The sequence below is a fragment of the Enoplosus armatus genome, chromosome 15 (genome assembly GCF_043641665.1).
Source record: "Enoplosus armatus isolate fEnoArm2 chromosome 15, fEnoArm2.hap1, whole genome shotgun sequence".
Taxonomy (NCBI): Eukaryota; Metazoa; Chordata; class Actinopteri; order Centrarchiformes; family Enoplosidae; genus Enoplosus; species Enoplosus armatus.
This window is the reverse complement of record NC_092194.1, coordinates 15,779,472-15,850,633: the sequence shown is the minus strand read 5'-3', so window position 1 is coordinate 15,850,633 and position 71,162 is coordinate 15,779,472. Positions and strand designations below refer to the sequence as shown.

At 41.7% G+C, this 71,162-nt stretch overlaps 5 protein-coding genes across 6 annotated transcripts in view; 3 read left to right on the top strand and 2 right to left on the bottom strand.

The window, feature by feature from the left end:
- Window positions 1-34,353: 34,353 nt before the first annotated feature.
- Window positions 34,354-38,062, top strand: nceh1a (neutral cholesterol ester hydrolase 1a). The gene is made up of 5 exons (XM_070920811.1): window positions 34,354-34,494; window positions 36,199-36,454; window positions 36,829-36,898; window positions 37,172-37,343; window positions 37,442-38,062. Exons 1-5 carry the CDS (start codon window positions 34,354-34,356, stop codon window positions 38,060-38,062), a joined length of 1,260 nt encoding a protein of 419 aa, XP_070776912.1.
- Window positions 38,063-44,892: 6,830 nt separating this feature from the next.
- On the top strand, window positions 44,893-50,201 carry LOC139297778 (tumor necrosis factor ligand superfamily member 10-like). The gene is made up of 6 exons (XM_070920571.1): window positions 44,893-45,015; window positions 46,045-46,185; window positions 46,615-46,660; window positions 46,768-46,884; window positions 48,614-48,867; window positions 49,269-50,201. Exons 1-6 carry the CDS (start codon window positions 44,902-44,904, stop codon window positions 49,476-49,478), a joined length of 882 nt encoding a protein of 293 aa, XP_070776672.1. The 5' UTR covers window positions 44,893-44,901; the 3' UTR covers window positions 49,479-50,201.
- A 2,189-nt stretch (window positions 50,202-52,390) lies between these two features.
- msl2a (MSL complex subunit 2a) lies at window positions 52,391-55,664 on the bottom strand. Its single transcript, XM_070920900.1, has 3 exons — window positions 55,523-55,664; window positions 53,170-54,581; window positions 52,391-52,693 (listed from the first exon to the last, which is right to left on the bottom strand). The coding sequence occupies exons 1-3, from the start codon at window positions 55,662-55,664 to the stop codon at window positions 52,391-52,393; spliced, it is 1,857 nt and encodes a 618-aa protein (XP_070777001.1).
- Window positions 55,665-57,855: 2,191 nt separating this feature from the next.
- pccb (propionyl-CoA carboxylase subunit beta) lies at window positions 57,856-63,819 on the top strand. 2 transcript variants are annotated; one of them, XM_070920166.1, is made up of 15 exons: window positions 57,856-58,101; window positions 58,823-58,942; window positions 59,070-59,138; window positions 59,240-59,296; window positions 59,474-59,587; window positions 59,691-59,801; window positions 60,059-60,167; window positions 60,511-60,631; window positions 60,745-60,826; window positions 60,921-61,044; window positions 61,191-61,298; window positions 61,920-62,020; window positions 62,557-62,655; window positions 62,752-62,851; window positions 62,934-63,819. In XM_070920166.1, exons 1-15 carry the CDS (start codon window positions 57,856-57,858, stop codon window positions 63,053-63,055), a joined length of 1,683 nt encoding a protein of 560 aa, XP_070776267.1. In that variant the 3' UTR covers window positions 63,056-63,819. The 2 variants fall into 2 exon arrangements, with proteins under 2 accessions (XP_070776267.1, XP_070776268.1); XM_070920167.1 differs by having other exon boundaries at window positions 57,860-58,101; window positions 59,183-59,296.
- A 1,794-nt stretch (window positions 63,820-65,613) lies between these two features.
- Window positions 65,614-71,162, bottom strand: part of stag1a (STAG1 cohesin complex component a) — a 12,869-nt gene continuing 7,320 nt past the window's right edge. Inside the window, exons 20-31 of the mRNA XM_070919773.1 lie at window positions 70,321-70,413; window positions 69,639-69,813; window positions 69,360-69,499; window positions 68,657-68,758; window positions 68,388-68,536; window positions 67,701-67,829; window positions 67,384-67,586; window positions 67,076-67,244; window positions 66,689-66,805; window positions 66,402-66,516; window positions 66,220-66,300; window positions 65,614-65,792 (exon numbers count right to left, since the gene is read on the bottom strand). Of these exons, the coding sequence (XP_070775874.1) occupies window positions 65,769-65,792; window positions 66,220-66,300; window positions 66,402-66,516; window positions 66,689-66,805; window positions 67,076-67,244; window positions 67,384-67,586; window positions 67,701-67,829; window positions 68,388-68,536; window positions 68,657-68,758; window positions 69,360-69,499; window positions 69,639-69,813; window positions 70,321-70,413 (1,497 nt within the window). The 3' untranslated portion in view covers window positions 65,614-65,768. The remainder of the gene's footprint in view (window positions 65,793-66,219; window positions 66,301-66,401; window positions 66,517-66,688; window positions 66,806-67,075; window positions 67,245-67,383; window positions 67,587-67,700; window positions 67,830-68,387; window positions 68,537-68,656; window positions 68,759-69,359; window positions 69,500-69,638; window positions 69,814-70,320; window positions 70,414-71,162) is intronic.

Here is a 71,162-nt window from a genome sequence, read left to right as displayed (position 1 = left end):
CAGACATGTTTGTACTCACTGGGCAGTTACATGTAGGCAGCAGGACTACGTGTTTATGAAGACAGAAAGAGTAAAGATCTCCAGATTTTAACAGAAATCCATATAAGAGCATGTTTAGACTGGAGAGCCAAAGCTAGACTAACTAGTCTGAGGGCTGTCTGTGTGTGTGTAAGTGCATGTGTGAGTTGACTGCTGTCCCTGTCCATCAGCAGGTCATATGAGGAGCAGATTAGGGTTTCTAACCGCAAACCCCTGTCGCCATGGCCCATCGTCACGGAGAAGGTGAGGAGAGTCATCGTGTTCCGAACCGCCACTGACTCACCCCTCCTTATCTCGCCGCCATGCACACAAATACACACACACACACGCAAAACCACATCTAAATCAGGACTTTGTGGTGCGGCCTATCTCACATGTTCGCCCTTCTGCAGCCTCAACATCTCCACCACTCACATCCGTTTGAGCCAGAGCAGATGAAAGCCATCATGCAAATTAGGGCCGCAACTAACGATTATTTTCCCAACCAATTAAAATTTATACTGAAAGAGTCAGAATAAAGCCCAAGGTGACGTCTTCAAATGGATTTTATTTAATTATTGGTTTACAGAAATAACTCCAATCCAAAGACGGTTAAAGTGAGAACACGGTCCCAAGATGTTAAAAGACGGCGGAATCGTCGGTGGACTACAATCTTACTGTAACAGTACACACAAAAGCAAAATTGCATAACCCTATATATAATATAAACAGATTAATAGCACAAGTAACATTTCATTAATAACCTGTCACTTCATTCCACAAAAAAGCTCTGACCTGATCTCTGAAAGTCCCTCTTGTTTTTGTAAACTTCATATTTAATGGAAGACACCAGTATATATAAAAGACTGAATCTGGATGCAACCAAAACCCAAAGATATTCAGTTTCCACTGATATAAAACAAAGAAAAGCAGCAAATCCTCACATTTGACAAGCTGGAACAAGGGAATGTTTGACTTGGACGATTAACTGATTAACAGTTGGCTTCATTTTCTGTCTTATCTAATTGTTTTAGCTCCCATCCAAATGGCATACTTGCCTTTTAATACACTTTGATAAAACTACATAATGATTTGATTTCGCCACCTTTTCCATCTTCCGTATACTGTATGTGGAGCTGAAGATCAAAACTTCAGTGCAGCTCAGATCACTCGTGTTGAGCAGGGTGGTTTAGACTTGCATTTCTAAACACCTCATGCTACTCATTTTTGCTGACCATTGGGCCTGACCAACCCTCTAATCAGGATTTCCATGATGTAAGTTCGGTATGGCAAATTTGGTATAAGTCGTCCCAGCAGTAACCTAATTCATCCCTACTATTAGTGGATTTCATCTACCTCTAGGACCCTGACTCAGTGTTTGGCTCTTGTTGTATTTCTCTTACATGCATGAGGCATCGTGGGTTTCAACTCTTTACTGAAAACCATAAAGGCAGAGGCTCATTGAGCAGTATCGCTTAACTTTCAGTATCACAAAAAAGAAAACTAGAATTACTGCCTCGTCAAGTTGCAGTTTACATCCATGTCTGTCCAGACATCCAGTGATATATGTAGTCAAGACATTGAAGGTATTAAGTGTATTTTTTGGCTAAATGGAAGTTATCACTGTATTGACATGTACGATTCCAGTAAATTATTTCCAGTGAGAAACCTGCTGTCTTGACTTCGAGACTATTTTTAGGAGTACAGAAGACTGATGACAATGACAATCACCTGAAGCTCAATATCAGCAAAACCAATGAGCTTGTGGGGAACTACCAGAGGAACAGGAGGCCCCCTATCCTGGTCATCCAGGGAGAGGAAGTGAAGAGGGTGGACTCGAAAAATTCCAGGACATTATGACGTCACAGTGAAGTTGACCTTTGACCTTTTGGGTAAAAAATGTCATCAGTTCATCCTTGAGTCCAAATGGACGTTTGTGCCAAATTTGAAGAAATTCCCTCAAGGCGTTCCTGAGATATCCGGCTCCTGAGAATGGTACGGACAGACGGACAACCTGAAAACAACGAAGTCAAAGACCCCCAAAAATCCTCTGGTCTGTTTGGAAACGCTGCGTTTTACTGTACAGTACAGTTTCAGCAGGACCAGCTATGACAGTCTGCGTAACCAGCTGTCACTTTAAGCCTGTTAGGGGGGTATTTACAACCCGACATACAAACAAGACCATAAAACTGGACTCCCCTCACCTCTCCCTCAACTCTCCTCCCTCCTGTCTATTAAACTTGTGGCTACACACAACCTCAACTGAAGAAAAATTAGTGGGAACAACAGTGAAGACACGACATGAAGATTTAATTGATATTAAACAGCTTATGGGATTCATTACAGCTAGGGATGAAAGCAAGGCTCAAAAAAGTAACTGGATTTATAAGCCCAGTTAACCCTACAAATAAATATATGCGCACACACTTAAAAACACATGAAACACACGCAAATCTGCCTCTAACGTGCTCTCGCACACACACACATGCCACATCTTCTGTTACTGGGTTATTTTCTTCCCTAGTGTTTAGAGTCTATTCTTGGAGCTGTGTTTGTGCATGTGACCCCAGTCACTGCTCACGGTCAAATGTCGAATGTGTGCACATGTTTGTGAGTCTCACTGTCTCTGAGTGCGTCAAACACAACTTGATCCACAGAGACGGGGCCATGTTTACACCTTCTGGTCCATATCGCCATGGGCCACCTCCAAAATTGTCCCTCATATCCTTTCCTTTTACCTCCCAGTACCTGCCTGTACGACTTCTTCCCTTTCATGTTTCATCTCTTAATCAACACCTCTTCAGTTTTATCCACTCTGTGAATTGCACCCCCCCCCCCCCCAGGATCCTGAAAGATAAATACTGACAGTATCTCTCTATTTCTCTCCTCTCCGCCTTTGTGTACTCATGTTTTGCCAGTGCTTTCCTTGACATTTTATTTCATCTGTTTGAGACATCAATGCACACCAGCAGGGTTTTTCATTCACTTACCCATAAACCATGAGTGTATGCCAAGTGCATACAGGCTCCGGCTGGGATGTGGGTTTAGCCGAGCATGTGGCTGTGGCGCTGCCGCTCTAAGCCTGGGGTTTGGGTCTAGACTTTCCTAATGAGAAGCAGCCTTCTTGCACAGCACGCTGCATTCAAAGTATGGGATATTATATACATGAATCCACATGTATCCATGCAAATGTGCAGAAAAATGTTCTACAATTGAGTAATTCTCAAATTTGAGAATTGTGTGTCACTGTACAACATCTGGCCAGGAGCCAGTTGCACCAGCTCTTTGTGTGGTCAAACTTAGCCAAATTAAAACTTATGCTGCAAACCCGTCCCACCACACATACTAGTTCTTATCTTGACATTATTTGTCAAGCAACTAACTGAATATTTCCCACTGCATGAATACGACTAACTGACACACAAATTTCTTCATGTATGCATATAAATAAAACAAAGCAATAGGTACATTTACAAAAGATTGGCAGTTAAGTTTAATATATTGTTTTCCCCCCTAAAACTGTAATTGTTATAGCGTCTGATGCCACAGTGACTCCCTGTTTCTATTAATTGGACAGAGTTACAGACATTTCTGAAGTTTTAAGGCAGCAACTAGATTTAGTAAATCCCTTGTTTGAAACTATCTAGTAGTTAATTTAGGAAGGACATTACAACTGTATCTGTGGATTTTAGAATAGCTGGTGAAACCCAATCCAGGTAAGCAAAAGAGGGAAATGAGAGGTGAAAGAAAAAGAAAAAAAGAAACAAATTTAGCATTTTTGCTGCTACTGCCTCAATAAAAAAGGTGGGAAAGCTCTGGTTTAAATCAAGAAGCAACAGGTGAAAGACAAGAAGAGAGACGGAAGGCAGCAGAAGCAAAGACAGTGTGAACAAAAAGGTAAAGTAAAGTAAAAATGGCTGCCTTATAAAGAAATGAGCATAATAAAATACGACATAATGAAAAGAGCTTGTTTGTTCAACCGGGTTAGAAAACTGGGTTTGGTCTAAACAAAGATTCAAAGTAAACATAAGAAAGGAAGAAGAGTGTTTTTTCTGGCTTCCAAATATAGCTGCAGGCTGTATTTACGTGTATCTACAGTGTGTGTGTGTGTGTGTGTGTGTGTGTGTGTGTGTGCGCACATCTGTTTGTAATATGGCAGCACAATGGCAAAGATATATTACATGAGCTGACTCGAGTATGGCTTATTAGAATCCAATAATGTCAAACCAGGACTTAACAGCGAGCTGGGGAGGGGGGGAGGGGGGCACCTGTCTCTGCTGTCATCACACACACATAGACACACATGTGCACAAGTACACACAGTGAATTTCTTGACAGGCCGCCCAGCTTTGTCGGCCAAAGCTTGCAGAGTAGAACGAACATGGTGATCTCATGTGAGACTATATATAAGGAAGGTTTCTACCCTAGGGCAACATATATTCACACACACACACACACACAGACACACACACACACACACACTTTTCTTCATGGTTTGTTTCTGTCACCTGGAGGCTGAGGAAAACAGCAAGACTTCTGGTTACAGGCCAGCATGTCAAGAGTACAAAGACAATGGCTGAAGCATGTATGACTCACCATGACACACACACACACACACACACACACACACACAAAGACACACAACCTCCCTTGGGTTAGGCTTAGAAAAGAACATTCCCTCATTATAGCAGCATAGCAGCAGTTCAAAGGCGGAGTGGGAACGCTGTGTTGTTACTTTGGCTCTAACTGGCTGCAAGCCTGGACCATCACACTGACTACTGTCACAATTTATCATACTAACACACTGACCAATAGCCTGGCAAAGTCACACACACACACACACACTAACCCTGCCTGGCCAACAGTGATGTCAATTACAGACTATTACTGGATCATTAGTAAGTGACCGTGTAAAGTCGTGAAACCAAAGCTCAGAAGTGAATCATCTTTAATACTCAGTATAGCACATTTGAAGTGCTTCATAAGTATAAATAGGTTAAGACTGTGGATAGTCATTGTTGTCAAAGGATGAATCCTAATGATTTTAATGATCTCCTGACCTTCTAGTACCACACTTAGGTCAGATTGTGAACTGTATACACCATTAAGATGTATAGATATCTCAAAATATACAGGACACGATGATGTTTGCTAAGCTAAAGCCTGTTTCCTGAAGGATGAACCCCTTTGATCTACATGATAGCTAACTATTTAATGTATAGGCTGACATTTGTATACAAGATATCTCAAAAGGCAAGAAGTGTAATAGGTAATAGTGAGAACATGCTCATGCTCCTTAGAGCATTACTAACAAGCCAAGATGGCAGCAGGGTGACTTTGTAACATCTGTTCAGGGACTACAGATGAAAAATTGCCTTTTGGTTAATTCCGATGCATTTACATCAATGTTTATTAATGTGTAAATAAATAAAATACATAAAGAATTGTGTTATTACTGACAGCATTTAACACCAGGGTTAAAAACACTATGAAAATGACTTACATCCAAGGTGATTTTTCCAATATAGATGTTACCCCTATTGCTAAATTCCTACAAAAAATCATTAAAATGATTGTTAATTCTACTGCTACTCTCACCACTACGTACTGTTACCGCGCAACTTACACACTATAAATCTACTCAAAGAGCTAAATAAGAACAGCGAGGTAAACCTGCAAAGAGAGTATGGACTGGATCTCATCATCACTACTGTGAGTCAATATGAAGAATGAGATGCTCTGCAGTATGTGGCTGTGTAAGGTAGGTCAGAGGAAGGCCAACAGCACTAAAGCTGCCTTATCTGGAGCGGTGCAACACACATACACACACCCTAAGAAAAAGCACACAGCTCTCCAACAAAATCCAAGTCAAGTCTTCGTCTGCCTCAAATCCCTCATGCATTTGGTATGACGGCCGTATACTGCTGGGATGTGTCATTGGCTCATATCTCAGAGCTCCAGTGTGCATGTCTATGTGTGTGTGTGTGTGTGCATATTCCCATAAAAGTTAAGACGGCAGTAAATGCTATATGTCAAGTAGGCGTGTGGATGTCTTTCCTCTTACCATTAGCTGCCAGTAAATACTCTAAATGTAAATGTGTGTGTGTGTTTTTCCATATGACATGAGCAGGCAGTGAGCGCCACAATTCAAAATTTTCCAGTCAGCGTTACTGAGCTCCTGGCAGACAAGGAAGGCAGACACACAGTCATCCCGTCGGTATACTGCCAAGTAATCCATGTCCGTGTCTCACATCTGTTGGCCGTTACACACATGTATGCAAACACACACACACACACACACACACAAAGTATGCACCGTAAGATGCATTCGGTCAGGTTACAAACACAGACACACAACGACACCTACACTTGCACAGTTCGGTGCAAGCGAGGTCTATAACTCCCACACAAACCACTCGCACAAGTTCAAGGACCGAGCTGCCAGCTTGCCACGCAGAAAAAAGGAGTGTGCATACTTTGCAAACTATTCATGGACAAATTAAGTTTAAATCACATTTGAATGCTTGAAAAGAGGAATCAACTTCACAGTCAAGGATTTGAGCTCTTACTTTCTGAAGAGGTATGATAATAAAAGACATGTCAATCAGACGGAATAAGAATGTTTTCAGCCCCTTTTTATTGCATTAAGTTGCATTTGTCCTGTTTCCATCTCTTCCATCTAACCAGCCAATCAGCACCTGCTTGCAAGAGATGAAACCAGTACCACATCATCAATACTGATACCTGAACATATAAATAATAATTCTGTATACTTATCTCTACAATTTAAGTTCTCAGAAAACAAAGAGCAACAAGCCATGGTTACTTATACTATTGTATACCTGCCATTTTGCCCTTACGTGGCCATTTCACATCAACAGTCTTGAGGTGTAATTTCCCACTACTGAAAATGCACACACACAAACACACACTTCTGATCCCTCAGGATTTGGCTCCTCCAGCATCAGTGACAGTGTGACTGTTTTGGCCTTTGAAGTCAGGAGTCAGTAAACCTCTGGGAAACTGGCTGCGATCCTCACCCCGTCTCCACCCCTCAGTCTGCAACTAAAGAGGCAGCTTCCCGAAAAGTCTCATTAGGAAGTCAAGAGAGGAGCTTCGTGTTATAATGATCTATTCAAAAAGCCCTGGGCCTTTGTGTCAAGTTAAGTCCAGAGATTGTATCTTCATTTTGGGAAATACTCGTTCATTTCAAAAAGCATCAGTCATTCATGCAGGTCTTTAAAAGCTTCCCATCTCCTTAACTCTCTTTTTCCCGGTGACACGCTGCACTGTTTGGGATTAAGACTCTGGGTTTTAGCAGAGGAGATATTCTGACTTAAAAGAGTGGAATTGAGGAAGTCTATCATGCTTAGGGAGACAGAAAGGAAGGGAGAGAGACTTTGACATTTTGAGGAGAAAAAAAAAACTCCACAGACTTCAGTTAAAGCACCTTTCCCTTATAGCTACTCACAGCCACACATGCTCAATCAGAAACACAGATCCTCTCGCCCAACAACGCCAGCAACACATCCACGTGGACAAAATACCAAGCTAGAGAGAGAGAAAGAACGAAGGCAGAAAAGAGTAAACATTTGCCATCTCTTCACCTCAAATGTTCGTCTCTGTTAAGAAAATGGCTTCTCTTTTTACCCCTAATTTGCAATCCATCATCGTCCCTTTTCATCATGACAAAGAGTCCTGGACTTTTAAGGGCCACGCCATTACAACATGACTTATGAGAGTCTGACAGTGCTTTAGTGTGTGATTAATATGTTGTAGGTGTAAGTTGCATGCATAGGAGGAGGGCGTACGGAGGGCAGCACTGGCGTCCTGTGTGTACGGCTTATATATAAGTCGTGACGCCTGGGGATAGAGTAGCCTGCATTCCTCTGATTCAGCCTAAATGATGGATATCTTAGATACCTTCCCTCGCTGTCACAGTCTCTCTCTTAACAGCCTGCCTTGCCCAAGGGTGAATCTTAACACTCGACTCCCATCATCACCTCCTTTGCCCCTTTATACTAATACATGCCAGAAGATGTGGCTCTTGATTCCCTGTATCTCTTCAGGATGCAACAGCAACCAAAGGGAACAGTTGCATCTGGTGGATGGACAACTGTTCTCATCATTTAATTGCAATTGCAACTATTTTCATCATCGATTAATCTGCAAATTATTTTCTCGAGCCATCGTTTTGGCTATAAAATGGCAGACATATTCAAATGTTATACTGTAAAATCAAAAAGTGTGTAAACATTAGTGTGTGAATGTTTCAGTGAATACATCTGTCGAGTTAACATATCAAATTTACCATAATATAAAATAGATTAAAGTACCAAGTCTCGTGTTGTACAAGCTGAAGAATGAATCTGTCTGTTTTTTATTATGCTGTATACTGATTATAAACATACTGACAAACTGGGGAAAAGGAGGCAAGAGGAGGAATCAAGGAAATAAGGAAATGATGAAGTACCAAAATATTCCCTGTGAGACTGAAAGGGCAAATGACGGAGGGATGACGGAGGAGGAAGAGGCTACACTCTATTTGTTGTGTGTTTTTTGGCTACAATCCAGGTCTCTGAACCTCAGCTTTCATGCTTTCATATGCATGTGTGTGTTCATACACACTGTATCTGATCCTCAGGGCATGTGGACATAAGCATTAGTGAAAGCATGTGAAGCAGTATGAAGTTCTTTTCTTTGTTTCCTGAAAGTTAACATTATAATGATACGAAGTTTTCATCCATCAAGAACAGTGCCTGATTTTCCTACATGGGTGTGTATCTATTTTTGGGCATAACTTTTTCCTGTATATGTGTGTGTGTGTGTGTGTGTGTGTGTGTGTGTTTGTGTGTGCTGTATGTTTTGGCCCTAGAACTGTGGGAGTGCGTTTATCAACAACAACAACATAGTCCCAGCCGTCCCAGAGGACCCGAGCACTAAAAGCCCCTCTGGTTCCCATGAGCGCACGGCCCACACAGCCTGTCACTGGATTGTGTTGGTTTTCTATTGTGAAACTCTATACAATGTTGCTCCAAATAAACCAGTAAATCACTGCTTAATCACAACGTTACTATGATGAAATTACAGTGTAATTACACACACGGGCCACATCAATGTAGTCAACATGTAGCTGGTCCTGTCTCCATGTTTCTGAGATGACTGCTTTAAAACTCAGTCTTTAATCAAAATGCAATCAAAAAGTACAGACTGGGAGAGCCAGAGCACGGGATTGTATTATTATTCTAATTGTAGCTAATTTTACCTTGTAGTATGTTGTCACTGTGACTTCTAAACATAACTTTATTGTCTATTTTTTCACTAAATTCTCATGGACAGCTATGAATATAAAGTATAAAACCCCAACAGACAGATCTTCTTTCTATGTCATAATAAAACACACTGAGTTGACACTGTGTGTGTGGCAGGAGATATTTAGTTCATAGGGAGGAATAACGGGAAAACATAAATCATCTTTTGACTCAAGATGCATGCCCTTCTAATATTTAAAAAGAAAGAAAAAAAGAGGAAAACTAATGTTTGTGTGACATGGGAAAAGTGTTAGGAAGAGAGAAATAAACAGAACAGGGAATAGAGCCAATACATGAGCACATTTACAAATAAAACAAGTACAGATATAAATTTGGGGGAAACAAGAAGCTTTATGCTTCCTGATTAACTTTTCCAAAATTGAAAGTTACACGGGGTCAGTTATTGATGCAAAAAATAAAATAAAATTGGGGCTAAAGTATAGGTTCCCATTTCATCAAGTCTGTCTTAAGATAATACTCACACATCACTCATATGTACATTGACTGCTCTCTCTAACTGTTTCCTCCAAATTGATTTCAAAGTAAGTGATGGAGGTAAAGATCCACACGCTTAGTTCTGTGTAAAAAATTATTCTAGAGTCCACCTGCAGCTAATTTTGAGTGAGGTATATCAGGCGGGTATCTTCCAAAGTTGCAGTCTTTTTAGTACAAATTCAGCCTTTGTGTTACTATCCTTCAAATCCTGCAAACACTGTCGGTAAGCACAAAGAGGTAATTTGCAAAAACTCTCAACAGTTCACGACAGCTGTAACTATAATATTGGGCAGATTACATGCTGTAGTAGCTGTTAACTGTAGAGAGTGTGGCACTGGCTGATAACAGATGAAAGAGGGATTGGCTTGAATTTAGCTTCCGAAGCCCACATCATGCACACTTCCAAAAAAAAAAAAAGAAAAAGACAGCAAAAAAAATGAACAAAGCCCAGAAAGCTACAAAGATAGCAAAGAAAAATAGAAAGTGAGAAAGAAGTGAACGAGAGAGAGAAAGAAAGAACGAACCCGGTAGTTTGAGTGTGCAGGTGATGTGGCCGCAGCTGCAGCTGCACAACAAGCTGTCTTTGATTCACTGCAGTTCAAACACATAGCAGGAGAATCACCTCACTGATGAAAGAGCGCCAATGATATCAAACTACCACATCTCAGCTCTTCCAGGCATGGGGCACACACACACACACACACACACACACACACTATATTATACTAAAGCATCTCACAGGAGAAGAATTTTCAAAGTAACAGCGAGAGCATGAAGATATTTATACCAGCATTATATAGGCAATGATATGCAACAGTTTGTCTCCTATACTGTGTATGGTATTTCACACACACATATACACACACACACACACACACACACACACACACACAAATCCAGTCATTCAGTTTGGATCAGACTATGGTGTCTCTGGTGTTTCCCCCCTGAGGGGCCTGTGCCTGGACAGATGAGAAGTCAGAAGAAGAAGAAACTGGGGGGGGAGTGAGGAAGAAAGTGTTGTCAGGGTTGTCTGAACAGATCAGAAGACAGATGAAGGACATACAGAAGATAGAGAGAAAGTGCAGGAGAGGGGAAAAAAGAAAGCTAAGGAGAGAGACAGCAAAAGGCAGAGCAGAAATTGTAGCTCCTGTAAAAAAATTTTTAAAAAATCCGTGAAACCTACCTGTTCTCAGTCCTTATACATGTTTAAAGCTGCTTCCAGAAAAGTTACATAGCTGCGAGGAGGGGAGGGAGAAGCTATGTTTCCATCCATGTGCTGAAGGAATTTTGAGTAAACTCCCAAAATGCTACACACATAAAAAACAAAAAGCTAAAATGCTTCATTCCCAACAGCTGTGCTTGAGTGAATAAACAGGCTTCCTGAATGTAAAAAGAAAAAGCATCCACAAGGAAAATGTAAATAGATAAGCTGTTATTGTCTTTAACTGTCAGCAAATGTTGCTCATATTTCATTCTTTCATCCAACAAAGGACAAAAAATAAAATACATGCAGTTCTATTTAAATGCTAATTCACATATTAATATCCATACAGCCAGAACAGAAAACTTACATGTGCAAATAGCAACAGGTGTGACATTTCTGGGAGGTTTCTGGGAGTCTCACAGGCAACATCTCAAGACATTTCTGGAGTCTTGTACAATGGAACTGAACCACGCGACCGATCATGCCAAACCCATATAATTTTTAAATTGAATCCACTTAAAGTCGGAAAAATGTTTTGCATGATTGGTAAGATTGAATCTAAATTGTAGCCTGGCTTTGAGTCAGTAGAGGCAGGGAAATGTCTCTGATGTCTCTCCAAGACATCAGAAGAAGAGAAAAAGAGAAGAAAAAAAAAAAGACCCTTGTTTGAGGATTTCTTGGGTCTAAGCTCTCAGCACGACTCGGCTCTAACAACCAGTTGAAGTTACTTCTCATCTGTCTGGTGTCTGTGCGTGTCTGTCTCACAGCAGGCATCCAGCACTGTCTGTAACCATGGAAACCACAAGGATGTAGCGCTGACAATCATAGGAAGTGATGGCATATTATACAGATGCCACACGCACACATACACACAAACACACATATATGGAAAACCATCTTCCCATGATCAAAGTCAGGAAAAAGTGACACAACTGGTGTCCTCGAGAGTCCGCTGGGATTTTGTGTTTCGTTGAAGTAAAAAGAACAACTTTTCTGGTGGAGCCCGGCTTCACATTCACACAGCAACTGAGTCCTCTGCTGTTGGCCAAGGAGCAACTCCACTAGAGTGGTTGAAGTTCAACGTGTTGCTCAAGGGCAGCTTGACCTGTTTACTTTACGCCTGTTTACTTTCCTCGCCTCGACTTCCCCTGCCTTTCTCAATCCACCAGCCCTCAGCTTATGAGCCCCCTGCATCAGCTACGGCCACCCAACACAAAACCTCTTCGCAGGAACTCCTGGCCACAAATCAAACAGTGAATTACCAATCATACCATATACATATGTTACATAACGTTGAATCTGTTATAGCTCTCATCTTTCCCTCCTGTTATGCCACTGTAGATTACCTCATAAAGCAGAAATGCTGTGAAAGCAGAGTGAAAAGACAACTGTATAATGATCAGTCAAGCCGAAATTGCTATAAGTCTGTGTGGAGATAGATGGACCATTTGGATTAGATTAGATACCATTGTGCAGCCCCACACAGGGATGACGCAAAATGACTGTGATTAATAAAGAAATGTCAATTTACTGCTCAGTGTAGAGTAATCTATTGAATGTCTGTTATATAGGGAGTAGTGAATGAGTGAACAAGGGACTGATTTCGGACATAGCCACTAAGACCGAGTATTGACTTCTGACCTACAATGTGAGAAACAACAGCTCTACAAATGAGGCATTAAAATCAAACACACACTTATGCAAACACAGAAAAGCATGTCATCATAAAATTTACCAAATGAGCAACTATGAGAGAAAAATACAGAGTAGATCCACGAAAGGTTTTGCATGGAATTATCTCTGGTTTATGGCAAATTCAGTTGCACTGAACTCCGCTGTGCTGTAGAGTAGTTACACACACATACACACACACACACACACACACACACACACACACACACATGCACACAGCCACTAGTGGTCAGACTGGCAGGCAGGAGGGAAGCTTGAGTGTGCTGGGATCTGACCAGTTCACCGTACACTGGCTGCCAACAATCCACCACACACACACACGAAAACACACCACTGCTTCGTCCAACCACAGCTTCTGAGTGTGTGTGTGTATACATGTATGTCTATGTGGGCCTTTTGCATACATGCACACGTGTGTGAGCACAAGGGCATCCATGCGAGTTTGACCTTGTTTTTGTGTGTGCACCGCAGGCCTACACATCAACATATACAGAGTGTGTGTCTGTGTGAGCGATTGTGTTACAGTGTCCTCTTAAGTGTGTATGTACAGGAGTGGGGAGTTAAAGACACGGTATAAACAATGTAGGGACTCCCTCAGCTTGTGTTTACTGACCGAGATAAAGGCTGTCATTCCTCTCTCACCACCAGCCTACTTCCTCCTCCCGTCCAACCAGGGAGAGATGCACTTAAGCCTTGGCAATGTCAGAGCGATCTTATCTTGCCAATAAAGCCTCTAGAATGGATTTAGATTTAACTGAGAGCTGGAAAAAACAAGAGAGGGCACACTGGTGCAAAGGGGTAACCCCCCACCCCCCCCCCCCCACCCCCCCACCCCCCCACCCCCCCGAGAGAGAGAGAGAGAGAGAGAGAGACTGCTGCCCTCCTCCTCTACCTCCTCCACTTCTTCTCCTCCTACCTCACATGTTAATGTACTTACAGCTCTGCAAAAACCTCCCCTCTGCCCTGAAATGCTGGCTGGCATAACAAACAGGAGCAAAGCCTGAAATAGTCTCTCCCACTATTTCCCATGTTGCACTGGAGGTATTTCCGTGGTAAAGCGAATTCCCAGAGTTGGATCAAATAATCTACCCACTTCTTTCTACTTCCCGCTCCCTGTGAGTTTTGCTGGATTACTGTCATTCTGTTTCTGCCGCCTTTCCTCTCTCTTGCTCTATCTCGCCATTTCTCAATATTTTTTCCCCCCTCTTCCTCCCACCGTCTTTCTCCATCTGTGGTAGGCAGTGAGACGCATGGTCTGCCCACACTGACCAGTAAAAAGCAACCCTTTGCCTCTGTCGTTTAGTCGGCCTGTCTGTTATACAGCTCAGGATGTTGCAGGCCAGGACATCCCACTGCCTCGGCGGTCAAAGACACAGACTGTCTACTTATGATGTCTCAGGTTTTTGATTCATCTCGTGACCTTTCTTTCAAGTCATCCTCTCCCTTTTTGCTTGGTATCTTTCTAACCTCTTGCTTCTGTTTTCCAGTCTTTTTAACCAAGGGGGTTACTTGCACACATTTACACCTTGAGGAACTGCAACCACAGTCTGACTCTATAAACTCAGAAATGCTTATAAACCCATCTTAATGCAGCACAGGCTTCATCTGCTTCCACTGTGAGAGAGAGAGAGAGAGAGAGAGAGAGAGAACGCAACAGAGGACAGAAGCAATGAAAAGAGCAGGGAGAGTAAAAGGAGCATTAAAAGCAGCAATAAAATATTTTTAGCTTCAGACCCATTCATGTCTCGAACCATGGCCAGGAAGAACCACACTGCCATGACTATGAATGGTTAGTTAGTTAGTATTTTCTTTCTCTTTCTTTCTTTCTCTCTTGGCAAGTGCTCTGCCACTGGAGGAATGCCGGGTTCAGATTCACGTGTGTGTGTGTGTGTGTGTGTGTGTGTGTGTGTGTGTGTGAGTCCGAACAAAGAGAGCCAGTGTGGACAACAGAACACAATCAACCACTCAATGGATAGCTATTAACTCATCGCACACAAATGCACACAAACACACACACACACACAAATTCCAGAGTCCACGGACTAGAAGCAGTGACATTCAGACCCAACCAACCAATCAGCACGCTTTTACCGCAGCCACAATGGAGCCAGTCAATGAGCAGCAGAGGATGCTGGGAGATCTGTGAATCAAAGTGTCCGTCTCCTCATCCCTGTCCCACTAATCTTCGCCCCTCTCTCCTTCCTCCTCCTTTCATTCTCTCCTTCCTCCTTGTTCCCAGGGTGGATCTCTCAGTGGTTAAAGGTGGTTAGAAGAGGCCATCGAGCACAGTCCACCTCCCACACATTCATGTATGAATCACCCCATTGTGGGCTGGGTTCGATCCCTAACACTGGTGCTTTCGTGTATGGGCTTTATTTTGACAACCACAAGCAGTTGTTTAATGTTTTTATCCCATGTTAGAGTGGGCACGAGCTAAAAAGGAAAGACGTGATTCCGAGGTGGTTCACAGAAAGACTAGACAATATTTCAATATTGTTATTGTTATCTCTCCAGTCCGATTCACATCTCTGAGGTGTAATAAATGATTAAGTTGAATATTATCTATACCTGTTGCAGTGTCACATCTTAGAGAAGTTACAGGGCAAGAAACACAGGCAGTCAGACAAGGTTTTAAACATAAAAAAACAACAGTGAAATCATTGCCCAAAATGTCCATTGACAAACTTATTTTTATACATGAAACGATTCAAAGAGGGAGTTCTTCCAGATCACTTCAAGTCTTATTTTCAAATTATTTCACAAATGCATTCCTACTTAACCAAAGGCTCTAATCATAAAATCTTTTTTCATGTCATGACATATATTTTTTGCAGTGTGGATTTGTTTTGATATTATTTCGGTTGAGGTAATCAATACGTACTTTTGGGCTTTTTCCTCCTCTCTATTTTCATTGTTATTGGTTTTATTTGAACTCATCTTACTGCTCATGTTTCTTGACCCGACTGACTTGCTTTCCCAGAATTTCTGCAATGACTTTGGTGAGTACAATGTTATCAGAGCTGATAGAAGCAATGTGCACAACTATAGACAAACTACAAGACCCAAGTTGTAATAAAATGGAATTGCTCTTTAACTATGTGTTAAACTTGTTCTAGTAAGAAAACACATACCTCAATGAGATGCATGTGATTTTAACTTTTTACATGGTTCTGAAAATTTAACGAAATGTTATATCAATGTCAAAGAAAAGCTACGCTAATGACGGCAGTTCTGCCCACATCACCCACAACTACTTCAAGCCAGCTTTAGGCTACGAGTAGTCAATCTGATCCCACCTTCCCCCTGTAATGGTAGCCCACTTTTATGGTTCACCACAAACCATAACATTCAAAAACAACAGGTGAACTGCTTGCAAGCTAACTTTGAAGTATCCCCTCTCTCCCTGTCTTTGAATTTCCCTTTCTTGATTTATGTGCGTCACTCGCTCTTTCTCAATGCAGAGAAAACACAAAGCGATGTTAAGGCAGTCTCCCGATAACCAAACTCAGTTCAAGGTGGCTCCTTTGGTTGAGGCTGTATTAACTTTCATACCTTTCTCTACTGCAAAATGAGATTCGTATTATGAAGGTTGCCATTACACAGAGTGGATCTAGAAAATCAGATAGAAAAGTTAGAACATGTATTTTGACTCAACATGAGCACCGAGGCAGTGATAACCAAGCAGAGCATGTAACCTCGGCTTATTAAGATGCAGCTCCCTGTCCGCCCCGTCCCCAGAACACACACACACCCACTTCTCACTATCACACACACTTTCCCTGTCACGTCTTCATTTTTAGCAGCCGGCAGTGTTACATGGAATATGAGACGACCACCCACACACACTCACACACATATGCTGCTGGGAAATGTGAATGACTGTGTCACTAAAAGTGCCATGAAGATGCTAAATACAATAGTGCCTTGTGCTGCAGTGATGAGTAACTCAGAGCTTTTGTGTCTCTGTGTGTGTACGTCTATGTGCATGCGTGCACGCGGGTGTGTGCGCTTGCTTGTGTGTGTTGCACAACTATGGGCAGGCAAGCACACGTGGGTGCAGACAGCCACGTAAATCACACTCTGAATCAATTAGAAAGCATAAATGTGAGAACGGTCGGTGGCCTCCTATACAGCTTAATGCTGGTTTGATTACACACCACACCCATAGAACACACACACACATCCAGACCAACAGCCAGACACAAACACACACACACACACACACACACACACAGTGAGGGTGTGGGTAACTCATAATTACACATGAAAGTAATCCTAAAATGAAACTTAATTAAAATTTTGTATTCTACTGGATTCTGTCTTCCCTTTATGTATCTCTCTCCGTTTATCTTTTTATTACCCCCTTACATAAAACACACACACATGCAGACTAAACTCTTATTCACACACAGCAGCTGTCTGACAAACAAACACAGTAGCAGGGAGTTGTCCTGACTTAACAAAAGAGGTGCTGGCTGTCTATTTTAGTTCAAACACAGTTCCCACTTCTGTTACTTTGCTATTACATAACTCTGTTTTATTGACTGCACTCCTATTGTATATTATCTTGCATGTCTGTGCTGGTGTTGCACTCACAGATTCATAACATCTGTATCTGTTCAATTTATGTAACTGGGTACGCTTTCATGCTCTTCTACTCCCTTTAGTTAGAAAACAGTGAAAAAGGTTGCTTAGATAGCGGCCAATAAACACTTAAGGTCTTATATTGTACTAAAGTGTCCATGATGCCCACAGAGGTAACTAAATTAGTAAAGACAAAAAACGTTTAAAGGCACATCCCCTGATTTTTGTCCAGTGGCACTCACAGATTTCCTTCCAACTCACTGTTGATGATATGAAACTCATCTGTGAACTGCATTGAGTTTCATTAAAAAAAAATGGATGTCCAGCGATTTAACATTACACTTCCACAAATCTTGGAAAATAAGCTTTTATCCAACTCTGGCAAAATCAAATCGTAACACTTTTACATGTTTACAAGTAAATTAAGTCTGAGATCTCCGAGTATGGGTCAAATGTCAAAAACATATAGTCCCACATATAGTAACTAACCACAGATTTATTTATATAGCAATTTTCAAAACAGAAGTTACAAAGTGTATCACAATAGTTGCATGAGTTGCACTTCCCATAATGCAACTCAATAGCATCGTTACACCCTTCTCACCTGGCAGTCCCCCAGGTCTTTCAAACTCTACACTCCCAGTTTGCAACAGAGGCTTTCTGTTACAAATTTGTAGCCCAAATTCAGTTAACTCCTGATGACATCTTCAAGGTTATTTTGTCAGATTTTAAAAAGCTCCATCCAGAGCTACAGAAGACAGTAGTAGTCCTAGAGTAGATGGAGTATTAATCCTCATGAGGAGTAAACTGAACTTCATGTGTAAAACCTGTGGATTGGCCCTTTTTTATTTTGATGGACTTATGAAGCTCACACTGGTCTGCACCTCACTACTACAGAACCACAAAAAGTACGCAGTGTACCTTTAACATACTCAATAACAACAAGCGTGTCTTGAATTAAAAACCTGCTCCAACCTGCTCCGATGTACTCCAGGAGACTAGTTAGGTCAAGTCAAGTCAAAACCCTTTAACAGGGGAAAAAGGGAGGAAACCTCAGGAACAGCAACGGAAGAGGGATCTTCAAATGTCTTGTTTTGTCCGACCCACAGTCCAAAATCAAAATATATTCACTTTACTATAATGGAAGACCAAGAAATGCAGCAAAACCTCACATTTGAGAACCTGAAACCATACATTTTTTGCTTGAAAAACTATTTCTCAATGATGAAAACAGCTGATTGGCAGAGTAGCAGATCGGGTATTCACCAGACATGACTAATCCACATTAAATAAACGTTGTCACTGGTATGAAACAGGGCGTTGTGAGTCTACGTTTTGTGACTCAGCCCACCGATCCAACATACATCTGTCTGCACTAAACCACCACAACTACAGTCATTACTCCATTACATCAGGACACCCCCAGTGTATTCCAATGGGATATTGTTGCTAGGCACTTACTGTCCTTCTACACCTATGTGAGAAATGGATAAAACCAAGATTAATATCACACATGCGTGCACACCATTAAACACACACACACATCTACAAGGTTGTACACACAAAGTTTGGGAACAACAAGCACCTGTGAAAAGACGCACATCTGTGAGGAACTGAGAGACACCACAGCTCATATAAACACAGCTCCAAAACGGACCCAGACTGTGTCGCCCATCCACCCACCAATCCACCCACAAACCATCCATTCGAGCTGGGAAGCAACAGACCAAGTAGCTGATCAGTCAACTTATCTGGAAGTTAAAACACATAAAACAACCTCCTCCGCAATGTGCAGATGAAAGGAAAGGAGACGGCAGAGAAAAATTTGAGTAATGGTGTAAAAAATGGAAGACCAGGGCTTCAGTTATTCAAATGTTCTGTCATTTAAGTGGATTAAATTGATATCAGTGGCCCTTAAAAAATGGATAATGATAGGAAAACGCAGCATCTTTTCATCATAATTAATTAATTAATTTCGTCATAATTTTCTTATCAAGAATGACAACTCTGGCTGGAGAGAAGAGGAAAACCAAAACTACAGCTGATCACTGAAGGAAGGCTGATAGAGACTGCATGGCTTCTCTCTCTCCTAAAGTGTGAATTTACTGATTTTCCCCCTGCGGGCTGAGACTCTTGGGTAAGTTTACACACGGAGTAGATGTCAGGCCCCGGGCTAGTTGAACATCAGGTTTCACACCAGTAAGGTATTCTTCTTCTGCATCTGTCCATAAAACACACACCTTTGTTTCTCTCATGCATAAATAATCACACTTTCAAATGACCGCTTCTCTTAAAAACACAAACCAGTTCAGATTGAGAAGAAAATACAAAACACACACAAACACGCAACCACATGATCTGCTAAGCCTTCTCTTTTCTTTCCATTGTTTTTTTTATTATTATTAATTAATCAGCTATTCTAGAGATGTTCTATTCTATTCAACTAATGATTATTTTCATGACCAATTAATCTGCCAATTATTTTATTTATTATTAACCGATTCATTGTTTGGTCATAAAACAATAATACATGTGGATCAAAATATCCTAGAGCACAAGGTGACATTTTCAAATTTCTTGTTTTGTCCGACCCACAGTCCTAAACTCAAAGATTTATAAATATCAATTTACTGCAGCAAAACCTCACATTTGAGAACCTTAAAACATCAAATGTTTGGTATTTTTTGCTTGAAAACTGGCTGAAATTATTCATATCAATTATCTAAATAGTTGATGAATTATTTTTATTATTATTTAGTTGTACAAGGTCACAGACTAAATGTTGAGCACCAAAGCGATGCCTTGTGCGTAATACAGCCTTATTCATACATCTTTTTGCCAGCAGTTATTTATTCATTTAGTCATTCAAACTGCATTCTCACACTGTTTGCTGTTCTGTTTTGCTCATTTGTTGTTGAGATCTAAAGCCACTTCAAGAGTGACTCATAGCTACAACCAATCAGTTCCATGCAGTGAGGTACGCAGGTTTTAAATTAGGAAGAAATGAGCACAGGATTGGTACTCTGTATCTGCAGATACCCTGAGAGTTAAAGCTGAAACAACTAATCGAGTAGTAAACAGAAAAGGTACTGCAAAAATGACAAACATTATTTTGTTGCAGCGTCACATTTTCTTTTCTTTGCCTCATTTGATAGTGAACTTTTAGACAAAAAAAAGCCATTTGAAACCATTTTAGGAAATTGTGAAGGGCAATTTTCATTATCCTCTGACATTTTATAGACCCTACCCTGAGTTTAGGTATCAGAAATTGATTGGTGCATCCTTACAATATACAATGAATAACTGACTTAAACCAAACACTGATTATCATAATTATTGTCAAATTAATTGTCTGTCAATCAACTAATCTGTTCATAGTTTCAGTTCAAGAAGTTCTGTGGTTGGTGATGAGATGTTTATGCTCTCTCTCTCACACACACACACACACACACACACAAACGTCCACATTCCCCACAGTTCATGCAGAGCGGTCTTTGTGGCCTTCCAAAAGTCAGTGTGTCCAGCAAGGCTCGGGTTACAGCAGACAAGATCCCCTCACTCGTTCTCTCTCACACACACACACACACACACACACACACACACACACACACACACACACATTCACACTTTCAAGCATCCATCATCTTACAGACACATCCACTGAACAGGCCCAGGGAGGCACCGGTTTGTTGCTCTTCTAACGTATCCTCTCTGACTCATTCCTGTCACTCTCCACCGTCTATAAGAGGAGAAAAAGATCAGCCATAAAACTGAAAGACTATCTGTCTTCGAGTCCCAGGTTTGTCTGCACTGCCATAGTGTCCTTGAGCAAGACATCCCAACCAGCATCTGACGTGATGCTATGAAACTGAAGAAGAAGAAGAGAAGAGGAATTCTCATCTCTAGGTATGAAAAAATAACATGAAAGGTAAGAAAGGGAAATGCAGTGACTAATAGACTCTAAACAGCTAAACTTGAGTTTCAACAATAGGTTTAATCTGACAAACACCTGTAGAAGAGTCAGCGACAAATGCAGATAATGCAAAGCAGAGGACCAAAGGCAAACACACACACTGACTGTACGAAATCTAATGATGACACAGATAAGATGTAAAGGAGACGTTTATCAGTGTCAGCATCAAGGAGAAGAACGCGGCCTAGCACAATGTCACAGTTGTTAAAGTGCGTCTATTTATGGAGCCTTGAAATAAAGTGGATTTCAGGGTAATAAGCTACAGCGGCCTTGCACAGTATGAAATCAAAGCACCGAGGTCCTTATGGGTCATTATTAAAAGACAAGACGTGAGGCTGGCTGACTGGAGATGTTGCTCAAAGTGTGTGTGTGTGTGTGTGTGTGTGTGTGTGTCTCACATCTATTCTAGGAGAATTCCAGAGGGGAGACCCTGTGACTGACCCCCACCTCGCAGGATCTGACAGGATATCACCACCCGGGCACACTCACACACATACTTATGCACACACACAGTGAAACAAACAAATGATGGGAGTGTCGAAGGACACACACACACACACACACTTGCACACACTGGAGACACGCAGCAGCGATAAACTGCGAGCAACGCATGTGTGTGTGTGTGTGTGTGTGTGTGTAGGCTAGACACACCATAGTTTTCCATTTCTTTGCCTTGTGTGAAGCACTTTGAATGGCCTCTGCATTTAAAAAGGTGCTTAAATGTTCAGTACATCTGCTACAGTGATTAAACAGTGCTTTGAAGTCAAACATCAGGCTCTTGGACAGATTAATAGGAGACTGATTTGCCAGTAAAAGAAAAAAAAACATGTCATCTCAGTAATGATTATAATAGTGGCATACTCTCCTAAAACTCAAAATCCATTTGAAAGGGTGAAATAAATCCGTTTTTGGAGAGAAAAATCTGCTTTCTGAGCTTAGTATCCAAACTCAATTCACTTCTTGGACTTCTGCAACATCTAGACACAAAAGTTTACCTTTAATTTTTAAAAATGCACTTAAATCAAGGAGATACGTTGACTTGTGCTAACAAAATGAAGTAACCTTTTTTTTTAAAGGAAAAATAAGACTTCACTCACATGAGCTAGTTCTTGCAGTAGGCAGGTCGCCCCCCCCCCCCCTATTCAATGATCCGCTACAATCTGCGCGTCCAATCTCCAAACTTCCTGTGACACAACAGGAGGATCCCCCCTCTTCTGATAATGCGACTCGCACACACACGCACGCTCACTTAGGCGCGCGCAAACAGAAATACTCCAATAAACACGCCCTGGTTATCAGAAGCCCCGCAGCTGACGATACAGGCGATATCCCTCCAACGCACGAGACGGTAAACACACGGTAAAGTTTCTAAACAGAGAGAAGAGGAAACACTCATTTTGACACCATCTCTTACCTTTTTTTTCTCCCCCCCCTCCCTCTTCACTCCTCCTTCAGCCGTTTCCAAACTCTGTCACGACGAGGCTCGCCGCAGACTGCGAAACCAAACAGCCGCTTTTCGGTAACCGGGGAGCAGCAGAGAGAGAGAGAGTGTGTGTACAGCCGTTTGCTCCAGCATGCAGCGACTCCGTGTGTGTGAACGTGTGTATGTGTGTGTATGGGGATATGAGTGTGTGTGTGTGACAGCTCGTGGAGGGAATGAGCAGGGAGAGAGGAGAACCGGGGAACTTAGGGGGAGTTCCCGTTAACAGACAGGCGGGGCGGGGGCTCGAGCAGAGTGACAGGCTAGCCGGTTTTTAGGTCCACAGCTCACTTCTGTTGTATATATACAGTATATATTAGTGATACATTTACACAAATGTATTTGTACTGTAGGCTATTTTGTTGCACATTAGTTTGAAGTGCGTGTACTTGTATTCCCGTTTGTCAAACTTTGTAGGCTACTTTTTTCTACCATATTTAACTGATAAGTAGCCTTGAGATTTTAGCCTACGTACAAAACATATAAGCTCGTAAAATATGATATTGCTTATAAATTAAAGCTGCAGCTGACGATTATTTTGATCAATGGTCGATGATTTTATCAATAAATTGGTCATTTGGCCTATAAAATGATGAAAAACGCCCATTAAAATTTCCCAAAGCAAAATGTGAAATCTTCAAATTGCTTGTTTTGTCCATTGAATTGTGTAAAAACCCAAATACATTTAATTTACTGTAACAGAAAATTAAGGGAACCAACACGTATTCACATTTCAGGTGCTGGAACCAGTGAATTTTTCTTTCTTAATCATTTTCTGTATTTGGCTCATCTGTTAATCAACTAATCCTTTTCAGCTCCACAATAAATCTACAAAGCTAAAAGCGGCATAAAGGGTTGTTAAATCTACCTCCCCTCCTTGTTTGTGTCTTCCTGTCTTTATCTGGAGGAGATAAGTTACTCTTCATCTCTTCACCCATAGGACATCCCCAGACTGTGACAATGTACAGACAATATAATGAGTGCTGTATAGGACATACAGTACAGCTGGTTCTCACACAGGATCCAGGGACCTTTAATGGGTCTTTTAGGGGGTTACTGTGACACTATTATAAAATTGTGTCATTAGAAATGAATCCATCAAGATGATGAAAGGGAATGTCTACTTTAATCACAGCTTTCAACATCAGTGTTGTTTCTTTGTGTAAACCAGTTATTCATTTTTACACTAAATCAACAACAAGGCATCTTCTCATTTTGGGGCCTGAGCTCTCATGTGTAGCTCTTAGTGGTCCACGGCATGAATAATTTGGGGAAACCATAGTTTAGCCTACAGTACAAGTAGTCATCGCTAAAGATTTATGCCATGGGCCTCTGTCAATAATCCATGAATTATGGATAATAAAACTGAGATACAGGGTTCACATCAGGCAGCATTTATAGTTTAACCACACTTCTTATTTGGTGAAGTGCAAGACTTTTGTGCTCAAAATCTGTGTTTCTATGGAGACCAGGTAGTCGACAACAGCACGGACTGCAGATCATGAGACAGTTTGAGTTTATAAATGTTTGAGTTGGGCACGGGGGTGACAGCAACACCCACACAATAACTTCAGCTTCAACTTTTTGTTATTCCTCTGTGTTGTGTTGATAGAAGGTGATGGAAATCTGCTCAGTGGAGACTTTAACCCCTCCCGTGTTACACATGCATGACCTCAGCTATTAGATCCACATGGTCAAAGGGGGTTAATGGGACTCCTGTGTCCTCCATTATGAGAGGCGCCGCTTGATCGTGGACTTGAAACCGCATTTTTAGCAGATGACCCAGGAGGTGGGGAAAAAACAGCTAAAATGGGACACAGTCTGTGGTTGCGTTGCTGGCGGTGTGAAGTTACCATGCCGATGAGTGAGAGTAAGACCTGCTGATGGACGATGTGCGGTGGATTTGATTTAAAGCACCCCAGCTCTTCACACTCACACCTAAGATCCCCCTCCAAATGCTGCTGGAATGTATCTCCTATAACAACATCAACTATCACAAGCCCTGCATCACATGACAAGAAGGGCCTGTATATCTCTGGGAAGTTGTGTGTGTGTGTGTGCATGCTAGACAGTACCTTGTTCTGCCCACAGGGTAAAAATAAACACTAACACAGCGTGTTAGCAGGAAGAGGACCAGATAGAGCGACAACAAGAAATTTCCTAAACATTTTAAACCACTTACATAACGAGTCTCTGATGGCAGCAGAGAGCAGAATGCAATTTTACCCTGCATCTAATTTTGTTTGCTATGCCCAGGAACACTTCCCAGATACAATACCACATGTATTGCACCCAGTGAAGAACAGCAATAAAGTGAAAGCTTAAAGCTTCAGTTTACCCACATTACCAGAAAAATGAAAAAAACATATTTTCTCATTTACCGGTATTTATCCACTGAGAGGGATTTGGTTTTAATTGCACAGCTTTTAGATGTAAAGCCTTTGAGATCTATGCCTCTACCCTAATAAAATTGAATATTGTTTGTGTTGCTCACAGCATTGAAAACAAGATTTTAAAAATTCAACAAGAACATATCTGTACAGAAGTAATGTCCCCATTGCTCTGGATAATCCACAAACCTTGCTGTAAACAGTTTTCACTGGAACTACTTTCTACCAAGTTCCTATTAAAATGTTTGACAGTGAGGCCTGTGGATAATCCAGAGTAACAGAAATAGGCTGTTTCTGGAAAGACATTTTTTGATGCTGTTAGCACCACAGTTCAAACTAAATTCCATTCACCTCCATCACACTGCTTTGACAGCAAATATCTCAAAACGTTGGGCATATAAAACTAAAACTATCCATGTGGATAGGGCTATGTGAGAAGAGCTGTTTTTTCGTAATTTGACTTCTTTCCTCACAAGGCACTTGTCACATTAAGAAAGAGAATGTACCTTTAAGTCTGTTGTTTTCCATAAAATGAATTGCCAGCTCTGCTAATTGAAACCAATAAGCAGCTGGAGGCTATAGCTTTGTTTCATAATGAGTGCAGCTAGCCCTGTTAACAAGCCTTTTGTGAGGGGAAATCTGAGTAACAGAGTAGCGGCTTCATCCCATAGAAAAGAAAAACGCCGTGACTAAAATTAAAAAGAAGACCAGGCCTTCCTGAACTGGACAGAGCTGAAAAAGAGACGGAGGAGAGAGGACTGGAGGGATGAAAAGAAAAAGCAATGAGGGTGCTGACACATCCTGACAAAATGGAACAGGGAGTGTCACTCAGCACCTCACACACCAACACGAATACACTACACTCACACACACATATACGTGCTGTACATGAGAGCCCGCCTTAAGGACCAGGCACCTGGATCTGAGCTCCTGCTGAAAGCAACAGATGCCAGAAATACAGCATCACATATAGAGCCAAGGACAAAGAAGTCACACAATCACACACACACACACACACACACACACACACACACACATAACAGTTCATCCAGGCCTGAATCTGGCAGGCAGAGGTGAGCTTATTAAAAAGCCACAGTTAATAAAACCCTTGACTGCATATGCGCTTTTTACAAGGAGAGCCCACTTGCCTGCATGTGTGCATGCGTGCGCGCTCATTATCAGCAGGCTTGTCGAACTGTGCATTTGTATCTTTGTGTGTCTTTGTGTTTTGTCTCCACAGGGAAATGTTAGTAAAAAGGGGAAGACTTTCATCAGAGCGTTGCATGATGCCAGCTGTCTAAACTGGCTCCCTTCTCCAGACCAACAACCTCTCTTCCTGCCTTCAAGCCAGGCTCTTCAGCTAGATGTGCTGCAGCATCTCAACATCTCATGGTCCTCCACTGCAGCTCCTGTGTCCAAATGTTCTCATCCTTGCACATTTGAGGCACTACAGGCTACATATTTGCTTGAAGAAATCCCGCAAGCCACAACCACGGGCTTAATGTGCTGATAAAATGGCAATCGCTCACATATTTATTGTGTGGATGTGCCTTCTGAAAGTGACCCCCACCATATGTCTGGGTATCCGTCTATTTATCTGTGTATCTTCTCTGGTTGCTGCCTACTGCATCAATCACACCCTCTCGCCACCGCAACAGCTGCCTCTTGTCAACGTCGCTCTGCAGCAGCTGAGGACGAGGGGAGGAGTGCGAAACCGCGTTTAACAGCCTCGGTTCTGACTGAAGGGAACGTGGGGAGGGGGAGGTGGGGGTTTGGTTAGCAGAACATCAGGATCCCATTTAGACCAGAGGGAGGCTCGTGGGAGTGGGACGGGGCGTCGGCTGACTATGCTAAGGAGGAAGTGGGAGGAAGATGTGTGTGTGCATGTTCATCTGCATGTTTAATCATAGCTGCTATGTGAATCCCTGCAGCAATATTGTCCTTAATGTGGTTGTTTGTATTTGCCACTGTTTCCATTGAAGAGTCATAATGTGTTGTGCGTTTGTGTGGTGGAAAGGCTGCATCTCTCCTCAGCAGAACAGTACAGCACTGTCCTCACGCACCTCCAGGTTAAAGGTCAGGGCTGAGGCATGTGGCTGGCCACATCAGTCGCTATACAACGCTTGACCTTTGACCTCTCTCTGCCCAGGCCGGCTGCCAGCCTGATGCTTTTTCCAAACTGTGGGATGCACAGACTGAGGACACTGCTGTGCTATCTGCTGTTGGCTACAGTGAATGGACTATACCATCCATCTCGAGTCCAGGATCCCCAGGAGACCAATGGAAAACTTGAGTCTGACAGTAACTAGAAATGAGCTGGAGTTGGTGGTGGAAAGCCTTGGTTGGGGATGGGGAGAGAAATTGTGAAACTGGTGATGAAGAGCATGTGAATCCTTTTCCCACCTCTACAACTGAAACTATTTATCTCCTCTTACTGACAGTGAAGCAAAGATTTTAATTAATTCCTGAAGATGCTGTTAGTCAGAGCCTGTCTTTGCCTCTGGCTATTTTGTGTGGGCATTTAATAGGCCTACAGTAAATGAGATTCGGAAGAAATATATTGTTGTTAGCTGGCCTGTGCACTTTGACTCAGAAAAGACTTAGCAGAATAGACTGTAACATCTTTATTCCTTCATTTTCAATAAATTATGTGCAAAGAATCAGTAGAAATTGAAGTTAAATGTCAAACTTCGTAAAACGTCATGGCTGCACCCCTTTTTGGAGGATAGAAAACCAAGGATCCTATAGGCAAAGAGTAATGTAGTTCTTTGCTATAGATGTCAAAGCAATTTGACGTGTGCTTTGGATTACAATTTTGACAAGTTTGTATGTATTAATTTCCTGTCAAACAGACCTTTGTTTTATAGACATATATCTATCTAATAGTTATTTTGCTACTTTGGCCGAACCTGAGCGTTCGCAATACCTTAATAAATTAAGGTTGCTTGGTCTGCTGTCATGCCCCTTCAGTTTTGACCCCTACAGGGTCAAGAAAGAGGAAGGGGCACCTGCCGCCTGTACAGGAGGCAATATTGGTGAGATTAGAGAGACTGAACAGAGACAGAGAGGAAGAGAATGAAGAGGCACTGTTCGGTCAGATGGTAGCGAGGATGCTGATGAAGCTTCCAGAACAAAAAAGGATGGATGCAAAATTTGAAATCCACCGCATGCAAAAAGACTGCTGCCAGGAGGAAACCAACTAGATTTGTGGTTTAATACTGCTCTTACACTGCTTATTTTTTATGAATATAGCACTCTGCTGTTAAAACTACTGTTGATTTCCTGTTGTTATTATCATTACTCTGTTATTATTATTAGTCTGTAGCCATGCAAGCATCTCTGTGAGGCTGTACAAATCCTGAAAAGTCAGGGGATTCTTCCACTGGGAGCCATTAATGTCTGCACAACATTTTATGGCAATCGATCAAATAGTTTTGAAATATTTCAGTCTCAACCAGAGATTTTCTGTAACAGATGTATGTACGCAGGTGAAAACGATGGATCTTTTTCTTTTTGGATCAGTTTTTCTCATTGTCACTGTCCGAAGGGGTCACATCCATTCAATAAAGGAAATGAAAACCTAATAGCTGGGCACAATGTGTGAATTCAGTCTAAAAGACGTTTGATTTCATCATTATCAGTTCTTCTGTTTCACTTCCACGCTGACAGTGGAGCAAAAGCCTAAGAAACGGTGTGCACTTGAATGCCTCGCACCAACAACAGCATGCCACCCAGTGCGAAACTGAATCCTGCTTCTGTTCCCAATCTTTCAGGTGTGACACCTTGCTTGGCAAAGGGCAGAAAAACAACAGGTTGTTGTTTGTCATTTCAGAAATAGAGTCTGTGTTGCAGCTGAAGCATACCAACTGGCCTGCTGTCCATGACATTCCTAAATACCACAATACATTATTGTCACTGTGTATGCATGTGTGTGTGTGTGTGTGTCTAGTGTGTGCCAACATACACAAGCGTTGTATCCATATCCCATATTTGAGGTATGTTTACAATGATCAGTAAATCAAATATACTGTATATCTATATACTTCAAAATTGTAATTAGGTACAGTACGTGAGTAAATGTACTTAGTTACTTTCCACCACTGATTGACTGATTTCACCAGTTCTGCTTCATGAGAACAGAGAATATACAAACCTACCAAACTGCTACCTCCATTTTTAGTGTCAAAGACTTCCTGTAGGTGTCTGGTAGTTTACTACTTTACAAAGAACAGCCGCTGTGATCTACTCCAATTTATGTCATGTTAGATTTTAGGTGAAATATCACTTTATCCGCCTGTCGGCACACCAAGAAAGTGGCTACATGTCTAACACTGGTGGCAAATAGGCCTTTTTCACAGCAGGCATTTCGATTGTCATAGAAGGAAAAGCACAGCTGTTACTAATAACATTAACTCGATGACTGCGTTGTATTCAAATGTCCCAATAAGCCAAGACGGTGTGACAGTGAGCCAGCAGGACCCTAAAACCGAAGCAGCTAAATGGAATTCAGCCATCATTAATTTTATTATTTATACCTGTGCTTTTCCTACTGTGACATGTCAAAATGTCTTCTGTGAAAAGGGTCTGTTATCAAAGGAGAAGACACCTGAATTCAACGTGAAAAGAGGTCTGATAAGACAGAATAATTGAAATCTTTTGCAAATGTTTGTTTATAACATATTACCTGGAGCCAGCGGGGATATGTGTGGTGGCAGTGCACTCAAGGGAAACCTTATCGTTCTTCTGTGATCCTATATATGTGAATGTACATATATACATATCTCTCAGCAGTCAGTCTATGCCCCCATCAGCATCCCAGCTGAACTGTCTCTCCCTCTCAGACATATTCAGGGAGAGCATTCCTGATCGTACATGCACATTACCCACATCAAGATAATGTAAATTAACTGTGCAAAAATGTTTTAGTCTCAGTTAAAACAGATTTAGAAGATTAAAAAGGACCCTGTCCTGTTAATGGACCTAACTGTGACTGAAATGCTGCATGAACATTTTCTTTTTCTCTAACTTCTACTTGCAGCAGGTTGTTGCTAAATATATTTTGCATCTTTTCAAGCAAGTCCTGGTCAAATCCTGTTACATTTGAAGTGCAGGGCCTTGAAAATCAGAATACCAGATGCAGAGCAGTTAGTTCAAAGTGCTGTTTATTGGTAAAATCTCGTACCATACCCAATAATTCATGCTCAAACACATGTATAGGCAGTGTCAAGACAGACGCTGAACCACGAGACAGGGCTGCGTGAAATGGAAAGCCTCCATTTCTGCCTCATGCGTTCAGTCATGTTAAATGACCATAAGTGTAATTCCAGTCAGCGACACAAGAGAGGCCCCCTCTCTGCCCTCCATACCACAGACTGGAGGGAGACGCCAGACCAACAAACGGGAGGGAGGGAGGGAGGGGCAGGAAGAGGGAATTTTAATGCACACTCTTTAAGCCACACACAGCAAGCACATATATCACATTAACATTTACAATTTAAGCTTTCTGCTGATGCTCTCATTCAGACAGACTTTCTGGAAAGAGAGCAAGTATGGCATCTGTGTCTGACATATAGTGATCTTTTGATTCAGGATTTCAAGATGACTTCAAAAAGTTTGTAGTTTCATGCGTCATCAGCAGCTGTGGCCAGATTTAGGTGTATTGGCTGCTGTGGTGACAGACGTTTTAATGGCTGAAAAAAAGTATTAAAACATCCATAGAAACTTTACAAACCACTACTGCTGTTCATCAATATGAAGTTGGAATCAGAAGCTCAGTTTAGCCTAGCATAAAGACTGGAAGCAAGGGGAAACAGCTAGCCTAGCTCTGTCCAAAAACAAAATCTAGCACCTCTAAAGCTCCATACCTAACAATCCCTACAACAATCAAAGTGTAAAAATGACAGGGAGTTATGCGCCAGACTCTTTCTTTTTGATTTATTCATTTTTTTGCCTGGAACCAGTTACTCTCTGGAGTCTCTGCTGGTTACCTGGCAACTGGTCCCAGCCATGAAATAGACCTTCTCTTCAGTTGTGGGACTGATTAAACAAACGAGATCCACTGTGTCAATTAGTGAGCTTTAGAGGTGATGGTGGGCGGATTTTCTTTACCCTTTGGGACAGAGCCAGGCTGGCTGTGTCCCCGTTTCCAGTCTTAATGCTAAATTAAGCTGATCAGCTGCATGCCTTATTTTGAAAGAACAAATATCAGAATCAGAATCAGAATCAGAAATACTTTATTGATCCCCGGGGGGAAATTGTACAGTACCGGTGCTCCCATTCAAGAGTAGAAAGTAGCATAATTTAGAACTAAAAGTTTGTACAAAATATAAAAATAAGAAATACAAAATACAAAATATACACATTTACAGTATTTAAGTGAAATGAGGTGAAATGAAAAATGAAATGAAAATACAAAATATACACATTTACAGTATTTAAGTGAAATGAGGTGAAATGAAAAATGAAATGAAAATACAAAATATACACATTTACAGTATTTAAGTGAAATGAGGTAAAAATATATACAATAACAATGTATATGTATGTATGTGTTGCACTAAAGTGTGTGACTATATATGTATTGCACTTAAACATTTTGAATAAATAGTGAGGTGGTGTATGAACAGGTGAGGTAGATACAGATACGGATTCCAGTCTCTTCCTGAGTGTCTGACATTCAGAGAGAGGAGTTAAACAGTCTGATGGCCATAGGCAGGAATGACTTCCTGTGTCGCTCAGTTGTGCATTTGGGAGCAATGAGTCTCCCACTGAAGGTGCTCTTGTGTCCGACCAGTACGTCATGGAGAGGATGTGAAACATTGAGAGTGGTATTGATCTTCTCATCTAACTCTTGGAAAGAAAGTGAATACGTGTAATTCCTAAAATTCCAAACTATTTCTGTAAGTCTTGACGTCCATCTGGAGTTTGTGTATGACATCGCTGTGACTCTCTGCAGCCACCTTTCCATGTCTTCTCCCGGGAACCCCGTTCTGGTCTTCCAAGAGGCTAATCTGACATGGTCTGGTGGTCCGGCTGCTTTGTTTTGGAAAACCCACTGCAGGGGTCAGATCAGCTCTGATGTTTGTTTACATTCCCACACAGAGCCACCAGGGACAGACAGTGTCCATTTAAAAGTTAACCCGTGGGAAGAAAAATGGCGATAAATAGCCCAGAGAGTGACACCGAGACTCTTTGCCCCGTCTACACTGTCGGCTACAGGACTACTTTGTGTGACTGTGACCTGGATTCAGACCAATCTTGAAAATCATGGGGCGTCACTGTGGCCTTAGTGGTCCAAGATGCATACCACATAATTACATCGTCCTCGGTTTGAATTTGGCAGGGGACCTTTGTCGCATGACTTCCTTTCTCTCTCATGTTTCCTGTCTGATTCTCTTCTTGTAGGCTGTAAAATAAAAGCAAAATCTCCCCAAAAATAATCTTAAAGACAAGAAAATTGGTTGATGTCATGCCAAATCATTGCTCAAAAACAGCCAATTCTCCAGGGTTGAGAAGCTTTGATTCATCAGTTGTGTCAAATTAGCTCTGATTGGTGTGTTGACTTGTGAAAAGTGCGAAATCACTGGCTGAGTGTAAATATTGAACACCAAACCAAAAAAGCTTTTATCTAAAAACAGAAAAGTAAGGAGGTAGAGGGATCAATAGCCTGCCCTCTTTCCAACAACTTGCATCACTAATCAATTCCAGTAAGACTTCAGTCCAGTATTGATGTCTACACATGAAAGGGCATCAATAGACAGTGAGAAAAACACTGCTGACCAGATGTTCAGGACCATTACTTCAGATCATTCCCCTTCTTGTTTAAAGCATTCAAAAAAATCACAATTGTTTTTGCTGCATTCCTGTTATAATTGTTGTAATTGATTATAAAAAAAATTATAAAATTGACTAGTAGTCAAAAGTTGATACATGTATATACATATATACATGTATATTCGTATTTATATATGAACTAATATGCTGTGTTTAAACTTTGATTTCATTAGCAGTTTCTACTTTTCTTACATCAATGGGAGATGCATGTTGGTAGGATTATTAAATTATTAGGAGCAGATTTTTATGGCCTTAATGATGTTTTGCATTAACAGCAAATTGTCAAATTAAGAGTTGTAACAAGGGCCTTGCTTAAAAGTAGCTGCTGCGGATGAGGTGGAGTTCTTATTTCATTTCCCCCACGCTTGCCAGTTTCCTTACCTCTATACTATCACTGGCTTGTTTGCAACTTGTTTGGTCTTTGTTTCATTGCATCTAATTGGTTTGATTAGACATAAATTAGAAGAAAAAATGTATTCAATCAGCCTTTTTAAAACAGTCAACTAGGATAAGATTTTCAATTGTTAATTAGTTCTCCTAGCCAGTTTTCTTATTTCAGTAATTACATTTTCACTGTCTGACAGAACTGTGATACAACAAGAGCTAAAGTGGAGTCCTGTCTGCAGCTCTATTGTGCCTCTCCGTGGTCACATATACGTAATACAATGTGGTACTCACCAACAGCTGCCACAAAAGACTTCATTTCCCCGATGTCCATTCGTTGTTGTCTGTCTGCCTTCAAAATAAAAGCTCGAATCTTGCCAAGTTTCTAAAGGAGAAATCTTACTACGTTTCAGACTGAAGAAGATGACAATCATACCAAATTACTGTGATATTTAAAATAAATAGATTCAAATCTAGCAGTAAAATAATACTACAACAAAAACAAATCTGTATGCTGATAGAATACCAGGGGCATGGCTAATATTTATGAAAGACTGCTTTACAAATGGGTAAATGTAGCCATAGAAGTTTAATATTTCATTACTGATTTTCAATTAAGAATAGCAACCAAATTCATTCAAAGTTATATTACTAATGGCTCCATTCATAACGATATCTTTTCTTTAAACAGGTCATATTACGTTGAAAGCTTTGGTCAAAGCCGTTCAATCAATTAATTAATCGATCAATTAGGTTTCCAGAATAAAGGGGATGTCAATAAACGTTTTATTTTGAAGATTCTCAACGGAAGTGTGTAATTCCTCGCTTAATCGGTCCCCTAAAGTAATCTCTAGTGCTAACTCTGGAGCCTGGTTGGCCCTCCTACCCCCTCCAGTATCAACTGCAGCCGGCAGAGGCAGCCTGGATCCTCTGGTCCTCCGTCAGCTCGTCCATGAGTCACTGAGGAAGCTGAAGCTGTCAGAGACAAGATGAGGCTGCTGCCAGTTGTTGTTACAGTGTTATTATCGGTGGCGGTCGCCTATTACCTTTACATCCCGCTGCCTGATGGCATCCAGGAGCCGTGGAAGCTGATGATGCTGGATGCTGGATTCCGGACCACGATGCACCTGGTAAGAGAGGAGGGGTTTTCTTTGGGAATACATTGTGTTGCATGTGCTGTATCAAAAACAGATGGATGCAGCAGGTGTGCAACTTCAGCTATGATTATGATGTAAAATGCATAAAGTCTTTCCCTTTCGCTGTGCAATTATTTAGCTAAATTAAATCATGTATTGATAGCAGTTGTTATGAATAAATAAAGGTTAGTTGCATGTACAGCATGTTTGAAAAGACACACCTCATAACTTACAGCACATTAACACACCTAGCCTGTGCAAACATGGACTTTAGGACAGTTATTGCATAATCAGTGTCTTACACTGTGTATTTATTTGAAGTGTATTTTCAGAGCATGATTTAATGTCTCGCAGAGAGCCATAAAATTATGTCCTTAAATGACTCAACAGCATGTCCTGTTATGGACTGACGTTATGTGTAGTCTGCAGTGTTTCACTTTACCACACTGTCTGTTCATGCTTGTATCCATTGAGGCTCATTAGTAACAGCAGGGTGAAAAGTACAAAGAGCTTTTTCAGCACATGAAAAGTCTGATTTTTAAAACTGTCACGTTGTCTGTCATGGCGTTAATGTGTTGCAAAGCAGCCGTCAGGGAGTTTATTCTGAGCATGAGTCAACTCTTCGCCCTCAACTTTGTTCTACATTAGCACTGTAGGTGAAGAGTAATGATATCAGTTATTGCCACACTGGCTGAGGGAGTTTGCAGATGAATGTGTGCTACTTACAAGGTCGTGTTTGCTCCAAAGCAGATACAACTCTATACAAGTAATTTAATGTTTTATTGTAACTTTCTTTTCAAAAAAAAGAAGTGGGGGGAAAAGGGCCACAATAATACAAAATTAAGTCCTACTAGTGGACTGGGCTGCCATTGTTCTTATTAATATTTTGGTTTAAATGTGTTATTTTATAACATTTAATACAGTTAACGTCATCTAGGTTGAGTATGATGTACTGTAGAAGAAGAGGCTAAAAAGGTTTTAAACTGAGATAAAGTGCTCTTTTTCCCTTTTCTTTTTTATGTTTTAATACTAGAATAGAATAGAAAACAACTTTAATGTCCACCAGAGTTGAAAATGGCAGCTCACCTAAACATAAAAGCAGCACAAGAACATGTAACATATATGACAAATGTGGCAACAAAAAAGTACCATAAAACACTGTACTGTAGTAAAACATAAAGTACCTAAATCAAAGTATTAAAGCAGAAACGGACACTCTGATCTTGGGTATCGGTATTGGGAGAGTAAAAGTCAAATTCAAATATGCAAATATCAACATTGGTAGCAACATAACCATATTGGTAGAATTTTCAGCTTAAAGAAATAATAAAAATTGATATTATTATGAAACTTTATTTAGGCCAACATGTCTCAGTGGAGCCCCCGCTGTGCCAAGCAGCTGCGTCTGCTGGCCTTGGTTGAACTATTAAGACAGTCTGAGATGTTTGTGGGGAGGAAGGCAGACATACTGAGACACATCAGTAAGACACAGCTCAGAAGGACAGAGGTGACTGGGTGAGACGGTTATGTCTCAAGTCTCCAGCCACTGATGAATGCATTTAGTCTTTTCCCAAATTCCTTTCTCCCACCTGCTGCTCTCTTTTTGCCTAAATATATCTTGAATCTTTCATTTGTGTCCTGAGAAACTGCATTCAAGATGGCGTTTTATTTGCTCCTCCCTCCTTTCTCTGTCTTCAGGCCTCTTTGAAGTCTTGGCTGGGCTTTGACCATTACATTGAGTCAATCAGGCAGTCCACAGAGGGCCTCGAGGGCATGATGGAGGGGCTGGACAGTTCTGAGTCCGGCAGAGGGGTCATGCCTGGAGTGAAAGTCAGCGACATCACTTTTGCCGGCATCCCGGTCCGTGTTTACGAACCCCCGGCCGGAGGGGAGGGCCATCTGAGGAGAGGGTTGATGTATTTCCACGGAGGTGGCTGGGCCCTCGGCAGTGGCAGTGAGTACGGACGTTCCTTCTATCTTAGTAGTCATTTTTTATTTCATAATCACAAATATGTTTGCTCTACAGGTGCAAATAATGCACCCAGTGTTGATATCACAATGTACATATTACTTCTCTGTATAGTTTTTGCTCTTTGAAAAAGGCAAATTTTGTTTCTTTATTTTTTATCTTAAACAGGTTATAAATAAATTTGGCCTTATGAAGCCTGCAGATTGATAGTATTTTCATGTGTTTTTATTGAATGTGATATGTTACATTTTCTGCCTTTAAGAGGAATGATTTGTCCAGATTCCACAGTTTATGTAGTTACTAAAATTTCAGATAAATGGATGAATGAGTACTCCTCCATTTCTCTCGTTCTTCCTCAGAGAGGGGGTCATACGATGAGGTCAACCGGATGATGTCCGACGAGCTCAACACTGTTGTGGTCTCTGTTGAGTAAGTGTGTCCTGCTGTTTCAACATTTTTCTGCTCACAGAGATAGAAACCAACTGTGGATACAGATCTACACTTTAAGACATCTAAAAAACATATCTGTACGTTAACTCAGACTTTAGAAAGCTCCCTCCAGAGCCACAGATGATATTAAACATGTGTTTTCACAGGTTGAGTAGCACTATTCATGACAAGTAAACTGAGTGCTTATAATTACATGCTCCAAAGCTTTCTAAACCTCCAGTAAATTATAATTTGCTACCAATGTCTCTGTAGGTATCGTCTGTATCCAGAGGTGCATTTCCCAGTGCCGTATTTAGATTGCCTCGCTGCAGCCAAGCATTTCCTGTCCCCAGAGGTCCTGGCCAGGTATGCAATCGACCCAGAGCGAGTGGCTGTGTCAGGTGACAGTGCTGGAGGAAACCTGGCTGCTGCGGTCTCTCAGGAGGTACGTACAGAAGCCATCTGCTGTAGGAATGTGTGTAACAATGTGATGTAGATATAAATCAAGAGATTAAGGCCATATATGTTTATATGCTTTCCCAGATTTCCTTAGATGATACTGTAAGTGTGAAATTCAGTGTTCAGGCGTTGATCTACCCAGTGCTCCAGGCTCTGGACTTCAACACGCCCTCCTACTTGCAGAACCAGTATATACCCATCCTCTACAAGTCCCTCATGGTCCGCTTCTGGCTGCAGTACCTCGGTGGTGACCTCTCACTACAGTCCCAGTTGATGGTGAACAACCACAGCACCTTACACCACTCAAACATCACCCCAGAGCTGAGGGCGCGGCTAGACTGGACCGTCCTCCTGTCCCCGAAATACAAGAAGAACTACAAGCCTCTGATTGCGGAAAAAGGTTCACAGGGGGGAGTGAAGGAGGTGCCGGGGCTGCTGGACGTGAGGGCAGCGCCGCTGTTAGCAGGACCAGAGGTTTTGGCTAAATGCCCTCGGGCGTACGTCCTAACATGCGAGTATGACGTGTTGAGGGATGACGGCCTGATGTACGTGCGGCGCTTACAGGACGCAGGCGTCACAGTTACCAATGACCACTATGAGGACGGCTTCCACGGATGTTTCAGCTTTAGAACCTGGCCACTGGAATTTGATGTAGGGAAGAGGGCACTCAGGGGTTACCTCAACTGGCTCAAGAACAATTTGTAAGAGCATGTGTGTTTGTGTTTCACTGATACAAATGCACTAGTCCTTGCTAAGGGCTTGTACATCTGCTGTTTGTCTAAGATCTAAGCTCAGGGCCCTCATGTACCTACAGATACACAAACCCCTGCTACGTATGACGTTTGAATGAAGATTCTTTGATTTCTACTGCAGTGGAGAAGGGCAAATATGTTAACATTGCCATGGCTGACACTGTGACCAGCGAACAAAAGTACTTACAAGATGAATAAAAATACTTGACAGCATAGCCACAAGCTTTCCATTAATGGATGAATTAATCACCTGCTTCCACAGCGAGGAACCACATCAGTACACTGATTCATATCCACAAACACATGAGCAGTATATGTCACAAGGGTTGTAATTGATTTTTTGATTGTCGTGGAATCTTGGAAACCATCAGACACACATTCAGCTTTTGTAATAACTTTGGTATCCCTGAACTTTACATCCAGCACCATTTGTCCAAAACTTCTGCTGCTACATGACCAAATATACCTGCAAAACTAATGACATTCCTTTCAGTGTCAGTCTTACTTTGTGTTTAGTGCTAATTAGCAAATGTTAGCATGTTAAGATAGAGAACATGGTAAACATTATGCTTTCTTAACATCAGCATGTTAGCATTGTCATTGTGCGCATGTTAGCATGCTGACGTTAGCAGTTAGCTCAAAGCACCGCTGTGCCTAAGTGCAGCCTCACAGAGCTGCTAACAGGACTGCAGACTCTTGCTGTAGTGAGAAAGAAGAATGTTCACATCAAACATGGGACAGATAACATGAAGTATAATGAATATTTTAAATAAATACGCTCCACACAAAAGATTGAGGCACGCTGCTTTGCTAAGGAACTTTTTTGTTTTAATGGTTGATTCATTACTTTTAAACTTTGTGTGTGTTTCACAACTCACCCAGCAGTTGTAAACACGCACCTTGTGCTCCCTGCACTACAAGAACGTCTTCCCTGACAGATGACATTGGCACTTGACAATCACTAACAAAATGCACTATTTCATTCCATTTATTATTCACATGATTTACTATGAATTAAATGTTTTGTGATTTAAATGCCTGAATAGGGATATTTATGAATGACTTCAAATAATGTTATTTTACATCTGTATTTAATTTTCACAGCTTTTAAGCATTTCATGTGGGACACAAATGTCCTCTGCTCTGTCCACTGATTTATGAAGGAATGATAATGATTTGTCAATAAAAAAAATTCCACTTCCACTTCCAGATACACTGTAATGCATCCTCAGCCTGTGATGTTCAATATATGTCCAATGTTATTTTGGAACTAGGTGTATTTTCTATGTTTTATTTGTCAGCTGAAGCTGCTTTTGCTCAACTTCCCACATTACTAACATTCATGTTTCCCAGAATGCCTTTCAACAACCCTTACAGTTAATGTGTGAATGTTGTGTGTGACTGAAGGGATTCACTTTGACGTCGTACATGACTTGTTGTTGGCTCATTGCATGTTCAAGTACTTTTGGTCATATATGATAGTAACATGCACCTTGTAAAAGCAGAAAATTTTAATTTCTTATGATGATTTATTTTTTGAGTAACATTCAGCTGAAGTGAGTCAACAGGAGAAAATGCTGATCATGCATAAAGATTATGTTGGAATTAATGCACTGGACAATGCCTGTTGCTTATTACTTCAATCTGCAGCTGCTATCTGTTTATTTGCTTTCTATTTAGTACAACTTGTATGTTTGTATAAGTGCAAAATTAAACTTTGAACAAAAAAAATAGACTGAAATAAAAGACAAAATGCTAAATATCTTAATTAAACACATCACTTTTTACCACTGATTGTTTCCAGGGCCTCCATTTATTCATTATATGTATCATCCAACCAACATAGTTATCATATGCCACCTTTAGCTGCTTCAAATACATTTGGAGGCATAAAAGCATAACAATATGTGTAGTGTTTATCAACTATTCTGAGGATATGCTTTCCAGCTGTTAAAAAGTTTGAAAAAGTTGTAAATTGGTTTTCCTTTTCCACTAATCACAAATATATTAATGAACAGGACGCCACACAGAGGAGAAAAGTTCCCATCAGGTCGAACTTAAACACACACCCTCTTATAAAATAGATATTTTAATAAACCAGTGTATGGTTTTGATGACGCAGCTGCTGAATAGATAATTCCTGTTATTGCATAGACCCCCCGAAGGCTCTCACATCTGCACCAGCTCTCATCATACTCAAGATCAGACATGATTTTGTTTCTTACTTAAAGAGCATTTCTGGGTCACTAAAATCCAGTAGCACCGATAATCAATGCAACACCCCCCTCTAGTGGACTGAGACATGAACCTATGGTCTTAATCGAACACACATTTGGGAATTACACATGGATGCACTGTTACCAATAATAAAACATATACACTCACAGGGACCATTTGTCTGCATATCAAATGCAAAGTAAGATTTTGAATGCAGGACTTTTACTTTTTTACATTATTGTATTGTTATTTTTACTTAAGTAAAGAACCTGAACTCTACCTCCACCACTGTGGGATATCTTATTTGGAGGGCTTTGAACACATCCTTTCTTAATACCCAAATTTAATATTAAACTTTGATGATAATCCTCATAACTGCATGCCTAGATCCTGATCCTAACCTTAGTTTAACCCCAATTCTCAGCATTTTAGCAGAAGGATTGTGAGTTAAATATTAACCTGAGTGTGTTGGCTCTGTTTATGCTCCCCCTTTCACATACAGTAGTTTCCTATCAGGGAAACGCCCTTCCACTGACACACTAACTAACTCAGTGGCGACTGCGTGCATTGTGCTGCTGTAGCATTTTTCGGTACTAGTCTTTGTTTCATAAACGAGACAATGAGCAGCTGTACTGCTGAGACAGGAATTTGGGGAGATTCCGTGACTTTTCCAAGACGAGCGTTGGGAGGAGAAGCCCCAGGGGAGAGAAAAGGGGAGTGGAGGATAGAGGAGGGTGGATGGAGCGTGATCCGTCCTTTAAATCCATTATATGTCTTCTGGGTATTATTCAAGCTCTTCTCTTCAGGGGGAAACTGCTTTCATTTCCAGAGAAGCAGCAGATCTCCTCATGCTTTCCTGTTTCCCATTGTTCTTGTAACTGATTTCAGATTTAGGGTTTGGAAAATACCCCTTGTTTTAAGTCATTGAGTCTAACAACTCCACAGTACTGTGTGTTCCTCACAGAGAGAGAGAGTTTTTTGATGATTTTGGTGTTAACCAAAGTTATGTTGTAGTTTTAGGGTTTTAAAGTTACAACACTTTAATGAAATAAAACCCTGCTTTTGATCCTATTAATGGTTGGCATCTTTTCAGCAATAGCCACTCAAAGCCTTTACATTTTGTGATGACCTTTCTATATATTAGTTTTTATGGTTACTGGCGTAGTCCGCCATTCCAGTACTTGATTCAAATTGCCTCCACATGCAGGAGGGATTCACAGGAAACAATGTATGCATGTAATCTAGTGTTACTGTTCACTCTCCCCACAGCCGAAAATAAAAATAGAACATTTTGAATATAATAATATAACAGAAATATGATAATACAACATAACATTATTAGTGAGCCTTAGAGGTGCTGGTAGGCATATTTTGTTACCTTTTAGACAGAGCCAGGCTATTGTTTCTCCTGTTTTCGGTCTTTAAGCTAAGCTAGGCTAACTGCTAGCTGGTATCAATCTTCTTATTCACTCTCAGCAAGAAAGCAAACACTCATATTTCCCAAAATGTCAAACTAACAATACACTTTATTTTATTTGCTTTTCGGGGCACTCAAAGACACTTTACATAAGTTAAATGGTCATAAAAAGCAACATACTAAAAACATAAACCACACAACGTTAGTTCTTTAAGCTTTAAAACACCGGAGGATTAAAGCCAGTCAGGGAAGTGGACGTGTCTAACAGAGGTCAAAGGTTATCTGCTGATTGGACCTTAGAGGAACAACAACAATGATAGGAAAAGACGTAGATGAAAATGTTTAAACATAGTTTTAAATGATTGAAATGTCTGCAGTAATTCCACAAACACACCTCTCTCTCTCTGTCTATTTGCCATGGGACTGTAGACAGGCATGTCTCTCAGGGTGTCATCTTCCCTGCCTGAGGCCAGACAGTCTTCAAATACCACTCACCGTCTACTCTACTTCTCTCTGACAAGCCTGGGAATTGACTCACTTAAGGGAACACAGGAATCTCTTATCACTTAATCACACATCCGCATTTTGAGATTTTAATCAGCAAAGGAAACAAACTAAACACTTCTTTCCCTCAGCTGTTGTTCTCGCTCACATTGCCAACATTTTCAGTTGAATGTAGTACAGCATCGCGTACCTCTGTGAACCCGCCGTGATGTATGGTGCACGTGCATGACTGTGTGAACATTGTAGCTTCATGTGTGACAGTGCGAATGTGTTAGACATGCTTTAACACAGGTCTTGGTTGTTGGGAGGGTCATGCACATCGAGGAGCGGGGAACTTCCTCAGCCTTCACTCTCACTTCCTCTCACTGACAATGGAGCAGGGGTTAGAGGTGAAGGAATGAAAGCAAAGGAATCACCAGGAATCATTCAAGGTTAAGTTCTGCAGATTGAATGACTCCCCTGTGACAATTACTACTTAGGACTATACTGAAGCATTAACAATGGTGGGTCATTTGGCACTAATGGGCTAGCATTCTCTCAGATCACTTCACAATAGCAGGAAAGAGATGCTGCTACCTGCAACTTTCATGCAGTGATGCAGCCTTCACGTGCTCCACTCAAGCTTTGACTTCTGATGTTGTGCATACAACTCATCGCACACTGACATTGTTTTACCTTTTTTTTATCAAGCAACAGCCATTCAGAGGTCCTTCGATCTGCAATGCAAGAGTTAGGAGGAGAAAACAGACAGAAGGAGTGAAAAGAAAGTTTGAGTTACAAGCAACTTATTGCACAGCATTTGTTGTACATTAATTAACTTTATCTGCAGCTGTTGAACTGTTAAACACCAAGAAAACTTCCAAGTATCATCCAGACAAAATTGTAAGAATGAAAAGTTGAAAAATGAGTGAAAACAGTATTAAACTACAAACAAAAGCCCAAATATCCTAATAAAACATTACTATTTACCACTGATTGTTTCCAGAGCCTCCATGTTCTCCCTAAATGCCTCAGTCAACCAGCAGGGCTATCTGTAGCCTTCAGCAGCTCCAAATTTGGATATTGAAAGTCGTAAAAAAAAACATTTGTAATGCATTGAAGTGCTTCTGGCGGGAAGTCACAAGTAAATTAACCCAGTTACAAATTGCGGCTGATGTTGGGACAATGGGATTTAAGTGGAACAAAGCTTCTTTGAACCACTGCTGCCTTTAGCATCTGCTACACATAACTGCAGGACTTTACACATTAAAAACACTAGTAGAAAAGACTTAAGTTTTGTTCTACTTAGGGAAGAAAACCGATCTACTTGTTCACAAGCACTTTGTTTAAATGTTTGTTCAATTACTTTTAGATTTACATTTCTTTATGATACAATGGCATCATATTAGGCTTTATATATCGATATCTATATATAGATATCGATATATATATGCAGTAAAATCTTACTTATATGCAATATTAATATAATAGTAAAATGTATTTTAAAACTCAACTTTTGAAGCAAACATGGACCAAATGTCCTTAAAGTGCTCTGGAAAAAAAGGAAACTTGAACACTTCTAACTCCATGACAACTGGGAAAACTTTACTTAACAGTTACTAAATGGGAGGAACACTGCCCCACCCACTCATATGCAGTGGTTAACAGACACCATGCCCTGCTTAAAACTTGAGAAAATCAGACATTCACTTAAATACTCAAACAGGAAATTTCATGAAGCCTGGGGACCTTTCTTAAATACATTCCAGACTCTGTAAAATGATTTACTGTCATAAAGTACAGCTTATCTGCAGCTTACACTATTCATGTATTCAAGTCTTTTGGTGCGGCAGGTGAATACTCGTGTGAATGAGGGCCACTGGCAATGAATGGGATTATTTTAGTAACTGTTATTGTTAGTGTTGTGTCTGTTTTTTCTCCCTCTTTTTTTCTTTTTCTTTGTGTATATTCTCTTAACAGTGCAAACTCGTCTTGTTTATATGTTAAATGTATACATGCTATGTGTATTACTTTTCATTGCTGTATGGTGTCATAGTGTCACTGTGTATCCACTCTTTATTCTCCTTGAGTTGCAGCATCAAGCTTTTGTTTCTGTGTGTTTGCACTGTAAAAACTCAATAAAAAAAGATCTTGATTGAACAGTTACTAAATGGACCCTGAAGTAAAGAAAATAATATGTTATATAATGTAGCTGCGATGAAATGGAATATGAGAAACACATTTCAACTATTTAAAGGATAATTTAAAGGTCAAAATTATCAGATAGAATTATATTCTTTCACAAAATATATCAGTCTAATGTCACACTCAGACAGCCCACATGTCCGACAGAACCTGAACGCCTCATGCAGTTGCATGTGCAGCATCTAGCTCCCAGCTCATTTCTATCTAATAACAGTGACATCTTGAGGCTGTTGTAATCCTCCATACCTCCTCTCTCTCTCCCTCTCTCCCTCTCTCTCTCCCCCTCTCCCCCTCTCTCTCTCTCTCCCTCTCTCTCTCCCTCTCTCTCTCTCTCTCTCCCTCTCTCTCTCTCCCCCCTCCAGAGCAGACACGCAGCAGAGCTTGATCTGACTTGTCCTCCCCGCTGCTGGAAGTGTTTTCTCGCTCCTCGGAACTTATTTGGGTGCCCCTTCTCACTCGCGCGCTGTGACATGGCCATTTCTGTTTCTCTGCAGAGTCTCGGGCTCATCATACTCGCGGCAATCCTCCTCCAGACCATCGCGGTCGCCGTCAGTTTTATGTACTTCAACAAAGTCCTGAACACGGTAAGATTTGCGTTTGTCTTCTTCCACCTTCATCTAACTGATCATCATAGCATCAAACTGACTGCCATCTAACTGGGGAAAAGGGAGGTTTGACACATATTTTAATGATGACCAATGAACTTTGCTTACAAACAGAGCTTCTTGGTGACCTACCTTTCATTCTACAGGGATTATAGCAAGGGGACATTAAAAATACCACCGTGAACTCACTATTTAGTACCCCAGACATTAATAAGTAACGATGAAGTGACTGTTAACGACTTGAATAATCTTCTGCAGACACTTTGTTACTTCAGGGATTAAATACTTAATGATTCAGAATTTACAGATGTTTATTTGGTGATATGAGTTTCAAGTCCCAGTTATGCAAGAACTTCTGCCATTTTGACGCTGGACAATGAGAGAGGAGAAGGTTGGCAGAGTAGATAACAGAAAACAATGGCAGGAAATGAGCCTAGTCGGGACTCAGTGGTTGTGACACCCTAAAGCAACACATGTCAGACTGGAGCAGACATTATGACAAGCAGTAAGGGCGTTTTGAAAAAGCTGATAGATCCGGTGCTGAGCTCTGATTGGCTGAGTCCCAGTAATGCCCACCTCACCTGTGAGCACTTCAGAGTTAATGGCATACTACTGCGCTAATTGGCATCCACCTGTACCGCTACTGCATATTTAGCTTAGCATATTACTCTGACAAAAAATATGTTGTATTTCTTAATAGATTAAGATTAAAAGTATGTATTGAAAATGTGTGTTAATTAATCAATTAATCTATTAGTTGATCTATAGAAGATTGACCATTTTGATAATGAATTAATTGTCATTTTTCAAGCAGAAATGCCAAGTATTCGTAGACTGTTGGTCAGACAAAACAAGAAGATATAATTGCCATTTTTGTCTGACATTTAATAGAAAAGATTTCCAATTTATCGGTTAGTCAAGAAAATGATTAAGCGATTACTCACTAATGAAACTAATCGTTGGTGCAGCCATTGTATACTGTTTGTTTTACTTCTTTTCTGTTGACAGATGCAGGAGAGCTTCTCCCAGAGTAGCGTTTCCTGTCTGATTAACGCAAACCTGCGCTCTGACTTCGAAGATGCAGCAGAGGACAAGAAGAGCGACCCCTGCTGGCAAGTCACGCAACAGCTCCACTACCACATAGAGAAGGTTTTTGATTTATTGTTTAATCTATCTTAATTTTCTGTTCCCTAATTACAAAATTAAATTTAAATCGTAGTTAAGACACCAGTGGCCACTTTTTACGGGATGTTCTGTCTACAGTGTTGCAGCCTTTTCAATAATGAGACTTATAATTTGCAGTTATTCAGACACCATTGATTGGAGCTGTGAAAATGATGCAACTCCACATCACTTTTAAATAACACCGACTCATCCAAAGGGGAATTATGCTATTACAGGTCAACAGATGGCATATTTGTTGACCCAGAGTGAGGACTCATTCATGGGGGTGACAAGGTTCCTGGTGAATTACTGAATGTTCTTAATTTAGATCTGAAGATACTAGAAATGCATAACAACTAAGATACTTTAACCCGCCGCCCATTCACTTTGTCTCTCTGGGTGTTTTTCTTCCAGACGATGGCTGATAGATTCCAGAAGGAGATATCCACTGCTATGAGAGGTGAGAACAATGCCTCCATTCACCATCGATTACTACTAATAGGATTAAGTATGTCTTTTCACCACTAAAATCTCCTGTGAGTTTCTTATCTGCATGTGTTTTCACAGATAAGCTAACAGGAGTGATGCCTATCCTGAGCCCTGGGGTTCGAGGGGTCCCTCTTCCTAAAGTCGCTGCCCATGTGACCGGCGTTATCTCGTCCACAGAGCCTCCAACAGCCGATGGTGAGGATCCTTTAATGCAGTAAAGGAGTAAAATATCCAGTATGTACACCGAGTAGAGTCAGCTACATTGGGAATGAAGTCCTGGAAAGCATAGCTGACGTCTTGAACACAGGATTTGTGATTTTTGTGACACATAATCGCAATGCTCACACACCTGTGAGTACTGTGTTGCTTCACCTTTCAGGGGCCAGAGGTGAGGAATGTGCTTCAAGGCTTCCCAGGCTGCTCTCAGATTCAGTATCATACCTACATGTCTGTCAGGACCTGCAGATGTGCAGCTGCTCTATCCTTGGCAAAGTGTCAGGCCATATGCCCTATTAAATGAGGGGTATTCCCTCAGCGGCACTCAGACCATGGCAACTTTGATGACTCGCTCACTTTATCCTCAAATTTAGGGTCTAATTAGGCTGATATGAAATCATATTTATAGTTTTTCAGACAGATTATAGATATAGAGAGGTAGTGACCTATTCTCCAACAAGTTATCTCATGCTATCTATTATACTGCAATATTTCAAATTGTGCAACTTTATGTGTGTTGCTTTGTATTTGGATTGGTTGCAACAGTGGGAGCGAGACAGAGATCTACTCATGCCTTCCCTCTAGGAATGCCAAGTGCTTTGACAAAAAAAAAGAGAGAGACAAAATATATGTTTGAAGAAAAAGACGAACTGAATCACCAGGGGGAAGGATAAAAGCTGAGCAATTTCTCAGCCATTAAAACAGCTGGGTTTAGTTTTTATTTTCATTTAGTTGAGCTAGTTACAAATACATTTAATTTCACTCCATCCAAAGCCATAGTAGTGTTCTGAGCTTTTAAGTTTATGTTTCTAGAAACATGTTAAAATCACCATTATATTTGAGTAATATGTTGTAAATATCCCCATTCGGGGATGAGGAGGAGCAGCATGCATTGCTGTCTGCCACAGTGTCTTTTTTGATACTACCACTGGGGGACGCCAAAGTCAAGGCTTTTCTAATTCTATACTATTGGCTTTAAAGGATAAGTCTGGTGTCGTTCTCTATTTTTCTTGTTGTACATGTTAATATATGTTATTCCTATTTGCCAAAGAGCTCCATCGTTTATTGCTCCAAAAAATGTTACAATGCATCACCACCATACTGGGTGACATGTTCCTTCATCATAATAAACCTGTAGTTTATTGTGAGTCGATCCCACATACACGTCCTGCTGCTGTAAATACTCACAAATGTGTATTAATCCGTGGTGGACACCCTAACCCTAACCCTAACAGATGCACTATTTACTCCTGTTTGAGTAAAGTTTGCTAAAAAGCTGTTTTAGGAAAAAGGATGTATTTGCGACACATGCAAACCTTCTTTCTTTACACACATTACACATCCCTCAGGGTGGCTGGATCTCATCTGCTCCTTCTGGTGCTTTTTAACATTTGGCTGTTCAATAAACTTAAAAAGCATGATAGAAAGAATAATACTGAATGTTTCTAAACACAACGTTTCTCAGCACATAGCTGATCATTATTTTAGTCTATGAGTGAAACAAGTGTTGTTGGGCAGCTGCTGGTCTGTGAGCACATCACTGTATTATTGTAAGCCTTATTTACAGGCTGAGAGTTTCTTTAACATTTGTTTCTTATTTGAACAGCAGTGACTGTTTATGCTCAGTCAACACGCTACCCTGTAATCTCAAATGATCTTGCATCATAGTGAAAGGCCTTAATTGTTGTGTTTTTATGTGCTGTTGCAGGCTCGCGGAGCAGCAGGGGGTACCTGGGGGAGCGAATCAGAGCGTGGGAGGGCCAGAGAGGTCTGTCCTTTCTGCAGAACATGGAGCTGAGGGGAGGAGAGCTGCTGGTGCCCAGAGCAGGCCTCTATTACGTCTATGCCCAGACCTACTTCAGACTGCCCTCCTCGGGGGAGACAGACGAGGAGGCAAAGGGGGAGACAGGGGAAACAAAGGAGGAGGAAGGAGTACAGCTTGTCCAGTATATCTACAAGAAGGTTAGGTTTTGTGCACCCATTAAAGGATAATACCTGGAATTGGAACATGCTTGCGATGGATTATTTTGTCATAATTCGGTTCAGTTAAAGTCATGTTATTGTTGCGTGGTAATACAGTATTGATCGAGGACCTGTTTTAAAACTTCAGGATGTTCAAGGACACAAAGTCATACAGTCCTGTTCACAATGTCCACAACTGTGTCCCAATTCCATACTACATAAAAATAGTATACAATATGCACTATATAGTAATTTTGATAGTATATTGATTCAATAGTGTACAATTCTATTCTTTTCAGATATCAGAGAGATATAATGCTCACAATTCAATGCCATATGCTATAATGTATACTGTAATTTTTATTTTTATTTTGATCTTGTTTTTGTGATATGGCCCACAGATGAGTTCCTACACGGTACCCATCCTGCTAATGAAATCGTCCCGGAGTGCCTGCTGGCCTCGGGGTCCGGAGCCTGGTCTCTTCTCCCTGCACCAGGCCGGTACTGCCTTTCTACAGCCCGCTGACCGCCTCTTTATCACCGTTAGCAATGCCAGCACCATGGAGATGGATGGGAGGGCAAGCTACTTTGGGGCCTTCCTTGTGGGCTAAAGCGAGGGAACCTCGGACAGAAGTGTCTGGGACTGGGATGATGAAGTTAACCCAAATGTCAGGGTTTTGCTTGATAATTTCAGCAGCTATCTGAGGATTGGAGAAGAAGAATGGACTGTGAGGAGTGCAAAGGATTTCTTCGGGACCACAGAGCTGTAGGGATATGATCAAATGGAGCTGCAGAGGCAGACTCTCAACGGCCCAAAATGGCAAGAAAGAAGAGCCATTTGTTGTGTATTTATTCCAGCAGTCACGGTTAAACCTCACACCGGTTATTAATTCTGTTTAAGGCTGGTAAACAGAATGTGCTGTATGACAGAGCAAACAGGGATTAGGTGGTGCCTTCTTAGTGCAGGGCATTTGGAGCAGTACAATAGATGCAGATTAAATGTTGTGCTCTCATGTGTGAATATTATTCTTTTGAGCACTGAGTGAGCTGTTTTGCCTGCAGGTCAAACAGTCGAGTTGTCATCCCCGGGAAATGACAGTGTTGTAGGACACATGACACTTAACTGGTCTCAATTACAAATAAGTATAAAAAGATTTTAGATGTTCAATATCATGAATGAAGCTTCTTTTTTTGTTTACAGTACTTGTGGTTGAAATTCCTCTTCGTGCAATGTCTTGAATTAACGTGTGGCGTGACACAGATCGCGATGCCCTGCAGTCTTAAAGAGAAGCACTGATGTACTGTGTTGTGAATGGACTGAGAATTAAAAGTGTTTTCTGACATATTTACACTTCTATATTCAAGATTTTCTGGTTGCTATGCAGATTGAATGCAAAAAGATCCTTACTTTTCCCAGGTCTTAATAACAAGGCAAAGCACAAACAATCCCACATATTCCATCACTAATCAGCCATGCTAGCTAGTGGCAATATCTAATGTATATCTAACTATCTAATGAATCGCCATGAGAGTTCGTGCCGATGTTTGTGGTTCAGACGATGCATCCCAACGACTTTAATGATCCCCAGACCTTTCCACTAGCCACCATGAGGTTGGCATTTGTGGTTTTGAGTGAAATGTCTCAAACTATTGGAGGAATTTATGTGAAATTTGGTTCAGACATCATGTTCCCCTCAGGATAAATTGTAATAACTTTTCATTTAGCGCTATCATATACCAAATACCTGCTAAATTAAATTAAAATAATGTGTTGAGCCACTGTCTCAATTTTAAAGCAAACTTGAGTCAAATATCCCGCTACACAAAAAGACACAAACCTGAAAAAGTAAAAAACTATGATTTAATTCATGTTGTATTACATGTTTCCATATTATGGCAGTGAATGTTTCAGCAATAATAAGAGTCACTCCTCAAACAAGAGCTTTAACATAAAAAAAAAAAAAACAATACCAAAAACTAATCAGGGTTCAAGTAATGCCCAAAAGAAATACATTTTGAAACATAAACACACGCAGGAAGATGGATCAGATTTCCTGATCATACTGTAATCCACCTGCTACTTCCTGGTCTATGAGTGGAGAACCAAGGTGTTTGTTTGGTCGGCCTGAGTCCTCTCTCTCTCCTTCAGTCTCTTTTTGGTCACCATGACTGGACTGACAAACATGTTGTAGTTACAGCTGAGACAGTAAACACAAAACACAGACAATACACAGCCTCGAGTTATAGGAGGGCTTCAAGGTGCTTTAACCAAAACACACACACACACACACACACACACAAAAGACAGTGGTACCAAATCTCAAACATTTGGTATCAAAAATAGTCTCTGAGTTGGTCTCTAATCAGTCGGAACACTACAACAGGGGGAATAAATGCACAGGCAGAGGATATTTTGTCTTGTTAATGACAACCTATGGCTTCAGTTTATCTAAACACACACACAGTCATGTACAATCCCACAATCAAAACATAACTGTGTAATCACTTTCGAAGACAGTCAGTCTATATAAATGGCAATACTGTAAACAACTGCGTGTGTGCACGAGAGCTGGGGGGCTCCTTGATTGGGGCTCCTATTGCTATGGTAACCAAGAATGGTTTCAGTTGTAATTTGGCCAATCAATCAGTTTAAGTGCTTACAACCCACCATACGCGTCCCCACTGACATTACAGTAAATCTCAGTAGGCGCATGCATACATACACTCACACACACATACAGAAACCGTGGAGCCAGCTAAGTGCTTTGACATTATCTTGCTGCTTGTACAATGCCTGCATCAGTCAAGTTCATTAAGACAAATTCATTATTAGCCGACAGTACTTGGATTGAGTGAGTTAACGAGATAGAAAAGGCATACAGTGTTGCGTGAACACAACTTCTCCATAGATTAGTCACAAGATTCATTCACGATTAAGGTGTGAACACATACAGGGTTAAGGATTAGTAAGGGCCGTCCTAATACCAATTATGCATTTCTTAAACATACATGGAGTAATACTCAAACATGGAAAATGCTGTGACAGGTGACAGATATAATGATGCAGTTTTTGTTGTCATTATGCACCAATAATCACACATACGCACACACTCAAATCTATAATTGTGTGCACACACACTAACAAACACAAAAACTGGTATGGGTTCCTATTGCCTCTTACAGTATGTCTGTGGTCTTTGAACGAAAAGCACCTCTGAAGTACAGAACAGCCTTGGAACCGAGTATAAGTGTTTAACTACAGGCAGGCAACAACACACACCAGCACACAGGCACAATACAGGAGGCTTTGGCACACCCATGCTAGTCTTACTACTCAGCATTTTCCAACACAGAAGAAGAGCAAGTTACAGGACAGGACAGACCCATAGCTGCCTTATATCTCCTCCCCCCTGGAGGGAGGAGGGGGGGGTACAGGTTGTCTGACGGACACAATGATCAGCCATCACATTCAATCAGCACCGAGCTGTCTGTGTTGTTTTTGTTTTTTTTGAGTCCCAGCCTCTCATCCGATCAGCAGCTCCAGGCTATCCTCATAGTTGGGCTCTTGCGGGGGGCTGGGGGACAGGAAGGCCGTGGTCACAGGGGTCCCCGTTGCGGTGGCGACATTGAGGAGGGTGTTCGTGCGGATGCTGGTGGTTGGTGGGGTGCGGAGTGCCGCGGCTGCCGTGATGCTGGTGAGGTTGATGCCGAGTGTGAGCCGCGTCTGCTCCAAGGCTTTCTCTGGCACGGCAAAGGCCTCTAGCTTCTTCTCACCATTGGCCATGTAGGAGTTCTGGCAACCTCGACAGATACAATCCAAGCATGCCTGAGAAAGATTACAAAAAATAGACAAGGAATATTAGTGTATTTGTATCACACCAATGTAACATTATTCCTGCTCCAACCCAGAGTAACTTTGAGAATGCAGTGAATAAGAACAGCGTGGTAGTGCATTAATTTAATGATAAATGGGCAATTTAGACATGTACTGCTCTCTAAAAATGTGGTTTAAAAATGTAAAATGTAAGCTTTGAGACAGGCCAATTATTAGTCTTACAATTTATAGTTTGTTCATTTGAATTCCCATTAGTTAACTAATCTTCCAGGTGTCCATATTAAATATATTGTATATTGTAATATAGTTTTATTAACAAATGTTACACTTACACTAGATAAAATTGTTACAACAATAATATACACCTAATCACATAATGATGCCAAAACTAATTTAGCTTGCGGACAGTAAAATCAATAAAAAACTAACCCCCAAACATTCCATTTATGCAATGGTCACAGTCTCACCTTGCGGTTTGAGTAGCAGGGACAGCGTTGCCCCCTGCAGGTCAGCACAGATGGATTCTGGGTGGCCCTGCCACACTTACAGCCTTTCTTCTCCACTGGCTTTTTATATGGAGGCCTAACAGGCGCTGGGGGCACAAGGCAGCCCGACATCAACCGTTGGTCTTTGCTTCCGTCCTTGTTCTTGGAGCCTCCACCACTGCGGGCCTTCGCATGGGGCTTCTTAAGGCCCGGATCAACATGCTTCCTGGCACCTTTATTGTGGTTCTGCGCAGGGCGACTGGGCTTGGGAAGCCCCCCATTAGGAAGGGAAGAGTATGTGTGTGCTGGTACAGTTAAGGAGGGTGTGTGTGTTTGCGTGTGCAGTGTCTGCGAGGGGTTGGGATTGTGTAAATGTGAGGAGGAGCCCTGCAGGATGGAGGCGATAGGGAGGGGTTTCACCTTCTCCCTGTCACTCTCTGAACGAGACCGTTTACGTTTAAGGCGGACTGGCGGGGGCTTGGAGTTAGGAGTAGGATCGAAAGAGGATGTGTGTATGTAAGCACCATGGCTTGCCACTGTGTTAGTCCTGTCTGTTCGAATCTGTGTGTAGTTGTGAGCTGCGTCCAGCTGTATGTACATTTGAGCATGCGCTCTGTCCGTGGTTATGTGTGCGTGAGTGTGCGTTCTTTCCGACTGTGTATGAGGAGAAACTCGACCGGGCTGAAGGGGATCCAAAGTCTGTAACACCTCCTCCACACTGAGAAGCAACACCTCCCCCTCCTCCAGCTCCCTGCTGCTAGATTCCCCATCCCTGAGTGAGCACACAGTGCCTGGAGTTGGGGCTAAAGGTCCAGTGGTCAGACTCAGTTCCAGACCACCACAACCAGTATTGGACACAGACAGGCCTGCCTGTGGCTGCTCCTCTACCAGCTCGCATACTTCCAGCTCAGGAGACGAGGGAACCAGGTCCTCAAGCACTTCTCCATTGCATTCCTGTGGTCCATTGGAACAGGGAGGGTCAGAGGAGGAGCACTGTGGTACAGCTGACAGCTCTGCAGGAGCAGGTGGTGCCTCTGTGGGGGTAAGGGACTCGTGGGCAGAGGGATTCACATCTTCCTGTGCTAGGCTTGGGTCCTCCGTCTCTACCTCCTCTTCATGTGACATTAGCACCTCCTCTAGCAAGGCCATAACATCTGGAGACCCTCCTACATGGCTGCTGATCAACTGCAGCAATGGCGAGTGAGTTACATAGAGGCAGAGTTTCCTGTAGCATTGCACCAGCAAGGAGAGCTGTTTGTTCTCCTGGAAGCAAGAATAGTCCTTACAGCGGCTGCATGACGGCCTGATCTGCATCTTTTGGCCTTTACAGCCCAAGCAGACATAATGCTGACACTCTGGATGTGTTGGGGAAATGGGATCCTGGAGCAGTTTACCTGAGACAAAAACAAGAGCGAGTTGTTAATCCACGTGTTTATCTACTCTGCACTACAATGGCACAATCAACTAGCTGGACTAGAGTCATTTAAAGTAATTTCCATTCACCGCCATGCCTCTATAAAACCTGTTGTAATTACTATTAGAAGTGATTAACCAGCCAATTATTTTTCTGATTAACCATTTGGTCTGTAAAAGATTAGAAGACAATGAAAAATGTCTATCACAATTTACCAGAGCCTAAGGTGTCTTCTTCAAATATCTTGTTTTGTCTCACCAACAGTCCAAAATCCAATCTGTGTTTTTAATTGTTTCTAAAACTTAATTGTTGGTGTTTCTCTTTCTCTGAATGTATCTGTCCCAGTTTATTGAGATAAACAAAGGCGTCTCCAACCTGCGTAATCATTATGTTCACATTACTGCTTACACCACCCAACCTAAATAAATATTGCATGAAAGCACAAATAAGCATGCCAAAAACACCATTGCATAATCGACAGAGGTCAGAAATACTGTCATATATCATTCTGTCAATATTGCCCATCTCTAAATGCAAGCTGTGCCAGTGTTGATATTCCACTAGCTAAGCAGAGTGAGCAAATAAAGCATGAATAGAAAACACATGGCTCTGCAGCAGACACAACAACAGAGGAGTCATCTGTCTTGACAAGAGGACAGATGACTGGGGCTCAGCCTTGGTTGCTAAGGCGACCACGGTGGTGAGCACGACAAATCGTGTCAACTGCTGCCAGCACACGCACGCCCACGGACACTTCAGTCAATATGAATAGTAAGGTTATGAAACACTCATTCATTTCAGCAGTGTGTATCTAATTTGCGGTACGAAACCGCTGATAATCTTGCAACGGGATGACACAAAACATCATTAGAGGGAGTGATATGTATTGTAATTATACACTAATATTTTCAGGATGCTTACCACAGACAAGGCATGCGAGGGACTGTCGGAAGAAGGGCAGTAGCGTGTACATATCTGCGAAGGTGTGAGGCTGCCGCGGGTCACACTGCAGCACGGCCCGACTGGCGGACACGTACAGAGCGGTTGCATTCGCGGGGTTCATAGCGGTGTACGCCGCAGCCTCAGGGAAACACGGCCCGGGAAAAAATCCAACCACTCTCTGCGACGTAGCTAAAGATAGCCACGTCTCAGAGTGGATGGAGGATATATAAACTGGCCTGGCGGAGCAACAATCAGCCACTCCAGTATGTAGATTTAAACATGAATTAATAATAGACACAATAATAGACGACGAACATGGTGAAGCGGTTATAGCTAAACGCGCACAACGTTAGCTCGGCAGGCGGCTAGCTAAAGTTAGCATCACCGGTTCGTAGTCGTTCCTATTCACCAACGAAAGCTTTCAGATCACAATTAGAGTTTCAGCTAATTCGGACCAATTAGACCCCAGGTTATAATTATTCACATTATTCCCAACGCTACCCAACGGCTAACATTGAATCAAATGATCAAACGACCCATGATCAAAAGGTTAGCATTATGTAGCTAACGTTAGCTTACGACATCAGCCAAACGTTTTGCACGAAATATGGTCCAAAGTTAGCCATAGAGCCCATTTACTATCCAGCACTGTCTCCCCGTCGATGCCCAATTGAACGAAAAGCTACTGCTAAGATCACAAACTCGTTTGGTTAGCAATTAGCTACCAGATCCCAGGCGCGCACTTGATGTAAACAAAGCTAACTAAACAGCGTTAGCATGGCTAGCCAAATTAGCCAGCGAATATTCAACCGTATCACTACCCCCCTGCGGCCGCCTTATATCTCACGCGAAGGAGGGAAATGCAAGCTGTAAATTGAAATCCTGCGAGATTTATACGTTTTGCTATAATACTTGGCCAGCAGCGACCGGAACATAGCTAACTAGCCGTTTTACAAATGCATCAATCATTCGATTTTCCACTTTTCCTCGCATCAACCCCTCTCGACAGGCATGATCATCACGCGAGACTTCCTCTAGTTACCCTGGTTACCGTAGTGTACGAAGGGATCACATCCTATTCTGTGCACACCACACCGCCTTCCTCATGCTTCAGAGCACCGCAGCTGTGTGTTGAAACTTTAAAGGGTGTTGCATGTCTCTCCACATCCCAATTAACAAGTTGCAAGTGATCAATCAAAAGTGAACATCATCATGTTTAATGGTGCAAAATATGCTCCACGTGTTTATACCACCAGTTTTTTTCTTACTTAATTGTCTCTGTCAGTTATATCTATTTATTATCATATAATACGTCTGGGAAAGTAATCAGTTTGCACAGCATTCGTGTTTTAGGATAACTTGATGTATGCCTAACTATTACTCCGGTGTTTACGTTTAGTAATAGGCATTCAATTAGGTGAAAGGTCCACTTCCCATGTTTAGAGCCTTCAACCGCACCTCAGTAAACAGTCAAACTACTATTTCCAAGCCCAAGAATGAACCTTCAAGATCATATTATAATTTGTTTGGGACCGGAAACTCAAATTTTCGAAAATGACCCAGATACTTTGTGACTTTCAAATCAGCAAAGTTATCCTCCTACCTCTGAACCACGCAATGTGCAATGCAGAATGAATTCAGGCACAATTGAGAATGTTGTATTATATTTAATGCACAAACACTGGCAAGTGTTTATTTCAGTGGCATTCAGTTGAGGCAGTGGTCTCTTAAAATTGTTTGAATTGTTTCCCAGAAAAATGCAGGTCTTATATTCCATTATATCAACGGCTTCAAGTTATTTTAATCACAGTATAACATCTTTTGTCATAGTTTACAATTTCTGTCCTGCTGCTATGTCTGCTTAAGTCTTATTAACAAGGCCTGTTGCCTAAGTAATTGAACGCTTGAATATTGAGCCCAGGTTATTTTGCCCAGTTGCAGACCTGTCAGGCAAGCCAAGCCCCGGGTCCCCAACAAGCTCTACCGATGAAATTGTTATATTCCCGTGAATATTGTGCAGGAGCAGGGAAATATTTGGGTTGAGAACTGCCAATCAGTTAGAGGTGTCCCACACTGAGGGGAAGGTCTACCTGACAAGCTAAACGCAGGGCACACAGCGTAAAAAACTTGACTTTCAGATTACAGGCCACGACGAACTACAGGAAAACCTGATCTCCCCCAGGTCCCGCCCCTCACCCTTGCTACGAATTCCTTCGTTTTTATTGGTTGTGAGAGCTCGCCCCCCATTCGCTATTGGCTCAAATCTCAGTCTTTCATTTCCTGCCCGCTGTCACCAGAGAACGCGCACGGCAATGATGGCGGCCTTCAGTGTGGCTCGAAGCAGTTGCGGACTGATAAACGGGTTGAGGATATCTTTCAGGAGTTTGGCCCCGGTGAAACATGGCGCAGTCGCTGCCGCAGTGCCGCAGACGAACATGCTACGGGACTGTCGCTGGTATTCTGTCAGCCACCTGTCCGTTAAGCAGAGGATTGACAAGAAACGGAGGGCGGCGCTAGTCGGGGGAGGTCAGAAGAGAATAGATGCACAACACAAACGGGTAAAGTCAGCTAACATTGACTTTCTTTCTTTTACGCTAACCTGCATTTACGCTAGCACGTGTGCGGTTTTTCATCACTTCGCTAACTGACAGCTGGAGTGGTTGAGATTTGAAATGCTTGGCTCAAGGGCTCATAGTCAATGGTTTGCGCTGGAGTGTTAATACGTTTCCTCACACACTTTTAAGTGACCTTTAAAAAAACTACTTTGTAGCCTTGCTCAGGTTAACTGTAACTCAGTGGCACCTGAGATACTTTCAGCTATGTTCTATGTTGATAAACCTCCATCTTGCTGATTCCCAGTGCCCTTGAGCAAAGTACTAATCCTCTGCCAACTTCAGGTAGAAGTTCCAGTTTATGAAATGCATGAAGGTGCTACCTGAAACTGACAATTCCAGTGTCCACAGCCCAATGTGATGGACAAAAGTTAGATCATTTGACATGTGGGTTTACATACTTATATTGTGACATATTACAACTTACCTGAAATATCAAGGTACTAAACCTATAAAGCAGCTCTTGTAAATGATGTACAACATTGGCCACAATGGCCTAATACAACCAGAGACATTAAAGGGATAGGTACGACAGTATTAACAGAATGGCAAAATGTCTGATGGTTGACAAATTTGTATTGTCATGACGTATATCCTCGTAACATGCAACCGTAGTGAAGTGTTCTTTCATGTAAATGTGTAGTAACTTGGTATTAATGTGTTGCAGGGTAAGCTGACAGCCAGGGAGCGAGTGGAGCTTCTGCTGGACCCGGAGTCCTTTGTGGAGTCGGACATGTTCGTGGAGCATCGCTGCTCCGATTTCAACATGGAGCAGGATAGGAACAAGGTAACGGGTCGCACGCAGGCCACAAGTCGGCAACATCATGCTTTATCCACTGCAAATGAGAAACCGTTCCTTCCTCTGGGGTTTGAAATACTTACTGTCATAATATCTTTGTCTCTCTCTGTCGTAGTTTCCGGGTGACAGCGTTGTGACAGGCAGAGGCAGGATCAATGGCAGGCTGGTTTATGTCTTCAGTCAGGTACAATGTGTAATTACTCTAAGAATCACAGTGGCAGTACACAGCAGCTTGGTTTCACCTGTGTAATATTCTTTCTATCGTGCCCTTTCTCTTTCTCTCAGGACTTCACTGTGTTTGGTGGCAGTCTGTCTGGAGCTCATGCACAGAAGATCTGTAAGGTAAACAAAACTGAACCAAGCATCGTCTTTTCCTTCAGTCAACAGTCCTCATCAACAATGAGAGTATTACTTAATGTCTGTGGGTTTATTTATATTTTGTCAATTGTTCTTCCTATTTGATCTCAGACTTTTCAAATACTCATTTGGATTTACAACGTTTAAATGTTCTGTGCTCAGATTATGGACCAGGCCATGACAGTTGGAGCCCCGGTTATTGGGTTGAATGACTCTGGAGGAGCTCGGATCCAGGAAGGAGTGGAGTCTCTGGCTGGATATGCAGACATATTCCTGGTATGGTTGTTTTGTAAAAAGCCTTTGGAAAATTCACATGGCTGGAGGTATAGGGTTTTTTTGGCACAACAAATAAAAAAGTAAATATATTCTCCTGTTCCAGAGGAATGTGATGGCTTCAGGAGTCGTCCCTCAGATCTCCCTCATCATGGGTCCCTGTGCAGGAGGAGCAGTCTACTCCCCCGCCCTGACAGATTTCACCTTCATGGTTAAGGTATGGAGTTGCTAAATTACAGCTGAAATACCATTCCACCAAATGTTTATCATAATTCCTAATCATCTAATGATCAACACTTTATTTCATTTTAGCCACAGTAGTCATCCAAAGTCAAATGTTTCAGTGTTTCTAAAGTGTCAGCAATCTACCAATTTTCACAAATTGTGGACACAAGTTTCTGTATAAGGTGATACACAATTAATTGAGTGTGTGTGTGTGTGTGTGTGTGTGTGTGTGTGTGTGTGTGTGTGTAGGACACATCATACCTGTTCATCACTGGACCTGATGTTGTGAAGTCTGTCACCAATGAAGACGTGACTCAAGAGGAGCTCGGTGGAGCCAAAACGCACACCAGCGTGTCTGGTTAGTTAGCATGGAAAAGCTTTTATCACCCCTGATTTTCCAGAATTTTATTTAATGCCTCCTACTTCCAAAGTCAATCTCAAGGTGTTTGTCGTCCTCTAAATGTTGAGCTGTAGTAGCCTCTGGCTCTGTTTACCGGCATCTTGCCTCTGGACGTGTCACAGTTACATCCCAGTGGCTACTTCTAAAAACCTTTTGAGTGTATAAAAGCTGATCCAGGATTACTTGTCACATCAACATATAAACTGTGCAATAGCTCATCTGAGATTGGTTCTCCAGTTCAAAGAGACTTCAGTTGAAGTCGTCTTCAGGGTCTGAAAAGTGTCTCCTGTCTTGTTCTCAGGAGTGGCTCACCATGCATTTGAGAATGACGTTGAAGCCTTGCTCAACCTGCGAGAGTTCTTCAACTTCCTGCCACTTAGCAATCAGGACCCTGCCCCCATCAGGGAGTGCCACGACCCCAGGTAACCAATCACCTTTACCACCGCTATACAGAATGACCAATCGCCTGTTCTTAATGGGAGAATATCTGTTTTTTAATTTCAACTCATGCCTGATATCTCGTTACTTTTTTCAGCGATCGTCTGGTGCCTTCGTTGGACACCATCGTCCCGCTTGAGTCAACTAAAGCATATGACATGTTGGACATCATTCAAACAGTATGTGCACAAACACACACCCTAATATGTGCAACCGCATCACATTTAATATCTGCAAGTAGTAAAAGTTTCCCTTCTTCCTACATTTGTTCAGATAGTGGATGAGAGGGACTTCTTTGAGATCATGCCCAACTACGCCAAGAACATTGTGGTGGGATTTGCCCGCATGAACGGACGCACTGTAGGCATTGTGGGTAACCAGCCCAAAGTGGCTTCTGGTGAGTAAAATAATTGAAGGGACAAAAGTATGGGGGGCAAATCAGAAGAGATAAATTATCAGTGTTGTATGAATCATTTTGCTTCTGTCTTCTCCATTGTAAATTGAAAATAAGGATTAAAATTTCTTTCTGTCTCGTTTTATCAGGTTGTTTGGACATCAACTCCTCAGTGAAGGGAGCCCGCTTTGTACGCTTCTGTGATGCCTTCAATATTCCCATCATCACCTTTGTGGATGTGCCGGGCTTCCTGCCAGGTATTCTTGGAAAATCTCACAGTGGATAGACACTTGCTGCACTGAGTAATCCAGCTATCGGTCACACTCTACATCTTAATCAGACTAGGATATTGAGCTATGATTCTCTAGTGAGTCTCCCTGCCGCCATGAATAATAATTAGCAGAAAATATTTAGCTGCCAGGGACAAACAAATAAGAAGTTCACAGTAATCATGAATATAATACTACAGTAACGTAACCATGTTTTGGTTTGTGAGTAAGCCAAGTATCGTAATCTCTTATGGGCGGCATGGTGGAGCAGTGGTTAGCACTGTCGCATGGGGGTAGCGTGGGTTAGGGGTTTGATCCCATGTCACAGAAAGACACTGACCTCTATCTTACCCTTATCACCTTGCATGGCAGCTCGGTTGCTATCGGTGTGTGAATGGGTCAATGAGACCTTAACTGTGAAGGCTGAAAAGTGCTATATAAGTGAGACCATTTAACTAGAATACTAAGAAATATTGGCTTACCTGCTATATTATGACCTATACACACACACAAGCCAAAAGCTTACCTTGCATTGAAATGTAGTTACTGTCACACCTGACAGTGCACACTCGCATCCATTATTATAACTGCTGTGACTGTCGTCAACAGGTACCGCTCAGGAGTATGGAGGCATCATCAGACACGGAGCCAAACTGCTGTTTGCCTTCGCAGAGGCCACCGTCCCGAAAATAACAGTCATCACCAGAAAGGTATGTGTGAACAAAATGGGAAGAGATAGATGTGGAAAATCTTATGAAGTGAAAATAATGTATGATTAAGGTTAGACTTAAGCTGGGGTTAAAGTTGGATGGAACTAGTGGAGAAGTTTAGAGGTAAAGCTTTTCCCTGGCTCAACATGAGGCTGAGGTGGTATCGGTGTAATGGGTGGTGTAGCAGTGAGGTGCTGAATACCTTGATTGAGAAGTTTGCTCAATGAAGACTGACAAACATGTTGATATGTAGATTTAGATCGACTTCTAAACTTTAAAACCTGATGTAAGAATAGAAGCCTGAGCTAAAAGCTAAGTGACTATAACTGGCAAATTAAATAAATATGTGGGCGTCCTGCAGATGTGCAGTGAAACTCTGGGGTTAGGGAATGAATGTTGTCAAGTACAAAAACAAATGGGTGTGTTTTAGATCTGGGGGAAAAGTCAGAATAAATGTTGTACACTATGTACATAGATATGTACATAGTGTACAACAGTGATATGACTCGGTGTGTGTATGTGTTTGTGTATCCCAGGCTTATGGAGGAGCCTACGACGTGATGAGCTCCAAACACTTGAGAGGAGATGTGAACTACGCCTGGCCCTCAGCTGAGGTCGCTGTCATGGGTGCCAAGGTACAAACACACTCATTTTGTTTCTGTTTGTCTCTCTTTCCTCCCTTTTCAATTGACAGCACGTATGGTCCGTTTTTTTCTTCCTGTCGTTCTCAGGGTGCTGTTCAGATTATCTTCAGAGGCAAGGAGAACCAGGCAGAGGCAGAGGCTGAATACGTGGAGAAGTTCGCCAACCCTTTCCCAGCTGCTGTCAGAGGTAAACTTCCTCACTTCTTTATAGCTTTCCAAAAGCCGGCCTGCATACACCAATATAATGCATAATACACTATCTGTTTTAGGTTTCGTGGATGACATCATTGAGCCGGGGAGCACTCGCAAGAGGATCTGCCGCGATCTGGAGGTGCTGGCCAGCAAGAAGCAGGTCAACCCCTGGAAGAAACACGCCAACATTCCTCTGTGAAACACACCCAAACTGTTTCCGCATTAACACTATCTAAAGGCACTCGCTGTGGGATTTTCTTTATATTGACTTTGCATTCAAACTGCAGTGGTACCGCGTGATGAAGACGTTGCCTGCCAAGCAGACGTTTGTTGTCATATTTAACTGTCATTTACCACTCCACTGAAAGTAACATACAAAGATAAACACCCTGATTTTGTAAGCGCTTGATAGCTGCTCCAAATTTCCGCCCAGCTCACTGTTTAAGTTTTGAACTATAAACTGTGTTAAAATATTGGTGCTCTGTAAACAAAATCAGCATGTGTATCTTTACCACTAATATGCAAGATGTTAATAGGAAAATCCTAACACATTCTACAGCACCTGAACGGAATAATACATCGGTCACACACATTTTAAGTTCATCGTCATGTCAGTAGTGGCCATATTGGTCACTATTGTTGGTATGATTTGACATTTTGAGAACAAGATTGTATCTGAAAGGGCAGATTACGAAACGCAGATAAAATGCAACAGAAAAAAACACAAGCAACTGTCAAGACAATGGTTTTAGTGGTAGTCATGTAGTGTTTCCTAAGTTGTTAACGTACTGTATTTAGTTCTTGAGGTTTCTGGTGTGTACAGTAGTTTGCACTTTCAGACGCACTCCCTGTGTTTGATGTCCTCCGTTAAGTCATTCTCACAACCTGGAACTGTGCCTTTTCCCTCTGGCAGGCTCTGCCATTTGTAAAATAAATCATGGACTCATTGCCATGTGTGATTTCTTTACTTTTACTGTCAGTCAATTTGCAGTGTTTTTTGTTTTAATGATGCGACAAAAATAAATATGATGTAGCTAAAAATCCCCATAGTATTGCTTTAAGGGATGAAATCAGGTTGTTTGAAGGAGGCGGCTGCAAACTCAGTCTTCTGATGAGGATCATGTGAAACTGTTAAAAGCTCGAGAACTAGCAAGAAAGTGAGCCTTGAGTTGAGATTGTGTCAACTGCAGTTTCCAAGGTCAAAAATGAACTGTCAAGCTCTGCACAGTTCAAGTCTACTATGACAACTTTAGCAAATATGTATTTGACTAAAAAATAATGTAGCTGTTTTGAAATATACTGTGAAACAAAGGCACACACAAACACCGGTCCATAAATCGATTACAGATTTTATTTTATTAAAAAGAATTTAGGTTCACAGAAAAAAAAAACAGGCTTTTAGAGCATTTTAGGGCAACTGATGTCAACTGCACTGCAGAAAAGATCCAATTGTCTCTGATATTTACAGGAGGACTGCCAAGCCAGCCAAGAGAAAGGTAAATGATTGATAAACAAACGGTGGTGGGGGATGATATGGCTGGAAACATTCAAAACACATTCAAACAAATCTGTCAGACATGGAAATCCATCACTGCACTGGATATGAACAATGATAACAACGAATCTTCAACTTCTTGGATCAGTTAACACTGTAGGCAGGTGTAAAAACTTGTAAAATGAACAAACCAAACAGATCATCTGCTGTAATACTGAACTGTGAAACGATTACAATCAGACCATACAGCGCTTAAAAGCTGGTATCCCACAGCAACAATCTGAGCTTGGTAACCGTTAGATAAGAGTTACAGGTGTAGGGGGAAGGGGCTGGAATATACTGTAAGTATGTAGGCCACAATTTGGCAACAAACAAGATACATATTCAAGAAAAAGCTGTACAAACATCAGACAAAAACAAAAACACACTTGATTTAAAACTTTAGTACTAAAGCTACAGAATTCAAAATATGTTTATTGTCTTTTTTTAAAACTTTTTAACTTCAAAAAGCCGTTACTTGAGGGTGTGTGTGTGAAGATTGGATTGTGTCCCGGATCTGAGAGGGTGGGGCTTCTGTCCAGGGGTCGGTTGGAGGGGGGCGGGGCACTCGCTTTGCTTTGACATCACACACAAGACAGTTACACATCACTTCCTCCAGGTCGGCCTACAGCTGTTGACCTCAGTGTGCATGTGCGACTACTCAACCATCGTCGTCATCACCACCAACACTTTACACACACATCACACACCAGCACCACCACACACAAGGACTCAGATGGCGAACAGAGAGAGGAGAGGGGTCGGTGGGTGGGAATAAGAGCAAAGATATAGAACATTTAGTATTGAGATCCTCTCTATGTTGGATTGAACCAGACAGATTGAAGTGCGACACCAAAAGAAGGGGGGGCTGTACAGAGTGTTACGCTGCTCCGTGCTGCTGATCAGGAGCAGAACCAAACGACTGTACATCTGTGTAACGGGGAACCATAAAAACTACGAGTACTCATCGGCCGGCAGCCACAGCGCCTTCAGAGCTACCGCGAACAAGAGCTAAACCAACAGGCTGGAAAGGAGGGGAGGAGGAGGAGGAAGATTAGGAGCAAGACGAAGCTCTTGAATAATCCGGACTAGATTCTGGAGAATATTCTGGATCCTCCGGCCCGCCTGACAGAACAGAGCCGATCCTCGCTTCACACTTCCAGGTGAGACCCAGCCGATGCTGGATCCATCAATAGATCCACTTGACAAACATCCTTCCATCATGTCTTATAGAAAGAGAAAAGTACCTCAACAATGTTTTTTTTCTTCTTCTTAAGAGTTTGATTGGCAGGTTATGTGGGTTAGATGTCCCAAACCCCCCCCCTTGTGTTTACTCCTGACGTGGATCCTGATCTCAGGATCTTTGCCTCTTCCCAGATCAGAACATGGGCATGCTGAATCCCTGGAACAACAGAGAGGAGAGCGACTGTCAGACAATCTTAAAGAGAAGATATCTTGGCTGCAACCCTGCAGTAAGCAGTATGCTAATGTATACCACTAGGGGGGCGCCAAAGTCGACAAGTTCAAATTCTACACATAGTGCCTTTAAAATCTGATGTGAAAAGGTCTAGTTTCTATCACAATCACATCCCTGATGTACTGTGTGTAATTTGAGATTACTGACTAACGCATAGGGCTGCAACTAACAAGTATTTTCATTATTGATTAATCGTTTGGTTAGAAAATAGTGGAAAATGTCCATCACAATTTCCCAGAGCCCAAGGTGTCATCTTTAAATACTTTGTTTTGTTTAAAGATAATCAGTTTACTATCATGGACAGTAAAATTAAAAAACATTTTAGACACTGGAAGCAGCAAGTTTTACTTACCGACTCGTCCTCAATCATCGCTGCAGAGTCAAAGAAGTCTGGTCTTAATTCTGCTCTTTCACGTCTGTTCCTCGATGGCGGCTGAGGAGGACAAAAAGCCAAGATAAGGACCTTGATTTATCTTGATTTCTTCGGCGGAATTTCACAAATCAAATGCAGTGAGAGAGAGCGACGTTACTGACCAGGTCGATCACCATCGTGTCTTCAAACTCCTCGTTCATGTCCTCCAGTTGGCCCCGCGAAGACATCATCACATCCTCAAAAATGGGCTCTGCGTCATCCTCCATCAACCCGCGCCTAATGGGAAAAAAAAACACAATCAGAAAAGAAGCAGCATCTGTTTATCATCTTTTTCCTCATTAGCTCGTCATTCATGAAAGACAGTTGTGGTGGCTCTCCAGTTGAACAGAGGACTGACATGGGCTTCATCACAGTTTGTGCTGCTGGTCTAAAAGCTGAACACACTTACACAGTCTGCCGGACACCCTGATTGCTGCGTGACTTGATGTAGTTCATGCCCGTCCGGTCCTTCCTGTTCACCTCGTCCATCTTTTGCTGGCCGAGCCACGACATCTGCATCTGAGGACTGAAGACAAACGACAGGGTCAACATACTCCTCTTGGATATCAGTTCTGTGTAAGCTTGGAGTTACTTCAGTAATGCACAGGTTTACATGAGTCAGGTCAATATGTATTCGGAAGTGGACAGAAGATGCTGACTGATGCTAATCTTGTCTGTCTTTAATAATAAACAATCAGATAAACTATAGAATAAAAAGGTAATTCATGAATTAGTTTTAACTTCACAAACCATTTTATGTTGATGTTGCATATTTTCATTATGTGTATACACTCACTTGTGTACGTAGTCGTTCTCTGATCCGGGTTCTGAGTCCGGGTCAGGCATGTGTTCTGCTGGTCTGTTCTCTCTGAGGACTGTTGAGGTGAGCTGAGGCGTCTGCAGCGCTCCCGGTGTCTGAAGAGTGTCATTACGCATCAACCATGAGCCCTCAACACTACTGTCCTCTGAAAAATGAACACAAAGAGAAAGTTGACAGCATCAGTAACACAATGGAGAGATATATTTTGAATAACGGATGTAATGCAGAAAAACCAAGCCAGCTACCCGGAGTAACCCTCGTCTCTGTTTGTGCGCCCGTTTCACCCTCGATACGCTTCTTGTGCAGCGGCGGTCGTCCCTTCTTGCTGCGGACTGAGCCGGTCTTGCTGCTGGAGCCCGATGTGACAGACATGTGGTCCTCGTCTCCTCCCGTCAGGAGGCTGTTCCTGTAGGAGATCAGCGGCAGCCACACGTCCTCCCGACGCTCAGACATCGACTCTGACATGAACTTCTCCAGGTACGAGTGGCTGAGGAGACGTGCAGCATTTTGACATAATTACATTAATTTAATTACATTAAAAACGATTTAAGCGACAGAGTTTTGCCTTAGAGTAGGAAAAAAGTCGGGAGGGAGTACTTACACAGTCTTTTTGTCTTGGCGGATTAGTTTGGAGGAAAATTCACTCAGGACCTCCAGGAAGGCCAGGTTGACGGGAGGAAACTCGGGTCCTCGAGGATTCTGGTACTTAAATGCAAACTCTATTCCATCCCTGATACGAGAGAGAGACGCAGAGAGAGAGAGGCAGGAACAGAAAAACAGACAAAGAGAGGACAATAAAAAAAGAAATGGAGAGCAACACTAAGTGAGTGACAAAGACACCAAAAGTGACATGAATAGAAAAACTCTTGACTTCAATTTATTGGATGTTGAATTGACTTTCTCAGCTTATTTTAAAATATACAAATGTCTACTTTCACCAGTGTTTGGTTTGCATTTCCTCTGCTAGAAGCAATTTAGTCAATTATACCTATACCATAGCATCCTGTGTATGTTATGGTAGTCAGAGTTTGCACTGATGAGCAGAGGCTGCATTACTGAGCAGATACAGAGAAGTAGATGTACATCTGCGTTCATCCTCAATCAACTCTTTAATCTTAGAACATAGACATGTAAAAGTTTTACTTCCTATATTATTAAAGTGTTAATATAAAAATATGCATGACTGAATCAAAATCCTAATCATTTCTTACAGATTCAAATCTGAAACATGTAACAGCAGTGAGTCCAGTCTAGCGCCCCCTAGAGAACGCAGCACTCATAGTCTTACTTGTGCAGCGTGGCAACAGCCTCTCTGGTCTTGATCTGATCCAGACCGAAGGTGAGGGCAAAGCGGCGGGCCAGCTCCTTGATGCCGCTGACGTGAGACGACGTTCGGTCCAAGTTGGGTCCCTGATCCTGCAGCAGCTCGTTGAACAGCTGCAACACACACACGTTGACAAAGTGTTTGCGTTTGTGCACACAAGCGCACTTATAACGTAAAGCCAGTGAGCTGTGTATGCAGCCTGTAATATTGTCATATTGTAATCAGTGTCTCACCTGCTGCAGACTGAGGATGAGTGTCTTGGCACAGAGAATCTTGTCCGTCTGTCTGGTTTTACTCAAAGTCTCCTTGATGATGTCGCCATAATCATTATAATACTGAGGCAGAGAAATAATCCAGTTAAAAACATGATGACACAGTTAGACACATTCAATCTCATATCATCTACAGATTTCCATCTACAATAGCAATCAAAACCAGACTTTGTGAATAAAATCTGACATTCCAATTTACTTTGTTTAAAAGAAAAAAATCGAAATCTTCTAAAGCTCCTTGTTTTTCCTTTTATTTCACTTGCATTACACATTTCTTTCCTCTTCTATTTTGTCCTGATTGTATTTATTCACTTCATAAATCTGCTGCATCCTAGTGCAGTCTCATTTTCACATTTACCAAATACACACTTTACAATACTGTATCATTAAATTATAATAGGAAATGAAAGATATTGGTATGGGAAAATGCTGCAAAATCTGTTCTGCAATCTACAGTGTATCAGGCCCATCAGACTGTTGATCGACCCACCTGCACTTAGCAGATTTACGATCTTTTAAATCAACTCTTTAGATACAGTTTTAATGGTTTGTCAAAGTATCTCACATTATCAGTTCTCTCATCACCTTAGTTACACATTGCCTTTGCCTGCTTATATTTAGCTGATTATGTCAATATTTATGTGAAGTGCAGTTGCACAGCCACCTTCATGTAGTGTTTGAAGATGTCAGCAGCAGCGGGCATGTCTACGATGTCATAGATGATGAGTTTGCAGAAAGCTGCGAGCAGATTTCTCCTTTTGTGGAGAGCCTCGATCTTGTTGGCCTCGTCCTCCTCGTCTCCCTCTACAGGCAGACAGACAGAGAAATGAACAGGAGGACAAAAGAAAAGGAGGAAAATATCATATGAGTGGGGGCATTTCTTCAATCTTATCTCATTCCTAAAACAAAGTCCCCCGTAAAAAGCGGTGTCTCGCTCACTCACCCATGCTCTGACTCTCATCGTCCTGGTCGATGAAGACGTGGTCCAGGACGAAGTTGAGCAGCTCGTTCTGCAGAGTGCTGTCTGGGTTGAAGACCAGCGGCTGGAGGCCCTCCCTGCCGCCAGAAGTCAGCTGGTGACTGAAGATCATTAGCAGGTCGCAGAGAAGCATGAACGCCTGAACAAGAAGCACAAATGAGGAGTTATGTTTTGATAAAATGCGTTACCTGCTCTGAGACTGATTTTTTTTATTTTGATTACAGAAAACATGCTTGTTTTGTCGAAAAATAAATATACATCTTCCTATTCCCTGATTTCAAAATCATTTAAAAAGTGATCTGGTCCTTCCGTAGTATGAGTAGACCATAATCACTCTGTAACTAAAGCTTATTCTTCAAAACAACAAATATCATAATGTGAGAAATGACAGACGATGTTCAATTCGATTTTCTGACACTATAATAACACTTTTAATACTCTCTACGATCATAGAAATAGTTTCAGCAATCAAGCTGTAATAATGTATCTCTCACTGTGACAGTTGTGTCTAATTCGTAACAAAGACTGTACACGGTTTCTAGTTTTTAAGTGGTTCTGTTATCCACTATCCGAACATTATTTAATTCTTCTAATCTTTTAGTGACAGTGAAGGTGAGAGCAGGTCATATCAGGTGTGTGTTGTTACCTGTTCTTTGACCGGTGTGTTGACGTTGGACAGGCACTGCTGGCACACAGCAAGGAAAGACTTCACCACTCTCCTGAGAGCCAAAAGGTCATCCTGCATACATACACACACACACACACACACACACACACACACCAAACCACACACACACACACACCCCATTAGCTACACTTTAACAGAAATCGATATTAAACAGCAGTATCAGTCAGGCTAAATGTCTTGCCCTGGCTAACTGCACCAGTGAAGTAATCAAACTTTAATGATTTCAATTAATCTTCAACTAACTCCATTGAGGCAGAAGAATCAATACACTTTGTGTCGACGCTGACCGAGTCTCTTAAAGGGCTCAGAGAGCACAGTGGGACTAATGATGATCAAGTTTTATTTATTTTTTTATTCCTGACACATTGTCAGAACTGTTATTCTGCATGATTCAAATATCAATGGTCAGCCGTGATGCCTTTATAATGCATTTTACATCAGAACACAATAAATCACTAAAAATGCTATTAAAGTCCATCAGGGTCTAGCTTCTCAAATATGAATATTTGTTAATTTTCTTCTGCCTCATGACAGTAACTGAAAATATTTGGGTCTGCTCTGTTCTGAATGTTTGTTGACTTCAAATGCTGCGCTGTAGGAGAGAAGCAAAATGTTCCCCAGCAGTGGGTTAGGGGTTAAACTGTTTTGGAGGTTTGGGCTTCAGTACACCACAAAATAACAGCCTTGGGATCTGATGCCTCTGTGTGACGCTCAAGTGTTAAATGAGACAGACTGGGGGTAAGCCCCTGAATCAGGGGGTAAGCATCATGTCCGATAGTGAGATGAATTTTCCTCCTAAG

Excerpts from the sequence above, each read along its gene's own strand:
- LOC139297778 (XM_070920571.1), top strand. The coding sequence starts at position 44,902 with ATGGCCATTTCTGTTTCTCTGCAGAGTCTCGGGCTCATCATACTCGCG. Across the intron at positions 46,186-46,614 it reads TCCACTACCACATAGAGAAG|ACGATGGCTGATAGATTCCA; the intron begins GTTTTTGATTTA and ends TTTTTCTTCCAG. Across the intron at positions 48,868-49,268 it reads TCCAGTATATCTACAAGAAG|ATGAGTTCCTACACGGTACC; the intron begins GTTAGGTTTTGT and ends TATGGCCCACAG.
- msl2a (XM_070920900.1), bottom strand. The coding sequence starts at position 55,664 with ATGAACCCCGCGAATGCAACCGCTCTGTACGTGTCCGCCAGTCGGGCC. Across the intron at positions 54,582-55,522 it reads CCTCGCATGCCTTGTCTGTG|GTAAACTGCTCCAGGATCCC; the intron begins GTAAGCATCCTG and ends TTTTTGTCTCAG. Across the intron at positions 52,694-53,169 it reads CCTGCTACTCAAACCGCAAG|GCATGCTTGGATTGTATCTG; the intron begins GTGAGACTGTGA and ends AATCTTTCTCAG.
- pccb (XM_070920166.1), top strand. The coding sequence starts at position 57,856 with ATGATGGCGGCCTTCAGTGTGGCTCGAAGCAGTTGCGGACTGATAAAC. Across the intron at positions 58,102-58,822 it reads TAGATGCACAACACAAACGG|GGTAAGCTGACAGCCAGGGA; the intron begins GTAAAGTCAGCT and ends AATGTGTTGCAG. Across the intron at positions 58,943-59,069 it reads TGGAGCAGGATAGGAACAAG|TTTCCGGGTGACAGCGTTGT; the intron begins GTAACGGGTCGC and ends TCTCTGTCGTAG.
- nceh1a (XM_070920811.1), top strand. The coding sequence starts at position 34,354 with ATGAGGCTGCTGCCAGTTGTTGTTACAGTGTTATTATCGGTGGCGGTC. Across the intron at positions 36,899-37,171 it reads ACTGTTGTGGTCTCTGTTGA|GTATCGTCTGTATCCAGAGG; the intron begins GTAAGTGTGTCC and ends ATGTCTCTGTAG. Across the intron at positions 37,344-37,441 it reads CTGCTGCGGTCTCTCAGGAG|ATTTCCTTAGATGATACTGT; the intron begins GTACGTACAGAA and ends ATGCTTTCCCAG.